The 71,890-nt window shown below is 40.5% G+C and overlaps 1 protein-coding gene and 1 pseudogene across 1 annotated transcript; one reads left to right on the top strand and one right to left on the bottom strand.

Annotated features, from left to right (window-relative positions):
* Positions 1–25,584: 25,584 nt before the first annotated feature.
* On the bottom strand, positions 25,585–67,329 carry LOC117702150 (collagen alpha-1(XXIV) chain-like). Its single transcript, XM_034493445.2, has 10 exons — positions 67,273–67,329; positions 63,300–63,353; positions 60,564–60,599; positions 50,294–50,329; positions 50,156–50,182; positions 41,126–41,191; positions 39,945–40,113; positions 36,809–36,918; positions 34,491–34,706; positions 25,585–27,044 (listed from the first exon to the last, which is right to left on the bottom strand). Exons 6-10 carry the CDS (start codon positions 41,183–41,185, stop codon positions 26,898–26,900), a joined length of 702 nt encoding a protein of 233 aa, XP_034349336.2. The 5' UTR covers positions 41,186–41,191; positions 50,156–50,182; positions 50,294–50,329; positions 60,564–60,599; positions 63,300–63,353; positions 67,273–67,329; the 3' UTR covers positions 25,585–26,897.
* On the top strand, positions 31,315–34,003 carry LOC117702149 (RNA-binding protein 39 pseudogene; annotated as a pseudogene).
* Positions 67,330–71,890: the final 4,561 nt, after the last annotated feature.

Below are 71,890 nucleotides of genomic sequence, written 5' to 3'. Positions count from 1 at the left end.
TCCTCCTCCTTCCCTTCTTCCCAGTCCGTTACCTCCTCCTTCACCTTCACTTCTCTTCCTTGACTTCTGGCTCATCCACCTCCTCTTCTTTCACCACCAGGCTACTCTCCCGCCTCCTGCTTCACCTCCAACACGCCTTTCTCATCCTTCACCTCAGGCCCGCCCTCCACCTCCTGCTTTACCCAGGGGCTGTTCGAAATACCGTAGTCTAAATCCGACCAGTCCACTACTTCCTGCTTCACCACAGCTAAGTCCATCTTTATCTCCTCCGCATCCTCTGATTGTTAATTCCTGTCAGTCCGTTCCTCTCCTCTCCATTGCCAGCTTCGGGGCTCCCATCTAAGTCCCTGGCTCCCTCCCCACCAGCCGCGGGCCTCGGCCGCGCCCCCTCAGCTACCCTCTGGGGACCTCCTCCCGGAGTCCCTTCCTTCTCAGCTGCAAACTCCATCAGCTCACGAGCCTAGGCCGATGCTGCCACTCCGTTCTTCGCTGTGACGCTACCGCAGCAAGAGAAATTACCAAACAGGTCACCGACAGCGCCACACGTGCAGCAAACCAGAAGCCGCAAGCTCTGCACGCTCGCTGGAGGCCGAGTTAACCGTAAAGCAGCTGTTCCGGCCACGACTCTTCACGACCAGTAGCGTTCTTTACGGCTCGGCGGCTTTACGGTCCCACCCCTTAGAGCCAGGTGAAACCACGCCCACCAGGACTCCCACCCAGCGGCTGGGGTTTTGCCACACCCTTTCTCAGGCTCTAAAATTGGTGTCCTGGGAACTGAAATTATAGTCTCGAAATAAGTGACCCATTTTAATCAGTATTAAGGATTAAATCCAATAATGTGTTACAATAGAGGACAGACTCCCGTGTTCCTCTGAAGTTTAGACTGTCTAAAGCGGTGGTTCTTAACCGTCTTAATGGGGGTGATTTTTATGTTCCTCATGTTGTAGTGACCTCCAACCATAAAATCATTTTTGTGGCTACTTCATAACTATAATTTTGCTGTTATGAATCGTAATGCAAATGCTTATGGGGATAGAGGTTTATCAAAGGTGTCGCGACCCACAGGTTGAGAACTATTGGTCTAAGCTTTCTTCACCTGTACACTAGAGACCATGGAATTTGAAAACGCCTTTAATCCTAGCACTTAGAAGCCGGAGGCAGGAGGATCTCTGTGATTTCAAGGCCAGCCTGGTCTCCGTAGTAAGTTCCTGGGGCCAGGGCTACATACTGTTTAAAAACAAAACAAATAGGAGACTGAAAAAGAGGAAAGGGAGGATTACATAAAGATTACATAAAACCATGCATGGGGATCAACTACAAAAGGATCCACTGTGCCGGGTGGTGGTGGTGCACGCCTTTAATCCCAGCACTTGGGAGGCAGAGGCAGGCGGATTTCTGAGTTCGAGGCCAGCCTGGTCTACAGAGTGAGTTCCAGGACAGCCAGAACTACACAGAGAAACCCTATCTCGAAAAATCTACTGCCAGCGGCTGAAACTCTGGTTGTTATAGGAGAATTGTAGCGCCTAATACCGTATGCTGAAGCACTTAATCCCTAATACCTCACAATTTTGACTACATTTGGAGATGAGGCTTTTAAAGGCATAACACCTAAAAATACGGCCATTAGAATGGTCCCTAATCCAATCTGACTGGTGTATTTAATAAGAGGGAATTTGACTATAAATGGGATGGACGCTTGTGGAGAAGGATACTGAAATGTGAGAAGTAAATCATCGGGTTGCCAACCAGGGAAATCTAAAACCTTTGACTTCTTTTATAGTTCCTTGAACTTTGAGAAAATAAAAAATATATATCTTTTGTTTAAGTCATCCTGTTTGTACTATCACGTCAAAGCATCTCCAGTAAATTGACACACAGGCCAATGACCGTAAAAAACTGGGACCTGCTGTTGTGTGACACTATTTCTGGGAAATAGTGAACAAATGTTTATTTGCCCCAGGAAGGAACTGACAACAGACCAAAGGATTCCACCCAAGTCCACTTTGGTGAGCCAGTGAGTGAATCAAGATTACTTACAGAGGTGTCATCCATATGCCTATCAATAACATTTGTGTTTTAATTAATAGCTGAATAGTACTGTATATATATATGTATATATATACAGTACTCAGCTTTTGTGATATATATACATATATATCACATTTTCTTCATTTGTTAATCTATTGATAGACACCTAGGTTAATACCATCTTGGCTGTTGTGAATAGTGTTTAATCAGCATGAATGAACAGGTTTCTTTTACCTTCCTTCCTTCCTTCCTTCCTTCTTCCTTCCAGAGTCTCTCTACATAGCACTACTGTCCTAGAACTTACTATGTAGACCAGGCTGGCCTTGTACTCACAGAGATCCATCTACCTCTAATGTGAAGGAATTAAAGGAATGTGTCACCACGCCCAGCTTCTAAATTATATTATTATTATCATTATTAGTGTTAGTTTTTTTTTTTTTTTTTTTTTCTTTTTCTTTTTTTTTTTTTTTTTGAGACAGGGTTTCTCTGTGTAGCTCTGGCCATCCTGGAATTCACTCTGCAGACCAGGCTGGCCTTGAACTCACAGATTTGCCTACCTCTGCCTGTGCTACCACATGATCAGATTATTGTGTAGTGTGATGACTTAGGTTCCTGTAGGTACTTAGGAAGATAAGGTGGTACCTTTAATTTTAGTTCTCTAAGGAACTTCTATACGGATCCCATAATGGCTGTATATTTATGTTCATACCAACAGAAGGGAAGGGTCCTTTTATTCTTAGTGTCCTCCTCAGCTTTTGTTGTTTGATTTCCGGATGACAGCCATTCCAACGGGGGTAAGATGGAATCTTAATGTACTCCGATTTGAAATCTTCTGATGGCTAAGGATGTCAAATATTTTTTCATAGTTTTTGCTATTTAAATATTGTTTATTTACTATTGTATGTGTAAATGATATGTGTGAGTGTGTGAGCACACACATGCTACAGTGTACATGTCAGAGGACAACACTGTGGAATCAGTTCTCTCATATGTGCCTGTATGTGGCTTTAGGGGTAGGGTTGGACTGAATTCAGATTGGCCAGGCTGCACGGTAAGAGCTTTACCTAGTGAGCCGTTTTACTGGCTATTGTGTTGACATTGTACTTTTGAGAATTGTTTGCTCAATTTATTTGACTTTTGTTGATTGGATTTTGTTGTTGTTGTTCACTTTACAGCTCGATCGATGCTCCCCTCCTGGTCCCTTTTCTACACTTCCTCTCCCATCCCCTTCCCCTTCCCCTCTGAGAAAGTGGATGCCCCCCCCCCCCCCCCAGGTCTCCCTCCAAACCTGGCACATTAAGTCTCTGCAGGGCTTCTTTCACTGAGGCCAAACAAGATAGCCAAGTTAGGGGAACAGATTCCACAGACAGGCAACAGGTTTAGGGATAGCCCTAAATCCAGTTGTTTGGGACCTACATGAAGACCAAGCTGTACATATGATACTTGTATGTGGGGAGGCCTAGGTCAAACCCCTGTTTGCACTTTGGTTGGTGGTTCAGTCTCTGAGAGCTCCCAAGGGTCTATGTTAGTTGACTCTGTTGAACTTCCTGTGGCTTTCTATCCCAGTCAGGTCCTCAATTCTTCCTTAAGAGTTCCCAAACTCTATCTAATGTTTGCTGTGGGTCTCTACATCTGAGTCAGCTGCAGGGTGTCCCTATCTCTCCACTGGGGTTCCTGCTTTGCTATAGGAGGTGGCCTCTTCAGGTTCCATATCTCCATTGCTGTGAGTCTCAGCTAATGTCACTTCCATAGGGAATCTCCCCTATCCATAGGTCTTGACACTGAGATGTCACCATCCCCACCCTTGTCAGCTGCAGATTTCCATTCATTCTCACAGCCATCGGTCCCTCTCCCCCGTCTCTCCCACACCTGTTCCTGAAGCTCCCCATTCCCTCCCTCTCCCCTCTCCCCACACAGTTCCCTATCTCCATCTGCTTCCTATGACTATTTTATTCCCCCTAGGTGAGGTTCAAGCATCCTTGCTTGGACCTTTCTTTGTTGGGAGCCGACTTTTAGCAGAAAGCGGCTATCAGCTTTGCAGCCATCTTGAGCCATATACCCTGACATGAGACTTGGATTACAATAGCCTACAACAGCTGAGCACACTCTGATAACATCTTGCTTTAGATACCCAGGACTTTCCTTGGGTGTGTGAGATTAAAGATGTGTGAGATTAAAGGTGTGTGACTTAAAGGTGTGACTTAGAGATCAGATTTAGAGACAAGACCTAAGGGCATGACTTAAAGGTGTGACCAAAAGGCATGGCTTAGAAGTGAGACATATAAAAGGCGAGAGGCAGACAGGAGAGTTGAGAACAATTTGGAATAACAGAGATTCAGACACTAGGAGTAGGAGTAGACATTAGACACTCGGAAGAGTACAACTAGGAGGAATACAACTAGGAACTAGGAACTAGGAACTCAAGACTTGGGACTTGGACTAGGAAGAGAGACTGAAGAATAAACGGGATTGGATCACACTCTGTCTGGTCTCCATTCTTTGAGTCTGTCCTCATTCTCTCTCTTGCTGAACCCTGACCCGCAGACCAGAGTGGCAGCTTGGGCCGGGAAACAGTGGCCGCCAAGCATGGAGTGGAGAGGGCTGCAACATTTTTGGCTGCCCAAAGTGGGGCAGCTCGGGCCTCAACATTTTTGGTGCCCAAACGTGGGCTAGTGTGGTTCTCAACATTTCTTCTTGTTTAGCTTATTTGGGTATGTGGAGTGGAGTGTCTGCATCCTGTATTTTATGGCTAATATCCATTTATAAGTGAGTGAGTACATACCATGCATGTCCTTTTCGGACTAGGTTACCTCACTCAGGATGGATGACATTGTCAACTTCCATCTATTTACTTGCAAAATTCATGATGTCTTTGTTTTTAACAGCTGAATAGTATTCCATTGTGTAAGTGTACCACATTTTCTTTGTTCTTTCTTCAGTTGAGGGACACCTAAGTTGTTTCCAGTGTCTGGCTATTATGAGTACAGCTGCTATGAACATAGCTAAGCAAGTATCTTTGTGGGATGTTGGAGCATCTTTTGGGTATATGCCCAGGAGTGGTACGGCTGAGTCTTGAAGTAGAACTATTCTCAGTTGTCTGAGAAACTGTCAATTTATTTCTAGAGTGCTTGTACAAGTTTGCACTCCCATCAGCAATGAAGGATGTTCCCATTTCTCCACAGCCTCACCAACATGTGCTGTCACTTGATTTTTGAATTTAGCCATTTTGATTGGTGTAAGGTGGAATCTCAAAAGTTGTCTTGATTTGCATTTTCCTGATGACTAAGGATTTTGAACATTTCTTTAAGTATTTTTTGGCCATTCAAGATTCCTTTGTTAAGAGTTCTTTGTTTATCTCTGTATCCCATTTTTAAATTGGGTTATTGGTGTCTGTGTTAGTTAGGGTTTTACTGCTGTGAACAGATACCATTGCCAAGGCAACTCTTATAAGGACAACATTTAATTGGAGCTGGTTTACAGGTTCAGAGGTTCAGTCCATTATCATTAAGGTGGGAGCATGACAGCATTCAAGCAGGCATAAGTGCAGGAGGAGCTGAGAGTTCTACATCTTCATCTGAAGGCTGCTAGCAAAGTACTCACTTCCAGGCAGCTAGAATGAGAGTCTTATAGCCCTCATTCAACCACAGTGACACACCTACTCCAACAGGGCCACACCTTTTAATAGTGACACTCCCTGGGCCAAGCATATGCAAACCATCGTATTTCACTCCCTAGCCTCCATAGACTTCTTTAAACACATGAGCCTATGGGAGCCATATCTAGCCATAACATAATAAAAATTACATTTAGTCCAACTTCCAAAGTCCCCATAGTCTGTAGTAGTCTCAACAATGTTAAAACTTCAAAGTTCAAAGTCTCTTCTGAAATCCATTCAATCACTTAACTGTAACCCACAAAGCAAAACAGGAAACCAGTTGGGCAAACTCCAAACTTCGCATCTTTATGGCTGATGTCAAAGCAGTTTTCAGATCTCCAACTCCTTTTCCATCTTTGTTGACTGCAACAAGCTTCTTTTCCTGAGCTGGTTCCACTCCCTTTTAGCAGCATTCCTCAGGAGATATCCTATGGTTCTGGTATCTAAAAAAATCTTGGGGTCTCCAAGGCAACTTCAATGTTACAGTTTCTTACTCCAATGTCTGGGATCCACACATGATCTTCTGGGCTCCTCCAAAGGGCTGGCATCACTTCTCCGGCTCTGTGCTCTGTAGCACTCTAAGCTCACATGAATCCATTCCACTGCTGCTGCTGTTCTTGGTAATTATCCCATGGTACTGGCATCTTCAATACACTGGGGTCTTCTGCTGTAACTAGGCTTCACCAATAGCCTGTCATAGGTTCTCTTCATGGTGCCAAGCATCAAATGGTTTGCATAAACCTTTCAGTTCTGGGCCATCAACTACAACTGAGGCTGCACCTTCACCAAGGGCCTTCCATGGCCTCTCACAGTGCAAAGCCTCAGCTGCTCTTCATGACCCCTTAATGCCTTCAGAGCCAGTACCACCTGGGTGATTCTTACACATTACAGGTACAGCTGCAGCAGGAGGTATAACCTTGGCTATCTCTGGATCACAGCTTCTTTATGTTCTCAGAAAACAATTCCCAGAAGATTTTACCTCAGTGATGCTGGTCTCTGCACCATTTCTTAGCTCCTGCTAACCAGCATCAGTTGTCCCAGTAGTCCTTTCTGTTTTTCACTGTAAAGCCAGAGCCACATGGCTGAAACTGTGGTATTCTGTTGATTGCTGGAGCTGGAACATGGCCCTCCTTATTTTATTACCAGCTTTCTGTTTTCCCACTTCCTCTCTGCCTAAGCTTGGCTTTCCTGGAACTTGCTCTGTAGATAGAACTTGAACTCAGAGATCTGCTTGGCTTTGTCTCCTGTAATGCTGGGATTAGAGGTGTGTATCACCATGCCTGGATTTAAGTTTTTCTTCACCTAGAACCTGTTTTGTCCCAGGCTGGCCTTGAACTCAAAAGATCTATTGTGCTTTGTCTCCTGGTGTGGGCTTTCCCTATGGAGATCTCAGGTCTGGCCAGGTTCGAGGGTTCTGGCAAAGGGGAGAGAGTACAAACAGGAAGGGGGAATCACTCCGTTGCCTCTGCTGCTGCCTCTACCCCCCTCCCCACTTCTGCTGCCTCAGTTGCTCCAAGGCGCTAAACCTGTCTTCTGCTCTGAGTTGGGCCACTGAGCCATCGAGACTAGCCAGCATTGAGTGTGGGGAAGCTCTTGAAGGAGTTTCAGGAGAGCAGCTCTCTTCCCAAGTGGCAGTGTTACAGCTCTTATGACAGAAGCTCTCAGATGATGGAGTAATTCTCGCACACCTTTTTTCCTTCTGGATAGGATTCTTAAATACAGCTTTGGGATGGGTCAGGGTCTGGCAGCAGGTACCTCCTGTTGGCTTGGTCTGAGAGCTTGAGGATACCTTATCTACATGTGGGAGGGCCTGGGGTGCTGTTCCTACATGACCAATGGCCACAGACCTCTTGGGGGGGGGGCTGTAGCTATGTAAAAGGAGCCAGGGGCCCAGGAGCATGGCCAAACTCCTACAATCCCTGAGAGTCTCCAGGGTTCAAAGCCTGCTCGACCAGGTATCCAGGTGCCTTTCACAGCCTACCACCCCACATCCTGGGATTAAAGGTGTGTACTACCATGCTTGTATCTAAATTTAGCTAGGTATGCTCTTGCTCCCAAGTTCATTAATTTGCTATCTCCTAGAACACAGGATTCAGTTCCATTTAACTTCCTGGTCCTTTTTAAATACTTGGACCATATATTTTATGTTTTTCCTTTCTAATCTTGCTACCCTTTTTCAAAACGCTTGTCATGAGACTTAGCCAGAGAACAAAGTCTCTGCTGGGCTTTTCTGAGACTTCCTTTGACAATGCAATTAATATAATTGCTGGATTGATAGGAACTGAACTTGGTTCCTCTGAAAGAACAGGGCGTGTTCTTGAGCATAAGCCATCACTCCAGCACTACCTCACTTCTTTTTATTGCTGAAAAATATTCTATTATCTGATGAACAGCAGTGTTCTAAGACACTCACTCTTTATGAATATCTTGGCTCTTTACCTTAGCCTCAGGTAGACTCTTCAGACAAGAGCAAAACGCAGCCACATTCGTCACCCAAATACCCCACATTCTGAAATTCTTCTCCACTGAAACCTCTTGAACCAGGTCTGCACAGTTCAAATCATACTCAGCAACAAAGCCTTCCATATTCCTACCAGGATGGCCCATTAAGCCTTATTTAAAGCATTCCACTGCCTTCCAAACTCCCCAAATCCACATTCCTCCAAACAAAAGCATGGTCAGGCCTCTCACAGCAATACCCTAGTCCCTGTTGCCAAATTCTGTATTAGTTAGGGTTTTACTGCTGTGAACAGACACCATAACCAAAGCAGCTCTTATAAGGACAACATTTAATTGGGGCTGGCTTACAGGTTCAAAGGTTCAGTCCATTATCATCAAGGTGGGAACATGGCAGCATCCAGGCAGGCATGGTGCATGAAGTGTTGAGAGTTCTACATCTTCATCTGAAGGCTGCTAGCAGAATACTGGCTTCCAGGCAGCTAGGATGAGGATCCTAAAGCCCATGGCCACAGGGACACACCTGCTCCAACAAGGCCACACTTTCTAATAGTGCCACTTCCTGGGCTGAGCATATACAAACCATCACAGTGTTTAACTTCTTGAGTTCTTTATAAACTTTGGACATTAGCCGTCTGTCAGATGTAGGGTTGGTGAAGATCCTTTCCCAATCTGTAGGCTCTGTTTTGTCTTACTGATAGTGTCCTTTGCCTTACAGAAGCTTTTCAGTTTCATGAAGTCTCATTTATTAAATTGTGTGTCCATAGGTCTGAGAGTTTATTTCAGGGTCTTTGATTCTATTTCATTGATCCTATACCAATACCAGGCAGTTTTTATTACTATTGCTCTGTAGTACAGTTTGAGGTCAGGGATGTTGATGCTTCTAGTTCTTTTATTGCTCTGGATTGTTTTAGCTATCCTGGGTTTTTTGTTTCTCCATATGAAGCTGAGAATTGCTCTGTCAAGGTCTGTAAAGAAATGTGTTGGAATTTTGATGGGAATTGCATTGAATTTGTAAATTAATTTTTTTTCGAGACAGGGTTTCTCTGTGCAGTCCTGGCTATCCTGGAACTCACTCTGTAGACCAGGCTGGCCTTGGACTCAGAAATCCGCCTGCCTCTGCCTCCCAAGTGCTGGGATTAAAGGCGTGCGCTACCACCGCCCGGCGTAAATTAATTTTTTTAAGAAGGCCATTTTCACTATGTTAATCCTACTGATCCATGAGCATGGGAGATCTTTCCATCTTCTGATATTTTCCTCAATTTCTTTCTTCAGTGACTTGTAATTCTGTCATATGGGTCTTTACTTGTTTGGTTAGAGTTACACCAAGATATTTTATATTATTTGTGGCTATTGTACAGGGTATTGTTTCCCTAATTTCTTTATTGGCACATTTATAATTAGTATAAAGGAGGACTACTGATTTTTTGAGTTAATTTTATATCTAGCCACTTTGTTGACGGTGTTTATCAGCTGTAGTAGTTCTCTGGTAAAGTTTTTAGGGTCACTTATGTATACTATCATATTATTCACAAACAGTGATACTTTGACTTCTTCTTTTCCAGTTTGTATCCTCTTGATCTTCTTTAGTTGTCTTATTGCTCTAGCTAGAGTAATAAGTACTATATTGAATAGATAAGAAGAGAGAGGGCTGCTTTGTCTTGTCTCTGATTTTAATGGAATTGCTTTAAATTTCTCTCCATTTAATTCGTTGTTGGCTAATGGCTTTCTGTATATTGCTTTTATTATGTTTAGACATGTTCCTTGTATCCTTTGTCTCTCTAAGACTCTTAACATTAGGGGGCATTGGATATTTTCAAAAGTTTTTTTTTTTTTTTTAAATCTAATGAGATGATCATGTGATTTTTTTTTTTTTTTTTTTTGCAGTTTGTTTATATGGTGGAATACATTGATGGATTTTTGTATATTTAACCATCCCTACATCCCTGGAATGAAGCCTACTTGATCATGGTGGAAGATTTGTGTGTGTGTATGTGTGTTCCTGGATTCACTTTGCAAGTATTTTATTGAGTATTTTTGCATCAATGTTGATAAGAGAAATTGGTTTGATATTCTCTTTCCTTGTTAAGTCTTTGTGTAGTATTTTTGAGTTCTTTCTTTTGCAATATTATTTTGCATTTTATTTATTTATTCAGTGTGTGTGTGTGTGTGTGTGTGTGAGAGAGAGAGAGAGAGAGAGAGAGAGAGAGAGAGAGAGAGAGAGAGAGCACAGTGCACCATGTGGAGACTGTGGAGATAAGAGAACAATGTGTGTTCAGTTCTCTCCTTCTACCATGTGGGGATAGAACTCAGGCCTAGCAGCATGTGCATATGGTTGCTTGAATAAAGATGGCCCCTTAGGTTCATATATTCAAATTTCTTACTCCTAGTTGGTGGACTGTTTAGGGAAAGATTAGGAAGCATGACCTTGAGGGAGCAGGTGTGGTCTTGCTAGAGGAAGTGTGTCACAGGGGTTAGGAAACAGGTCTAGGGTCAAAATGTATCATTTAATCTCCATGTGTTCATATAGCTTCTTTTGTTGTTGGTATCAAGGTTGAGTTTATTATGATTTGATAATATCAAAGAAATTATTTTTAGTTTTAATTTTTTGGTATTTGTTGAGACTTGCTGACTGATTCAATCCAGTTTTTCTAGGCTTCTGACTAAATTGCTCTGCCTGTTTTCATACTAACCTTGACAATATGTTCTAATCTTCTGGCTTCTTCTTGTTCTCTAGCTAGTTCTTAGTTCTGTCTTCACCTGTGTCTAGCTTGTTCCCTCTGAAACCTATCTCTGTAAAACTCTCTCTCTCTCTCTCTCTCTCTCTCTCTCTCTCTCTCTCTCTCTCTCTCACACACACACACACACACACACACTCACACATACCACAGGTCTCAAACATATTTTTTCTCCCTTCTCACTACTCTTAAGTAGCCTCTCCTTTTCTGCTGTTTTCATGTGAGTTGGATGTATCCTACCTCTGACTCCTTCTGTTAAATCTTTCTCTGACTCATCACTTTGTCTGCTCCTCAATTAGACATCACTTTCAGATATGACCACTCCCTTCTACAAACTAACCTTACCTTCATTGTTAAAGATTAAAAGTGTGTACTAAGGGCATGTTTATATTTCAACCAGATTATATTGTAATCCAGGTCATATCTGCATTCTGGCTGGATCATATTTTTGAATGTGATCCCTTACCAGAGCAGCCAAGTACTGAAATTAAAGGCATAGGCCACCATGCCTGACAATTTTCTTAATGATTATTTAAAGCAGAAAGATCCACTTTAAATCTTGACAGCCCACATAAACAGACATAGAAGGAGAAAATTTTCCTCTCTTAATTGCTTGCTTTTACTCTCAATGACCAGTTCATCTGTCTGCTGCTGAGACATTCCTTTACTGGTATTAGAACCAACTTCTTCAAGATTCCAATAGAGACTAAAGATCAGTAGTTTTGGTCTCCAACACCAGATTGAAAACATAGAGACATACAACTTCATTGACTGAATAACTACCAGGTTCATGGCCTTTTTGTCATCAGATGACTATGGTAGTTTGAATAAGAATGTCCCTAATTGGCTTATATGTTTGAATGCTTCATCAGCAAGGAATAGTACCATTTGAAAGGAATAGGAGGTGTGTCCTATTCCTGCAGTAGGTGTGGCCTTGTTGGAGGAAGTGTGTCACTGGGTGTGGGCTTTAAGGTTTTAGAAGCCCAAGCCAGGGCCAGGGTCTCTCTCTCTCTGCGTCCTTTGAATGCAGACGTAGATCTCTCAGCTTTTCCAGCACCATGTCTGCCTGTGTGTTGTCATGCTCCCTACCATGATAGCAATGGATTAAACCTCTGAAACAGTAAGTAAGCCACAATTAATTGCTTTCTTTATAAGGGTTGCCATGGTCATGGAGGGTATATCACAAAAGCGGCTTCAGGAAGAAAGGCTTTATTTTGGCTCACAGTTTAAGGGCATATAGTTTGTCTGTCATGCCAGAGAAGACATGGCAGCTAGAGGCTGCTGGCTGCATGCATTTCCCATCATGAAGCAGAGACAGAACAGTAGCTAGTGCTACTGTTCAAAAGTTCCCAGGATGCTTAAAGGTTTTATGGTCTTCATGACTTTGAATCAAAATGGTACTGCTCATATCTGAGAATCATTTGGTGAAATTACTACAACTATACATTTTATTATGACACCTCCCTAATGACTACTGAGCATATGAAATGATTATCTGAATCAATACAAATTCTCATCATAAAACACACAACTTAATGCAGAAGGTAATGCAAATTATCCAGTTAATAATATTTTATGCTGGGCGGTGGTGGTGTTCACCTTTAATCTCAGCATTTGAGTGGCAGAGGTAGGTGGACCTCTGAGTTCAAGGCCAGCCTGGTCTACAGAATGAGTTCTAAGATAGACAAGGATACACAGAGTTTGAAAAACCAATAAAAGAAAACCAAAAAACCCAACTTCTTCTCTCCTAAAAAACCATTTGTGTTGATTACTTGTTGAAATGATATTATTTTGGATATAATAGATAATTTTTTTTTTTTTTTTTTTTTTTGGTTTTTCGAGACAGGGTTTCTCTGTGTAGTGCTGGCTGTCCTGGAGCTCACTCTGTAGACCAGGCTGGCCTCGAACTCAGAAATCCGCCTGTCTCTGCCTGCCAAGTGCTGGGATTAAAGGCGTGCGCCACCACCGCCCAGCTAGATAATATATTATTGAAATTAATTTTTACTTGTTTCTCTTTGCTTATTTAAATGAAGCTATTAGAGAATTTGAAATTATATAGTTATTATATTTCAATTAGAAAGCGATACATTGAGATTTGTTGTTAAAACTCAAATTTAATTACACACAGTTAACGTGAAGTTGATATATAAGAGTTATCTAAACTTATTAGTTATTAATTTGTTAGCCTAGTAAGTAAATATTTGGCTTTTCAAAAGTTCATTTTCCAAATGACAGGTTAGCCTCATTCTGAATCAAAGTTTGATTATTTCAGTGGCCTCTTTCAAATCCTCCAGCATCTAATTGTTGTTCTTAGGATAATGAATTGGAGCCTTATAATAACCCTGCAAATATCCTCATATCATGGCCCATGTGTTTTTTTCAGTCTTATCTCTATTTACTGAAGTATTGCTTCCATGGGTATGTTAGTTACTTTTCTGTTGCTGCAATAAAACACCATAACCATGGCATCTTAGAAAAGAAAGTGTTTATTTGGGCTTATGGTTTCAGAGAGTGAAGAGTCTGTCATGGCGGAGACATGGCAGCAAGCAGCAGGCATGGTAGCAGAAGCAGGAAGCCAAGGGCTCACATCCTGAGCCACAAGCTAGAAGTAGAAAGATCACACTGGCATTGTCCTGAGGCTTTGAAACACACACACACACACACACACACACACACACACACACACACACACACACACACGCACACATGCACATATACATACACACCTCTTGCTGAATCCAGTTAGTGCACATGGATGTAGGGCTGAGCAGTAGAGCATGGGCAACCTACTAGCTCATCCATGAAGGAAGCTGAGTGCCCTGTGAGCCTTCCCCCTATATACGTGGAATGTTGGCAGATAGGGAGAGACATGAAACCAGCATGCTTAGCTAGAATAGTAGGTGGCTATGATGCCACACTAAACATTATCAATCCTTAGTTGGGCATGATGCTGTACTTTAATCCCAGCAGTCAGGAAACAGAGTGTGGTGAGTTCAAGGGCAGCCTGAGCTATATAGTAAGACCTTGTCTTAAATGAAATAAAACTGAAGAAAAAAACCAAACCATAAGACCAGTTCTTTTGATTTTTCACTGATAACTATTAAACTAAAAACTTGAAGTGCCTACTCATTAAGTTTTTTCATTGTGTATTCTTATCATTGTAGGAAATATAATACATATCATATGTATTATACACACATATATATGTGTATATATACATATATATGTGTATATATATGTATATATATACATATATATACACACACACATATATATATATGTTTTTTCTATTTTATGTTTTTCTGCACTGAATTATGTAGTAACTATTTGGGAATACTAAAAACACTTTAGCTGTGGATTTTGTTATCACTGATCACTTTTATGTAATTTTATGTATGTATATGCATGAGTGCAAAGGTCAGAGGTCAACATTGTGTGTCTTCCTCTACGATTCTCCACTTTATCATGAGTGCAAAGGTCAGAGGTCAACACTGTGTGTCTTTCTCTACAGTTCTCCATTTTATGTTTGAGACAAGGTCTCTTACTGAAACCTAAGCACGCTGATGAACTAGACTGACTGGCCAGCGAGCCCAGGACACTCCTTGCTCTGCCCACAGGGGATGGGATTACAGGTGCACACCACCATGGCTGACTTTTTATTTATGTGTTGGGATCTCAACTCAGGTCCTTGTGCCTTCATAGCAGGCATCTGACTAAGCCATCTCCAGAGTACCTAACTGTGAATTTTTAAAAGGTAATATTTTGACAGCTGTATTACTAAATGGCTTAACTTCTGTAAATTGGAAATATTCAAGTGAAGAACTTGGATAGAACATAATGAAGTTCAAGTAAAGTTTTTCACCTCTGACTAGCTGAGGTAGGGCAGCGCCCCGATGTCAAAAGTACCCATTTTATAAGACTGACTTTCCAGTGTTTATTGTAGGAAGTGAGAAATTTTCTTGCCTTTGAACTGTAACTTTTTCCTGAACCAGATACTTAATAAAATAAAATTATTTTCTAATGTGTGGTTACTAACTTTTTTTGTGGTTATATGTAGTCATAAAAATCCTACTCCTTGGTACAGCCGAGATGATAGCTCAGAATCCCCATCTGTCGATTCTCTGTAGAGGGGCTGTTTTCCTAGCTTGGCTCTGAACTAGTCCAGGCTCTGAATCCAAGACACACACATTGCATAACATGTACCCAGGCTGAGGTGAAAACAACTTCATTATACCTACCTCTTGCAGGCAATCATTACCTAAGTCATGAGGAAAAGTTGAAACATTAAGGGGCTGTACACTATACATTGAAGACTTAGTCCAGACTTTCCATACTATAAACGTTGCTTGCTTGACTGCAAGGGATGAACTCACACACAGTGTGAAGATTCCCAAGGAGCCTACTGGAACACCGTGAGCCAACTGCCCAAGTTTTTCTGTGCCACCACCAGCCTTTTCTTTATTGTAAGTTTGTCAAGCAAGCAAACAAATCCTGTTTGTTTTGTACAGAGAGAACCACAGTTATGTCTCATTTGAGGTGAAGTAGGTTTGGCGAAGACTTCGTGTAGGATCTTCTGCATGGAAGAGAACTTAGTTTTATTTACTCGGTGCTGTTAGCCTGTATAGAGAGCATATTTGGGAGCTGCAGAGGTGGCTCAGTGGGTAAAAGTTCTTGCTACAGAAGCCTAATCACCGGAGTTAATGCCTGGAGTCCACAGTGAAGGAGAAACCTGACTTCTGACTATAGACGCACCATACAACATGTGTACCCAATGTATACTCAACTACGACACATAGCTAATAACAACAAAAGTTATTAGAAAGAAAATTCAAGAAATTACTACCTTGCCATGTCTTTCAAGCCATAGTTTAATATGACTAAATTATTCTGTCATTGGGAAAATATATTTATAGTATATTTTGTTAATGTATAGATTTTACTTTTGGCCAATGGTTATGAGTTTATGTGTATAAGTATTTTGGCTTGGCTATTCATGCTGTTTCTATGTAAGTATAAATGAAACACAAGGAATTATAGGTGAAAAGTGTATATAGACATTTTATTTTAGATCCGAGTTCACGAAACTCCAGCTAGTACTGCTTGAAAGCAGTACCGTGAACTGATTCCCCAAAACCAAATGAAGAGAAAAACATACTGGAAGAAAAGTACTGCCTTACAGCAGAGAACAACAACATGAAAAATGGCTAGCTTCTTACCACAGAATTGGAGACTAAAAGACATCAGTAAACTTGGAAAAGTAATAAAGACAGCAACCGTGAAAATGGAGCTGGAGAGATGCTTGACAGCTAGGAGCACTTGCTCATCTCCAGAGGACCAGGTTTTTTTTCTTGATATCTACATATAACTCATAAATGCTTATCACTGTAGCTTCAGCAGATCCAGTATCCCTCCCCCACTCCCACCCCCATGGGTACCTTCATAGAGATGGCATATACTCTCACAGAGACACACACATACATAGATAAAAATAAAATAAGTCTTTAAAAAAACTGAAACCAAGTTTTTAATAGAGAAAATACCTTTTACAAATAAATTACAATAAAATTATAAGTTGAAACCTTTTTATTAGCTTTATGAAATACACAGATATATCATATATGTATCATATATGACAGCGATAAACAAGAAGACTGACATGTGTCCTGTTAAAGTATGTTAAGTATCAATGTGTGATTGGAATACTGGAGGTACTTTGACTTACTATTTTACGTGGAGATAGTCAGTATTCACTGACAGTTGACTGTGATCATTTAAAGCTTGATACTGTCATCTCTATTAGAACATGGACCCGAGGCCACTATTTATTTATTTTTATTACAGATAAAGAAACATCTGCTTCTGATTATTATTGAATTGCCTATATGAGACCAAACCTACTGTTCAGAACAACTATAAAACTTGTACAGAAATAAAAAAAAAGTAGATGTCTGGCAGATTCAGTGACCCTTCCGAGTAGCCAGAGTAAGGATTAGTAAAGAAGAAAATAACGGAAGGGACCTGGACTGCTTCCCTTTTTCCCTGGGGGAAACCGCTGAGCAGAAATCATCCTAGAGCTGTTGGCGGCTGGTGAGGAGGGAGCAAGCAGCCAAGGGGTTGGAAGCTGGAGTTCAGGGCTGATGTAGGACCACAGAGTCCTGAGAGCTACCCTTAGCTTTCCATCGAGGCATGAAGGGAATCAAAACCAGGGAATTAAAAACTACAAGCAAGGAACTGGAGAACGAATGACAGAAGGCTAGGTCATTGATGATGGCCGACTGTCAGAAGCAGGTTGACTTCTTTTGTAAGGGGTAATAGATCACCACTCACAGATTCTGCGGTGTTTTACATGTAGCATCTGATTATTTAACAAGGGATTGGTAGCCATGCCAGAAGACAAAAGAAAATGGCTGAAAACCAAAGGAAAGCAAAAACAATTATAAATAGACCATTAAGATACACAGGTATCATCTGGGATAACCAGTTATGGACTTTCAAACAGTTTTAATCAATAGACCCCATGATAGTAATGGAAGATTTCCCCAAGGTCTTGGAATCTAAGAAAATGATGTAATTAGACTTAAAAAAATGTTGAGTCAGAGAACTGGCTTGGTGTTTAAGAGCACTGGCTGTTCTTCAAGGGGATCCAGGTTCAATTCCCAGAACCCACATGGTGGCTCACCATTGTCTGCAAAAGATTAACTGGAATGATAAAAATGTTTGACCAATAAAAAGGAAAGCAAGAAAGGAAAGGGGAAAAAAAAACAAGTTAATATAGCAATGTGGAGACAGCGGGTGCAAATATGAATATAACAGTATATTAAATTACCAGCTAGAGCCTAAAATTATCAGATTGTAGTATAAGTAAAAATATAACTATCTGTTGCTCACAAAAGACATATCTAAATGAAAGGATGCAGAGAACTTAAGATAAATAAAAAGGACAAAAATCTATCCATGCACCCATGATTTCTCCCTGGCAAGGCTAAGAAGTCTACAACACTAGCAACAGACAAAACAAGCTTTATCTAGGTAAGTACCATGGGACAACAGTGATGGAAGGGGCGTTGCTCTGGTAAACCCTGTAACCAAAGGACACAGGCAGTGTATAGGGACTGGCTTGGCATGGCCGTCACATCTTTATGTACAGTCTTATGAAGCCAAAGCTTGAAATCAGCCATGATAGGAATATTTGTGTAACGGAAACAGCAAATGCCACCAATGCCCTTGCCAGTTGTTTTCCAGCAGAAACCAGATTAGGTGACTGAGAGTAATTATACATACAACGCCAAAACGAAAGCCGTAGAAGGAGCCAAGGTAAACGTGCAGGTAGGGCTGAGGACTATTGTACCCTCCCTCCCATCACTGACTGAACGAGCAGATGGCAGCTTTTGAATATAAGGGAGGAAACAAAAGGGCTTTCCAAATACCTGGAACAAGGAGCACACAGGTCTGGACTAATGAGGTTTCTCTCTTTAAGTCCAACCTCGTTTCCCCTGTTTTACATCACAGTAAAAATCTTACCATTTAGATGGCTCAGTAGCTAAGCGCACTTACTGTTCTCCCAGAGGATCTGGGCTCAATTCCCAGCACCCATATCCAGGTGGCTCACAACCATCTGTATCTCCAATTACAGGGAATCCAATGCCTCCTCTGATCTCCCCAGGCTCCTGCACATACACGGTGTACAGACATACACCCAGGCACATGCATGTGCACACAAAACAAATATTTAAAGAACTAAAAGAGTTGGAAAGCAACTTCTTATTGATAGACACAGGCATATCTCATTTTAAAAGGACCAAACATACATAAAATATAAAGATTTATATTTGCAAGGGGAATTTCATGGGTAGTCTGACTTCATGTTCAGCAACATCAGACTCCTAGCTGAAATCTCTTATACTGATTTTCATTTAGGGGTTCAGCACAACTCTCCTCAGTGATAACCACACTGACTGAGTCTTTACTGATGACGTAGACCACAGAGGCAGTGAATGTCGGACGTTACTTTGTACCAAGCTCTGCACTAAGAGTTTCCTATGTCAAGTTATTGAATCCATCAGTCAACTAAGTGAGAAGAATACTTTCATTATCTATCTTTATTTAACAGTGGAAAAATGGAGACATAAGCAATCAGTATACTGAATCACACAGCTGGCCTTCGCCATGCTCTTAAACTATTTTTCCACACATATAGACTGTGCTTAAGGTGATTTGTCTTGAATTGAATGTTTCAGCAACATAACTTAAAACCTTTGGTGGTGCACATCTGTGTTCTTAGCATTTGGGACATAAATGCAGGAGGATAGTCCAAGGCCAGCCTTGGCTACATAATAAGTTTGAGGTCAGCCTGGACTACAATGAGATCCTGCTTGAAAACCAAAACAAAAAACAAAACCAAATAAATCAAACTGTATGAACCATAATGCATGTTATTTCTGCAGGCATTCTCTCACCCCTGTTTCCTTCCCTTCCTCCCTCTGCTCCTCCCTTCTTCCCTCCCCTCTCTCCCCCATCTTTCTTGATCAGTCTCTGTGTGCTTTTCTGTATTTCTAAAATGCTTCCTAGAAATGTCATTATCATTTGTGGTTCTGAAATAAGTAGTTATGTTCAGAATAGGCATAGCCCACAGAGTCAAACTCAATTACTGGATATGGTTTTCTGTTGTGGATAGCCCCGGCCTTGTATTTTGATACTAATTCCCCTTTCCTGGGAAGGGCTGCAGAGGAGGAGTGAATCAGTACACAGGTGATTTCTAGTGAACCTTCTGCCCATCTTAATTTGTAAAATAAAGGCTGGAGCCAGTGATTCGGCAGAAGAAGGAGAAGTGGAGAAATAAAGGTTGGTGGGAGAGAGCAGAGGAGGACAGAGGAGGAGAGAGAGGAGAGAAAAGATGACAGGAGGATCATGGAGGAGGACTACTGGGAAGCAGGAAGTAGAAGGACAAACGCAGGGTCTGAAAAACCTTCAAGTTATAAGGGTCTCATAGCTGGCAAACAGAGTAGTGAAGTGGTGACTCTGCTCAATTTTGGCTTGCAGAATATATTCATAATTATTGAGTTGTGTTTCCATTGTCTGGTCTTACTTGGGTTGGATATTACTGCAACAGTTTTCTCATTAAAATCAAACCTCTGAAAACATTTTTATTTTCACCAGACATCAAGTCAGACATGTTTGCTATGGGCCCTTTTAAAGTCACATATGAAACACACATAACAAACTTATTTGAATCATTAAGTATACAATTCAGCGGTGTTGGCACATTTAAATGGTGCAACAGCACTAATCTCTCTTCAGGACGTTGTCATCACCCTAGAGAGAAATTCTTAATGTATTTCTCTATAGATATTTAAGATATTTCCCATCCAATTCCTACCTCTGCTAATCTCTTTTGATTTCTATATGTCTGATGACTTGGTCTGCTCTTGATCTCCCATTTAACAGGAATCTTGCCATATCTGTTTTTTTGTATCTGGCTTAACCTCACTTAGTGTTTTCAAGATTCACCCCTGTTGTAGCATATATTAGTATTTCATGCATTTTAAGGCTGCAGAAGTATCCTATTATATGAAAATACCATAGTTTGCTCATCAACTAGTTAATAATTGAGTTGTCTATAGCTTTGAGTTCTTGTGGATAACGTGTGCTAACTCTGAGTGTTTGTTGTGGCCCAAGCTGCCCCCGTTGGGGGCCAAAATGTTGTGGACCGCTCTGTCGATGTTGGAACTGCACTGCCAAAAGCCTTGGGGGCTAAATTGTTAGAGCCTGCACTGCCCCAAGCTGCTCCAGTCCAAGGATCAGGGTTCAGCAAAAGAGAGAGAGAGTGAGGACGGACGCAAAGAATGGAGACCAGACAGAGTGTGATTCAATCCTGTTTATTCTTCAGTCTCTCTTCTTAGTCCAAGTCCTAAGTCTTGAGTTCCTAGTTCCTAGTCCCTAGTGCCTCCAAGTTCCAAGTGCCTAATACCCAATAATCTTCTTCCCAGTTCTCTAGTCCAAGTGTCTTCTTCCTCAATGCCTAATTCCTACTCCAAGTTGTACTCCAAGTTGTACTGTCTAATGTCTAATACTCCAAGTTGTACTGAACTCTTCTGTCTGCCTCTTGCCTTTTATATGTATCACTTCTAAGCCACGCCTCTAAGTCACACCTTTAAGTCATGCCCTTAGGCCTTGTCTCTAAATCTGATCTCTAAGTCACGCCCTTAAGTCTCAGCTCTAAATCACAGCTTTAAGTCTCACACACCCAAGGGAAGATCCTGGGTATCTAAAGCAAGATGTTATCAGAGTGTGCTCAGCTGTTGTAGGCTAATGTAATCAAATCTCTTGTCAGGGTATATGGCTCAAGATGGCTGCAAGGATGATAGCCACCTTCTGTTGGCTCCCCACAGGTCTCCCTTTTTAAATTTTTTTTTCAAAAGGGAAGGCTGGGAAAACTTATGGAAACTGTGCCTGTCTTAGGTTGGAACAAAGGACCCCAGCCTCTCTTTCCCGTCTTTGGATACTCAACAACCATTGGTTGAGCTCCTGTCTTAGGATGGTGAGGCCTTTTTAGGGGCAAGGGTCTTGAAGTGTTCTCTTACCTGTCTTTGACTATCCGGCTTAGTGCATAAGTTAGGGGATAATCCTCGTTAGTCTTGATGACAGAGGTTTTACAATCCCCTACTTCCAGCCTGTAATAATGGACCTGTATGGGTTTCATTTGAATATCGTCTATCTGTTGTCATACAAAAGCCATCAGTTTGTTGAATAGCATGGACCCAGAGATAAGAGACTTAACAATGCCTGAATAGTCAGTATAACAGCAACACTCTTTTTAAGGGCAACACATAATTCCCTCTATCAGAGGAGTAAAAACTATAAGCCTCTTCCATTCTGTTTATAAATGTGTTATAGCAGAATCTAAATCTATAGAAATACAGAACTGATCATAGCTTTGATCTAAGCAAAACAAGTAAGGAAATCTCTGTTCCTGCTCTAGTCAATCTCGAACCCAATAAACAACTATAGTAAATGTGGTAGTGGGTTTTCTCCTGGGTCTAAATAATGTTCTTCACTAAATAATAAGTTGGGGAACTAAGAGTTCAATAGAGCCACCCTGGAGGTACTGGTGGTGATATCTCCTTCCACACTGGGGACTTTATAAGTCAAGTTTGCTGGTTGATCTGTTCCAGTTTGAAGGCAATTAAGAAGCATCTTCATGTTTCCTGCAAAGAAAAAATACGCTTCTCAGGGGGTTTCTCCTCCCTGGATTTGTTATTGTTGTCTATTTGTTTAATCAATCTCTCTGGCAGCCAGCATGCAGCATCTGAAGTTTGGGAATATATACAGACAGAACCTCTTCCCCAGATAAGCACTGGATCTGGCACATTCCAGGTTCCAGTTAATGGGTCTTTCCAGAGGACTGTTGCAAAATTCTTTTTGGTATCAAGATGCCAGAATCTACCTGCCATGGATTTTCCTTCAGAATCCAAAGTTAAAAAATTTAAAATAAAGAGCGTGTGATGAAGGATATTTCTGGGGAATCCCTTGGTAGGGTACCATTCCCCCTTTTTAATTTTTTCAAATTGACAATTAATGGTTCAATGTGCCCTTTCTACCATACCTTGGCCTTGTGGATTATATGGAATACCTGTTTTATGTAGTATTCCCAATTTTTTCACAGAATTGGCAGAAACTGGAGCTTGTATAACCTGGGCCATTGTCAGTCTTTATCTGTTTAGGCACACCCAATACAGCAATTGCAGCAAGCATATGAGTGATCACATGCTTGCTTGTTTCTCCAGATTGTAATGTCACATAAATGAAACTACTGTATGTATCTACACATATATGTATGTATTTTTGATTGCCAAATTTATTATAATGAGTAACATCCATTTGCCAGATACTGTTTGGTATCAGCCCCTTTGGATTTACACCCAAATGAGGAACTGGTAAAAGTGTAACACATGATTGACATTGTTTAACAATTTGTCTAGCTTGTTCTCTGGTAATTTTAAACATAATTTTTTAAAGTTTTAGAATTAAGATGATGTAACTCATGAACCTTTATGGCCTGATCCAAGTTAGATAATCCCTTCTTTACTTTTTCCTAATCCTTTCCCTGGGGAAAGTTCAGAGTTTACCATTTGAGCCATGATTACTTCATTAGGGCTGCACATAATCAATCCCAACTGAGATAACAGATCTCTGCCCCAGAGATTAATGGGGAGGCACGAGATGACATAGGGTTGTATATTCCCTCTATTACCTTCTTTATCTTTCCACTTCAGCACCTTAGAGCTTTGTTGTGGATTTTGACTTTGACCAATACCCCTTAGATTGATTAAGGTTGAGGTGAGAAGCCAGGTGGCAATCACTTCGTTTTAGGATAGTCACGTCAGCTCCTGTGTCAACCAAGCCTTGGAATGCCTTTCCATCCAGCCATAGTGTCATCATAGGTTTTTGTTTAACTATAGGCTGTACCCAGTATGCATCAGAGGAACCAAAGCCTTGATTCCCTCTTTTAGGATTCTTATATTTGTGATTAGTAGGGTACAATGGAAGTAACAATAGTTGAACTATCCTCCTTCCTGTAAGAATGGTGACTATATTCTGAATTGCCTGTGCCATTACCTTAATCTCACCTTCATAATCATTGTCTATTACTCCAGGAAAAATTTGTAGTCCCTGCATAGTAGTACTTCTTCTTCCCACTATCAGACCAAACACATTTGGATAGAGTGGTCCAAACACTCCAGTGGGTAAGGCCTGAGGTCCCATTTCTGGGGTTAATACTGTGTGGGTGGCAGAACTGAGGTCCAGTCTTGCACTTCCTGGTGTTGCTTGACTAAGTTCTAGGTCACATGGAATTTTAATCAACCAATGACAATTATGCAATTACCAAATATCTTTTCTTAGGTCTGGTGAATGGTTTACAGAACTTAAGGTAACACTTGACTTCCATCTCAGTTTATTGTTAAAGGATGCAGAAAAGATGTACAGGCAGGGATAAAATACGGTGCATACCTTCTGTCCCCTCCCTGAGCATGTAACCCTTCTGGAGGGTAGATATATTTACCAATGAGGAAGCTTATTATTTAAGTTTTTATTGAGGCTTAATGGCTGAGACCTGCTATTTCTTCCCAAGTGATATAGATGGGGCTGGAAGGTCAAGCTCTAACCATTTGTCCTTGTCTTTTATTTACTCATTTTACACTGCAGTATCAGTTCCTCCGCCTACCTTTTTCTTTTTAATTGGCCATATCCTGAGGCTATTTTAGGTTCTCGTTCTCTCTCTCTCTCTCTCTCTCTCTCTCTCTCTCTCTCTCTCTCTCTCTCTCTCTCTCTCTCTTTCCTTAGCTTGGTGGTATGCAGTTGTTATCCCAGCAACTGGGAGGGGAGGCTGAAGCAAGAGGACTTCCATGTGTTCAAAATCTCCATAGACTACAAGAGTTCTAGGACTTCTTCCTATGCGTTTAAAACCTCCTTGGACTACATGCATTCTAGGTTAGCCTGGGCAAGGCCCTGTCCTAGAAATTTTTATATAAAAATTCCAGACCTATATTACTTCATTGGCATAAACTCATTTTTATTACCTGTTACTTTAAGTGTCTCACTGCAGATAACAAGACCCTCTCTTTTTTTTCACGTAATGCCCCATAATCTAGAGAGTTTTAGGGTCCCATGACATGAACTGGGGGCAAATGTCAAGTTCATAAAAGTAATACTATATTGTGGTTTTGAGTCATATTTCCTGAATGACGAGCAACTATGAACATCTTTCACTTACCTGCCCATTGGCATATGTTCTTTGAAAAAATGTTATTTTGAGTCACTTTCTTATCTTTAAAGATTAGGCTGTTTTTATGTTGTTGAGTTATAACATTAGACACCTTTTATATATTAATCTTCTATTAAATATGAATATCAGCATTTTCCACCATCCTGTGAGCTGCTTCTTTGTTCTCTCTCTTTTTTTTTTTTCTTATAAAGGACAATATTTAATTGGGGCTGGCTTACAGGTTCAGAGGTTCAGTCCATTATCATCAAGGTGGGAGTATGGCAGCATCCAAGCAGGCATGGTGCAGGAGGAGCTGAGAGTTCTACATCTTCATCTGAAGGCTGCTAGTGGAAGACTAGGGTATTAAAGCCCACACCCACAGTGACACACCTGCTCCAGCAAGGTCACACCTCCAAATAGTGCCACTTTCAGGGTCGAGCATATGCAAGGCTTCTTTGCTTTTTTGATAGTGTCTTTTATATTCAAGTTTTCTTTAATGTACTCCAATTTATCTAGGATCTTCTCTTAACTGTGCTTTTGGTATTACTCCCAGAAGTTATCATCACATCGGATGCTGAGAAGGCTTTCTATTCTTCCCATGGGAGTGTATTTTAGCTCCCAGGTGAGCTGTTTCATACTACCAAAGACAGATACTGTCTGTCTTCCTTTCTGGCAGGAGGTCACTCAGTTTTCCCAGCCCCTTCGGTAAGAACATTGTCCTTCAAATGGCACTGACATTCCTGTTGGAAATCACCTACTATCTCTTAGGCTGTCACCGTTTCTGTGCTGTGTCTTCAATATGTATGGAAGACAGGTTCCTAGGCTCCTTTTGGTAATCATGTCACATATTTTCTAACTATGAAAATATGCATAGTATGGAATGGCAGAGGCGTTGCCATATGTAATACACAAGTATGATAATAAATGGAGACAGACAAGAATCATTCAAAATGATTTAAAGCGCCTCTTTATTATTGATAGGTAAATGTGGTTTGCTGAGGTTAACAGTATGCTTGTAACAGATGAACAACAGGCTTGTCCATACAGCAGGAAACACCATCTTCTTTACCACTGAACTAACATTGTTCTCTGACAACAAGGAAAGACTGAATGGGCAGAACTTGGTTTTAGTGGATAAAGACTCCCTCATGAAAGATGTTGCTTCAAAGACTGTAAAATTCTTTTAAGCATTATATTTCAGAACAGTGAAAGAAAAATCATTGAGTTCTACAAAGCAAGTATTTTCTACAGAGCATAAATATAACATTTTATAATTTAAAACAGCAGCAATTTCCAAAGGATTGGCTGGATTTAAACTTTACACAATATTTATAAATATACAAAATATCATTCCAGATGATCTTGGAGTTTTAAAACAGTATATCACAAACACCAGTTTCTAATCCAAACCTACCGCTGGATATAGGTGGCCTGAAATACTTTTTACAACAATTTAAAGAAGAAAAACAACAGAAGAAAAGTCCCAGGTCTCTTGAGCACACACATGAGTTACAGCATGCTGGCTTTGACTCCATGTGCACAAAGAGAATTTTAAAATAAAATAAGGAACTTGCATAAATAACTTTACTTGTTATTAAGCATGAGACCAAACAAATGGAAAGAAGTATTAACAATTAAGACATATTTGGATGTAACCAGTACATACACTCTTAATAACAAAGATGAGGAAAGGAGTAAGATAGTCTTATGACAGCCACAGCACCCTGTCTTGGGAAACAGCACCAAGCAACACCAAAAGAAAACATGAAAGAGGTAGTGTGCACTGCTAAGATTTTATATGCCCACGGGGGACCTGAACACAGCTTAGTGTTTGGGACGAGAAGGTGCCGCAGACGGTGGCTTGCAGTTTTAGACGGACACATCCCACCGTTTGGAACACTATCCAGTACAGCTCCATGGTGCCCTGACGCTCCGGCTGTCTCATGGAACGAAAGCACAGGAAACCCTCAAAAATTCCAAGTCTATACAATTTCAGTTCTAGGGAATTCCTTATGAAAACTCAGATCAATAAAAAAAAAAATTAAGAGAATTAAATACATAATCAATCATAGTCCTTTAAAAAAAATGCCATTTCTCCTTAGGAGGAAATTGTTTCTTCCTGAGATTTCTTAAGATTTAGCTCCTGTCTATTTTTTTTTTTTTAATCCCCCACACTTCTTAACGTACCTTTCTGTCTACATTTCCCTCTCTGCAGTCACCTGGCCAACAGCATGGCTTCCGCGCTGACCCGGGGGCCTTAGAGAAAGCACACGGCACTGCTTTCGATGGAGTGCTTTTGCCCAGTTCTGAGATGAGGGAGGTTTTGGACTTCAGTCACAGGAAGCTGATTAGGATTTTGGGTGTGAAAAAGGAATTTTGCCTTGTGCCAGCTGCCATCCCGAATCTGTAAAAGAAGGACCAAAATGCTTTCATATGTAAAGGCCTCTCCAAGGAGTCCAAGGCCAAGCTCAACAAACAACAGCCTTCCTAGACAACAAGGATTCCTTTCAGATGTAGAGAGACACTGAAGCCAGCTCTCTGGGTGTGTGAGGGAAAGCTCAGCAGCTGGGGAAGGAACCACAAGTTAGAGACCTACTTGAACTACAGGGAATATGGGGGTGGGGGGTGGAGAGAGAGAGAGAAAGAGAGAGAGAGAGAGAGAGAGAGAGAGAGAGAGAGAGAGAGAGAGAGAGAGAGAGAGAGAGAGAGAGAGAGGATAGAAAGCATTTAGAACAATGCTAAATACATAGTAATTACTACCAATCAAAAAACTGGAAGTCTAGGATGTCCCCTTTTCTTATTTCCTCTCTTTCCCATATCTTCTTCCCTTCCCTTCTCTCTCCACCCCCACATCATACTGGAGATTAAATCTAAGTTTTTCCACTTGTTAGCAAGCATTCTATCACTGGGCTACACCCTGAGACTCTTTATATACTGATCAGATTAATAAGATACCTGCCATGCTAACACAGCAACTTTTTTTTTTAAATACTTAAAGACAAGGTAGTAAACTGCTCAGGCTGGCTTTGAACACATGGTCCTCCTGCCTCAGTTTCCTTGGTGCCTAAACCTACAGACCTGTACCACCAGACCCACTGTGGTAGTGTTAATTGTCAACAGAATCAGGAATAATCTGGGAGGCTGGCTTCCAATCGTGTTAGTAGGGCATTACTATATTACATTGAGTCAGGGAAACCTTTCCACAGTGGGTGGCAGTATTTCCTGGACAGGGGATGCTGGGCTACATATGATAGAAAGCCAGCTAAGCACTAGCATGTGTGTGTTCCTTGATACTACGAATACATGTGAACAGCTCTGACCCACAATACACCTTTTCTTCCCTGAAGTTGCTTGTGCCAGAGTGTTCTACTACAGCATCGGGAAAAGAAGCAAAGACACCAGGCTTCCTTTCCCTGCAATAGCATTGTCTTCCAATTTTCCCTGCCAGAGGATAATGGTGCCAGCCTCTCTCTCTCTCTTTCTGATGTCTGTGGGTCACTGTAGCAGACAGGAGTTAAAAGTCTGCAGGATTCCCAATAAGGCTCTGACCCATCTGTTCCTTTTTCATGTAATTATTTATTTATTTGGTGTGTGTGTGTGTTTGTCTGTGTCTGAAGTTAGAGGAAAACTAATGAGAGTTAGTTCTGCCCTTCCACCACATAGGTCCCAATGATTAAAGTTGGGTCGTCAAGCTTGGCAGTAGAACTTTAACCACTGGCCATCTTGCTACGTTCTGCTCCCTGGTTTTCTTCAGGGTGGTCATTTTTTCTTGAGTAAAAGAGGACTGATTATCACAGTCTCTCTATATTTGTAGCAGATAACTGAGATTGTCTTAGTTAGAAGTAGTTAAAGGATAATCATATCGAGTCATTTTGAGTTCCCTTCCCCTCTCCAAGTCCGGGGTTTTCTATTTAATGGCTTTCTTCTTTGTTCTGCTTCTGCTTTTCTCATTACCGAAGCTTCTGCTATTTATGATAAACGATATGGTCAAAGCTGTCATGAAATGTTCTGTGTTAAATATTCAACACGAGAGAGCAGAGAAACACAATTGCTGAAGCCTTTTAGTCGGAAGCCAATTTACTTGCTCATAGTCTTGTCATGGTCTGAATTTTAAAATCAGAAGAATCTTTAGTGATTACTGAAGCCAATATCTTCATGTTAAAGCCAAGACCATTGAAGTTCACCAATAAGTTACTTGTCTGATGTCCTAAGGTTGCCCATGATAACCAGACCTAGAACTTGGCAAGACTGTGAGATGCATTCACTAACCTGTCAGGCAGATGCTGGATGGACGTGCTGCTGCCCATTAAGCATAATTGAATGAGCTGTCATTTCTAATTCTATTAGAGTGGTTGGGAAACACAAAGGTGACTAACTTAGTTCTGACATCTGAAGTAAATAGCTTAGCAATCTGACTAGGAAGAAGAGACATAAGTAATGCAAAAAAGGCCGTGTATGATACGGATAAGACACAGCACACAGAGAGAGCCTACTGACCATAAGGGCAAAATACATTGTGCAGATAGAGACTGTGTATAGTAAGAGCAAGACATAGCACACAGACTGTGTACAGTAAGGGCAAGACACATTATGCAGACAGACATGCATACTAAACTCTTTATTGCTAGAGAAATCAGGAAATGGTTATGAGATTAAGAATTTAGCTGGGTCTTAAAGAATGCCAGAAACTTTCAGATGATGAGAGAAGTTGAGAAGGGTACTGCAGAGAAAATATGACAACAATGGAAAGTCAAGGTGAAACAACAGATGCCCGGGACCGAGTAACAACAGAAAGGCAACAACAACAAACGCCCCGGACCAAGTACAGATAGTGAAGGATCCAGTTGTGAAGTCGGTCTAGCACAGGGCTGGGAACACCACCTGGAAAAACGGCAGTGAAAATTTAGGCAATGAGATTTTCCTCACATCTTATTTGTTTGTCTGGGAGATGTAGCCAAGGCTGGCCTTGAATGCCCAATCCTTCTGTCTCCACATTGTGTAACTGCTGAGTTTATAGTGTACACTACCAAGCCTGCCTTGGGCTAATTTTTCTTTACAAATGTAAAGATTAATAAAATAATCTATGCACTAAATGATCAATTTCAATGTAAAAAAATCAATAAATAGTAGGAGTTGTTGTTGGTATAGTAATAAATAGATCAGTTTGAACATAGAATACAGTAGCAACTAATGAAAACCCAACCTAGAAAGTAGGTTGGGGCCTGACTGTTGTTGAGCTCATTGGTGCTTATAGGTTGTATCTCAGAGGTGCTAACGAGCCACTGTATGTTTCTGGGAAGGAATAGAAGTTGCATGCATTTGTTAAGAATACTGCTTGTGATGGTTTGTATATGCTCCGCCCAGGGAGTGGCACTATTAGAAGGTGTGGCCCTATTCGAGTAGGCATGGCATTGTGGGTGTAGGCTTTAAGACCCTCATCCTAGCTTCCTGGAAGTCAGCCTTTACCTGTTTCTTCAGAACAAGACATAGAACTCTCAGCTCCTCCTCCACCATGCCTGCCTGGAGACTGCCAGCTCCCCTCTTGATGATAATGGACTGAACCACTGAACCTGTAAGCCAGCCCCAATTAAATGTTGCCCTTCTAAGAGTTGCCTTGGTCATGGTGTCTGCTCACAGCAGTAAAACCCTAACTGAGACACTGCTCTTTTCAAAGAAAGAGAATCTGAGCAATCTGCCTCTGACCATTTGTCTATGAAAGGAAGTGTTATAAAAAGATGGCCTCCAAGAAATGGCAAGAGATGTTAAATCAAGGGTGTTCTTATACACCAAGGCAGGGAACGAAGTTGCTAAAAATAATTAATGAAATAATTAATTACACTTACAATTAAATTTGCCATAGTATCTATTGCTTCATTTCAACAGAAAAACAAAACAAAACAAAACGTGAGCTAAAGTCAATTATCAAGAGGGGCAGTCAGTTCACAATTACATTCATCTTTGTATAAGAATTAGCAAAATCAAATAAACTGGTGATTCCATGATGCCTTCCATGCATCAGTAAGATCTAGAGCTCAAAAATATGAAATATATATATTTATGTACAGGCTGTGTCAGTCAGTTGACCAGGTGATCTCCAATCCAACTGTTCATCTATCCAGATGCAGTCATTTTATCTGAGGAGTAGCATCTATGGATTAACATTTGCTTTACATATAAAAACCCACAAGTAGGGGTTGGAGACATGGTTCATCAGTGAAGAGCATATACTGCTCTTGAAGAGTTTGGCTTCCAGCACCCGCCTCAGACAGATCCCAGTTGCCTAGAACTACAGCTCCAGGGGACCTAACACTCTCTTTTAGCTTCCATGGATCCACTCATACACACATGGCACACACAGACATACAAAGATACACACTCATACACATAGTTAAATGAGGGGCTGGTGAGGCCACTCAGTAGTTGAGAACACTTGTGTCTTTTGCAGAGGATGCTGGTTTGGTTCTTAGCACCCACATCACGGTGGCTCACAACCCTCTGTAACACCAGTTCCAGGCGATCCAGTGCTCACTCTGACTTCAGAAGACACCAAGCACACATATGGTGCACATACATACAGACAGGCAAAACATTTATACACATAAAAACGTCCTTAAAAATAAAATAAATCTTTAAATAGACACATTAAAAATCCATGAGTAGTTGGTGAATGTGAGTACGGAGGAGCAGCGGCCGCCATTTCAGGGAGCTAGCCAACGCTGTCGCAGGGGTGGATCCTGAGCTGCCGAAGCCGCTGCCCTGCTCTCCGTCGCGGGCTCCTTTAATCCCATTGTTTCTTTTAGATTCGCTTGGGCCTAGACGCCCTCGGGGCCCGATATTCGGGTTGGGCGGTACCGCGGCCTGGGCCTAGTGGCTTAACAGTAGCAACAGCAGCGGCGGCGGCAGCCGACTTCCCGAGTCGAGCACAGGCGCGCGAAAACCCGCACAGGCGAGTAGAGAAAATGGCAGACGATATTGATATTGAAGCAATGCTTGAGGCCCCTTACAAGAAGGATGAGAACAAGTTGAACAGTGCTAACGGCCATGAAGAACGTAGCAAAAAGAGAAAAAAAAAGCAAGAGCAGAAGTCGTAGTCATGAGAGAAAAAGAAGCAAAAGTAAAGAACGGAAACGAAGTCGAGATAGAGAAAGGAAAAAGAGCAAAAGCCGAGAGCGGAAACGAAGTAGAAGCAAAGAACGGAGACGAAGCCGCTCACGAAGTCGAGATAGAAGATTCCGAGGCCGCTACAGAAGTCCCTACTCCGGACCAAAATTTAACAGTGCCATCCGAGGAAAGATTGGGTTGCCTCATAGCATCAAATTAAGCAGAAGACGTTCCCGAAGCAAAAGTCCATTCAGGAAAGACAAGAGCCCTGTGAGGGAACCTATTGATAATCTCACTCCTGAGGAAAGAGATGCAAGGACAGTTTTCTGCATGCAACTGGCAGCAAGAATTCGACCAAGAGATTTGGAAGAATTTTTCTCTACAGTAGGAAAGGTTCGAGATGTAAGAATGATTTCTGATAGAAATTCAAGACGTTCCAAAGGAATTGCCTATGTGGAATTTGTTGATGTCAGTTCAGTGCCTCTAGCAATTGGATTAACTGGCCAACGAGTTTTAGGAGTGCCAATCATAGTACAGGCATCACAGGCAGAAAAAAACAGAGCTGCTGCAATGGCAAACAATTTACAAAAGGGAAGTGCTGGACCTATGAGGCTCTACGTGGGCTCGTTGCACTTTAACATAACTGAAGATATGCTTCGGGGGATCTTTGAACCTTTTGGAAGGATTGAAAGTATTCAGCTCATGATGGATAGTGAAACTGGTCGATCTAAGGGATATGGATTCATTACATTTTCTGATTCAGAATGTGCCAAAAAGGCTTTGGAACAGCTTAATGGATTTGAGTTAGCTGGGAGACCAATGAAAGTTGGACATGTTACTGAACGAACTGATGCTTCTAGTGCTAGTTCATTTTTGGACAGTGATGAACTAGAAAAGACTGGAATTGACTTGGGAACAACTGGACGTCTCCAGTTAATGGCAAGACTTGCAGAGGGTACCGGTTTGCAGATTCCACCAGCAGCACAGCAAGCTTTACAAATGAGTGGCTCTTTGGCATTTGGTGCTGTGGCAGATTTGCAAACACGACTTTCCCAACAGACTGAAGCCTCAGCTTTAGCTGCAGCTACATCTGTTCAACCTCTTGCCACACAGTGTTTCCAACTTTCCAACATGTTTAATCCTCAAACAGAAGAAGAAGTTGGATGGGATACAGAGATTAAAGATGATGTCATTGAAGAATGTAATAAACATGGAGGAGTCATTCATACTTATGTTGACAAAAATTCAGCTCAGGGCAATGTGTATGTGAAGTGCCCATCTATTGCTGCAGCTATTGCTGCTGTCAATGCATTGCATGGCAGGTGGTTTGCTGGTAAAATGATAACAGCAGTGTATGTACCTCTTCCAACTTACCACAACCTCTTTCCTGATTCTATGACAGCAACACAAGTACTGGTTCCAAGTAGACGATGAAGGAAGATACAGTCCCTTATGTATATAGCTTTTTTTTCTCTTGAGAATTCATCTTGAGTTATCTTTTATTTAGATAAAAATAAAGAGGCAAGGGTCTACTGTCATTTGTATACAACTCCTGTTATCTTGAAAAATAAAAATGTTAACAGGAATGCAGTGTGCTCATTCTCCCTAACTAGCAAATCCTACTTTATGCAAAGCTGTTCTCTTGTTCTGCTGTTTTAAATGTCCATGTAGAAATTACATTAAGGATTATAGAATAGCTCTAGGGGAACAAATGTGCTTTCTGTATAAAGGCAGACCGGTAATGTTTTAATGTTTCAGAAACCTTACTTTTTACACAGCAGTTACATTTCACAGTCATGTATTTGGCTCATGGTTCAGCAAAGGAATACACTTTTAGTGTGAACAAAAGTCTTAAGTAGCTAAATGGCTGCTTAGCATTTGACCTTGATCATTTGGCAAGAAGGGGATTTCAAAATATTTGATGGTAAATTTTTCAATTAATGTATCTGTAAAAGTTTCTTTGTAAATATTATGTGTTTTAGTGTATCTTGAGATTCCAAACAAAATGATCCCTGCATTTCCTCAAGGTGGTTGATGTAACAGATTGAGTAAAGCAGTCTTGAGCAAAAGAGGAAATACAGAAATAGGTTTTGTCTGGTTGCATATAATCTTTGCTCTTTTTAAGCTCTGTGAGCTCTGAAATATATTTTTGGGTTACTCCAGTGTGTTTGACAAGACAGCTTGATATTTCTATCAAACAAATGACTTTCATATTGCAACAATCTTTGTAAGAACCACTCAAATAAAATTCTCTGAAAATGGCCACAAGAAAAAAAAAAAAAAATCCATGAGTAAGCTGAGCATAGTAGGTAGCACTTGGGAGATAGAGGCGGGGCAGGTGGATCTCTGTGAGTTCAAGGCCAACCTGGGTTATATAACAAGCTCAATGATATCCAAGACTTCATATAGAGATCCTGTTCTAGAAACATGAAACATGATTATCCATGATTATTTATTAACATAATGAAATTTGACTATCTGAGATATCTAGATATATATGTATTATGTATATACATCTATAAATATGCATGTATATACATATACACATAAACAACATGTATATATATGTATAAACAATCTCTCTATATGTATATATGCACATATATATACACATACATATATATATGATAATTGCTGATGGAAAACATAGGAATGTCGGGGACTTTATAACAGCACTCTTCTATAGTTAGTAAGGAAAGTCTTCCTCTCCTTATTTTAAGTCACATTTCTAAAAGAGCCGTTCTCTTACCGTGCAGTCATCTGAGAGGACTTGAGGTTCAAGTAGAGTATTTTCTTCAAAAATCTGACCATTCCATCCTTTGAAGCTAATAGGCCACTCTGGACCATCTGCCTGTGTGCTGGTCCACCTCGGGGTGTTCAGACAGTGAATGGTGATCACGTGGGTGGCTTCTGCGCTCAGCAACTGAAGAAAGTTCATCTGTACTTTGCCGACTCCAAACTCCAACTAGAGTCATAGAAACAAAAGTCACGTCATAACACATGGTGACTTAGAAACATCCATATGGGGAAACTTATGGAAGGGCAGCCTCACAAATTTGGAATCTGCATGCCAATTGATGGTGAAGAAAAGTTCTTATGAGTCTGTATGAACTGATCACAGGATATCATTAGGCTATTGTATATAATAAAATATATTTTTATAATGTTACTTGAAATGCAGTAATAATAGTTATTTGCTTGGTATGATGTTTTCATGAGAATCTACATTTGAAATTAGTTCGATGTGGTCACCTGTTGATTACGTGGGGGTGTAGCACCCACCTGACAGGGATGTTAAGAGGCTTAGCTTGGTAGGTTTTGTAACTGTTGAATCCTGATCAAGCAATTAACAATTATTTTTTTTCCAAAACCTTGACTGTAACTCTCTTGGCATGTGTCTATTAATATTGTTTTGGCTCTGGTATTAGTAGTTTTACTATTCAACATTAATAAATTTTCATGCTGAAAAAAAAAAAAACACAAAACCAAAGAAGGAAAAAAACCCACATTGTGGAGTAAGCCCTTCAGTCATTTCATCTCCAGGGTGCTCTTCAGCACACATTCCTGACTGCTGCTCTTTCTGCTGCCTATCGCCGGGACAATTGATTTAGTCATGGAAGCAGCTACAACATTGTTCTTCACTGTTCCCACCTCGTTTATTCAATATTTCCCTTCTTTTATCTCCTGACTCCAAAAGTCTGTATGGAAGTCCTCAGGCAGCTTCTGGGGCATTGAGGGCAAGCATGTGGACATGTACTTTATACAGAGAACTAGTGTGCTTCTCTTCAGTTAGGAGAACATTAGGGACATCTCAGTTCCTCTAGGAACAGAGCAGAGTGCTCCTTCCTCTATTCTTAGAGCGGTGGTGACTCTCCACTGAGATTTCCTACTATAGAGCCATGCTCAGCAAAGGGGAGCAGCCCCACAGAAACCAGCTGCGGACCGTGCCTTCCAGTCTTCTAAAGATGGGTGGAACACATGATAGGCATATGTATTAGCACTTTGCTAACACATGAGAAAATACTCCAAGCTGGTTTAATCAGAAAAAGAGTTACGATTTTGATTTCAAGGTGTTATAAAACAGAACCAGCCTTTGGGTTTTTAAGATACTTGTAACTGTTACTGTTCTATAAAACAAACCCCACATTCATTCTTAGTAGTGCATTTTCAGAATTATCTTGAAACTTAAAAAGAGTATTCAGTGAACGTTTACAGGCTGTTGCGTTATGCTAATCACTGGAATGCAGCAAGCTTTTGTAGCAGAATTATTTTACTGAAAATACAGTTTCAACCAAGCTGTAGGTTGTGGCTGTAGACTGTTGATCAGAATGGTGCAGCTGGTTGGAGATTGTCTAAGGTCTGTGTGTCTTTAAAAACACAACAATGTGCTGCACACACTTTAGGAAACTGAAGAAACAAGATCCAGGGAGCACACCATGCTGAACCGATCATAGAATGTATAATCAAAGTGTCAAGGTACATGGCACTTATTTTATTTTTTTTAGAACAATGAGAACTGGAGATGTGGCTCAGTGATTGGGAACAATTGACACTCTTTCAGAGGACTTGGGTTCAATTCCCAGAACACAGATGGCGGATCACAACCCTTTATAACTTCAGTTCCAGGCATATGATACCCTCTTCTAACCCCTCCAGGGACCAGACATCTACTTGTTGCACACATATACACGCGGGCAAACATTTCTCTATATAACAAAAATAAATCTTTTTTTTTTTGTTTGTTTTTTGTTTTTCGAGACAGGGTTTCTCTGTATAGCCCTGGCTGTCCTGGAACTCACTCTGTAGACCAGGCTGGCCTTGAACTCAGAAATCCACCTGCCTCTGCCTCCCAAGTGCTGGGATTAAAGGCATGCACCACCACTGCCCAGCAAAATAAATCTTTAAAATATTTTTAACATTAAAAATATTTCTCATATATGATAGAGAATGGTGAATGGCAACGTTTTATTTCACTCTTAAAAGCCAGCAATTATATGATGGCATTAAAAAAAAAATCCTGTTAACAAATACAATACAGAAGCACATGTTCTAAAATTCAATACACACCTTTGTCACAGAAACAGGAGATAAACATGTCTGGCCTCCAGCACTAAAGTTGCAGAAAACCTCAAAGGCATCTGAAGAACATCCAAGATTTGGGTCAATCCAGTATTTTCCTATTAATTTATAACAAACACAAAGTTATTTCAATCTCATACTAAACCATATGAACTTATGCATTGTCACATTTGTGAACAAAATCTCCTGGAAAGAAGCTGTGTAAAGCAGGGAGTGATGGGTTGACTAGAATTTCAGTACTGGGGAGAGATTGGAATGTTTCAGGTCCAGATGCTAATCTCCTGCTCTTGGGCTCGCTCTAGTCTCCCCAGAACAGCCATTCCTTGCCCACCACTGTGTCTGGACTAATGCCTGTGACTAACAGATAGAAACTCTTTAGAATCTATTGACTTAGCAGACCATTAGCTTCCACCAACCCAAAAGCTAAGAATGTCATCAGACTGCATCCTGAGCCTGTGGAAAAGCTCTCCCATCTCACAGTGCCCACCTCTCTGATGCACACACCAAGGTATTGCAAATTTGCGTCCATTTATGACTATTTTTGTCCTGGAAAACTAGAAGAGTTTATAAAACTTTATAAAACAGCTTCCACATTGGAACACTGAAACTGGGATAACCTAAATCTGTGTTCTTCAGCCATGAAGACTCAAAACGGCCTCAGAACAAGCTACCTCTTATTCCCTTTTAAGTTGAGAGCTGTGGTTTTTACGTAGACACATGTTGACACCTGTTGACACATGCTTACACATGTTGACACATCTTATCTGTTCTTATCTGTTAAAAAGCTGATTGTAAATATATACATTTAGTGAATGAATGAAAGCTATACCCACAAAAACTGTTACCCAGAACTATATTTTCAAGCACCTACCAATTTGAAAGGCATTTCGTAATGTTAATCAAAATGATGGATAGGCTGAGGAGGTGTCAATGAAGGCCAGCCTGTGAGATTGATGGCTCGCTGGGCAAAGGGACTCACTGCTGAGCTGGCTGACCATGGCACCCAGTGGTGGAAGGAAGTTGCTCATCATTTCTTCTAGATTTTCCCCTACTACTGTGTGAGCTATTTTTGTCTAAATAAAAGATGATCCACCAAGCTTTCGTTGTCTGTGTGGAGCCAGGCTTTTGAGCTCAGGCACCGTGTCGTGCAAAGATGATCGAATAAGAGTCTCATGGTAACATGATCATTGGTTTATCTTAAGTCTATTTTATGTGCCTTATATCTTTTGTGAACCCAAAGTTTCTAATTCAAAATGGCCTCTGCCTCGAGGGCATCGCTTTTTCTCCTAGCTCGTCCATTCCAGTTCTGGCCTGGCCTCCTAGTGCTGGACATGGGAAGGCATTGCTCCTGCTGCTGCATCCAGACCATGCTTACACCTGTTCTCCCCTGAAACAGTTCATGCTGAAATGATCACCATCCTGTTGTATCATCTGTTATCATCTCTCAGGAAAGCTACTCAATATTTTAGCTTCTGGCTTGCTACTACTTTCAGAATGTGTGTACAACTTCAGTCTTGGTGTTTTGTTTTAACCCACACGAACACGTACACCTTGGTTCCCTCTGTTCCTGACATTCCAATGTCCGTTATTCCAACCATCAATGTCCGAGGCTATCTACCCTAACCTGCTCTCCAGTTCAAACTCCTCCCCTACTTCAGCTCGGCTTCTTCCTGCTTATACCTTTTAGTTCTTTAATCAACAGTTTTTCTTTTTATATTCCATCAGGACCAACTCCCTATGACCTGATCAGTTGTTTTTTTATTATTGGTTATTTTAATTATTTACATTTCAAATGTTGTCCCCTTTACCATTTTCCCTTCCCCAAACCCTCCATCCCATCCCCCCTGCCTCTATGAGGGTGTTTCCTCACCCACCCACCCACCCACTCACTCACTTACTCCTGCCTCACTGCCCTAGCATCCCCCTATGTTGGGGCACCCAGTCGAGACAGGGCCAAGGGCCCTCTCCTCCCATTGATGCCACATAAGACCATCCTCTGATAAATATGCAGCTAGAGCCATGGGTCCCTCCATGTGTACTCTTTGGTTGGTGGTTTAGTCCCTGGGAGCTCTGGGTGTGGTTGGTTGATATTGTTGTTCTTCCTATGGGGTTGTCATCCCCTTTAGCTCCTTTAGTCCTTTCCCTAACTCCTCCATTGGGGTTTCCGCACTCAGTCTGATGGGTGACATGTGTAACCCCCGACGAAGGAATGAGAGAACCAGAGGCCCACACCAGGTAGCAGCAGCGGGGCAGCTGATCTGTTCTTAAAGTCCTTACATCACTTTTTTTTTTTTTTTTTTTTTTTTTTTTTTTGCCTAAAGTTCAGAGTCTTTTGCTTCACTGAATGCTGTTCCTTATGTCAATTCTGAACTCTCGTGTCCTATCACCCCACTATATCTGTCCTAGAAAACCCAATCCTAAACAAGAGTCACCTTTCTCACTAATCTGTAAAAAGCAAAACTGGGCTGGCTGGCTTCACCTTCACTGAAAATGTTCTGGAAATTAACTTTTCAGCAAAACAAAAAGTTATAATATTTATAGTATGAGTGACTTCAGACTAAACAAAAATGAAAAGGAAATGAAGTTGTTTTTGACAGTTTAGTGTTTCTCTTACTTAAGTGGTGACCGATCCTCTGGGTTTAGGACATTTCCTTAATGATTGTCTCTAAACCCACTTTTATACTCCTGACCAATGTACTTGAAGGGACAAGAACCTTCTAAGGATGATAAACCACTCTAGTTTGCTATTTGCCGATTCTATTTAAGGCTATTAAATAACATTTATAGGGGGTGCTGTGGAATATGATGTAAAAAATGTGAACTTTGATGGTTTTGGATTAGCAAGGCCTCTGGTAGATTCTTGTCCATCACCCCTAACGTTACATTCTCTTACTTGGATTTAAATATGATGTACACTTTTGCAAATACCAAGTGTGAACAAAGCACAGGCCTTCGTATTTACAAAGTAAATCATCCTCAAAGACCATCGCAGTTTTGATGAAGTTATGATGGGTTGTGTTGACGTCTGATCAAAATGGCAGATATCTGAAGTTGAATGCATTACAGATCCTGAATGTTTTGAAATGATGAAGTTAGACTTGGGAATCTGACAGGAAGGACTTACCATCTGAAACCTTGTACTGACAGCTGAGTAAATCCTTGCAGATCCGTGCTGGGTTTTCTCGTGTGCCAAGAGGATTTTTGATGCTGCTCAGGAGACTGCTAAGGTAGGTCAGGGTTTTGAATATCTCTGAACTGTGGTTGATTAAAGTCACTTCAGTGTTCTGGTAACTCTGCCAAGTTATCATAAGAATCATATAAGCAAGAAAACCTCAATAACAACTTGGACAAAGCAGAGTGAGACTGTGATCCTAGTTGCTTTTACAGAGTTTGGAATAGGAAGGAAGAACATATTTTTCTATCTAACTATGTACATACATCAGCTTATTAACCCCGAATCCCAATAGGAGGTCAAGATTTAGTTTGTAAGCTGACAAGAGACTTAAAGAAGTATTATGCCTACTGAAACATGCTTTTTAAACTCCATATCAAATAATTGGAGTTTTAAATTTTACTTTAAACTTTACTTAAAAATGTTGCAAGTCAGAAAAAAAAATCACATGGAAATTAACCAGAACCAAAGACTATTTAACATAATGATTTCCTGCACGGTTAGAACAGTGAATCCTGCATGGTTAGAACAGCCACTCGGAAGTTCTGGAGCATCACATCGGTGTTTACGCCATTTTATGTTCTTATCCACCAGCCAACTGGAAAGCCCACAACAGAAGGAGAACTAGAAAAGCAATTAGCTTTATATCCTTGCTCATGTCCACTGTGTGCCTGGAGTCTTCCTCATACTCTAACATGTAGCTTGTTGAGTTCTTTTCTACGTGTTACACTGCACACACATGCACACTTGCTTGCAGATAAGCATAGGTGATTGACTGGATTCAGCAAAGATGGAGAAGCAGCTTTTTTTCTTCTCTCTGAGACTAAATGATTAAGTAATCATGACAAAGCCAACTGTAAGAAATTTGGTTAACTTTATCTACTATCTCCGCAAACAGTAGTAAATCCCTTTGCAAATAAATCCTTTGAAACTAAGATTTTGTTTCAATATTTTTTCTCATGAAATACCCTGTGCATGTATTTCTGTTTTGTTACACTTGAAAACAGTTTCAGATTTTCTGTTTTAAATACAATCTTGGAGATAATGCCAAATTTTGGCTTTCAAAAAATAAAAATCCCCCTGTTTAATTTGAATAGCGAATCTGCCAATATAAATAGAGCCAGACATATTACCTCCATCTGTTGGGCAGAATTTGATTCTATCAGAGCTTGAATAGCAGCATTGATATCCATTTGTCTCTGTGTAAAAAAAATACAATTGAGATGGCCATAATAAGATCAAGCCTGTTCTGACGAGCTCTGTTCAGTTTGTTCTGGTTATTGTGAAACATACTAGATTGATCTGAATGGAATCTGCAATTCCTGAAGACAGATCCTGCAAGTAAGACCCAGCTATCTTATATGAAAGATAAGATGCTGCCTCCATCCAGATTTCACAGGTCTCATTCAAACAGGACTCAGTCTAAAGCTTCTAAAGCTAACGTAAGCTGTTTGTTTCCGCGGCAGGAAAGTGTGCACACATGACACGAATGGAAGAATGAAACACAATCCCCTCATGCAGTAAATTGTCAACTGAAGAATAAATAAGTGTAGTAATTTTTAACAGTTCTATTCTTGGAAGGAAAGTAGAATAAAATACTACTGTCCTGAGGTAGTCACCGCAATAGTCGAATCTGATACTTCTGCGGTCTTAAAAACAATTTCTGAAGTTGGAAAATGTACCATTAGTCCCAAAAGAAATAACACAGAACAAACTCAATCTGCTCCTGCATTTAATAAAAAAGATATTTTAGGAGAAAAACTCAGCATAACCATTTGTAGTAGCCTTTCTGTAATTTTAAATATATATATGTACTGGAAATAAAGATGCATGAGCTGAAGGTCCTGGTAAATCACACCTGTGTAAATGAACTCAGCCATTTCTAATTTACCTCAGAATGATTCTGATGCTGAGGGGATTTTTGTTTGTTTGGTTTTGTTTTTTGCATTCCCACAGGATATATGCTGTTGCTCAACAGTTCACTCTCAAGTCATGGTCAGCAATCAGAAAAGCCATTTAAGATGATGGAACAACCAATAGAAACTACTTTTTCCACTTGTCTTCACATGTGGTTTTCATATTGGAAAATAACTCACTCATTCTGCACACATGGGTTTCCAAACACTATGACAACTATTGAGGAGAAAATGGTAAGCAGCGAAGGAAGTTGTTCCCCTGGAGGCTAACCTTAGAGGCGAAACAAGCATAGATCAGTGATCTAAAACCACTTGACTGTAAATGGTACACGTGTGATGGAAGAAAAGTTCATGGGACGATGAGAGAAATTTTGAGTCAAAACTGGGATGTGCGAGACATTTGTGAGGAAACGTTGTCTTGGAATGGCACTGTCTGAGTGGACATAAGGAAGCTGGGCAGTGTCAAGACAAAGGAGAGTCTCCCAAGCAGAAGAACAACCCTGGCTAAAGGTCATGACCTCTTCAAGAAGCATGGAATCTTCTTCAGATTAGCCAGTCCTAAAATTTGAGACAAAGTCTTGCTATGTAATTCGGGATGTCTTTGAACTACTATCCTCTGACTCAGCAACCCCTTTGTTAGGATTACAGGTGCATACCACCATGCTGGCTCCTGGCGTGTGATTAAAACTATTGACTGAAACACCTAGCCCCTGGCTTCCTAACTCTTTGGAATCAAAATGTTCTTGGACTTTTAATATGACTAAGTGGGACTGGGGCCGTAATTCATGAGTAACTCTCTAAACACATGATAGGCCAGGGGTTCAGTCCTCAGCACCATCAGACACAAAAACCAACCAACCAAAAGTATAATTGAATACCTCAGGAGACTTTTGCTTATATGACTTAGAATTTTTGGTATTTTCCAAAATAGAAATATGAACATAAAATTTTAAATGACTTAGTAATTGCTTAAAATAACAACACATCTATTGTATAATAAAATCACTAAAATAGTCCTATATGTTATTTTATAAAACAAACAAAGAACCCTTAAGAGTGGACTGCCTAATACTTTTGCATATTTTTAGTTAGATTACGATGGAAGAAAAGAACCTCCCATAGTTTTGCAGTCAGTGGGTTTGTGTTTCTCAGTATCATTTTATCATTTTGACTTGGCTCATCAGAATGGCCATTCCATTTCATATAACTAAGCACTGTTTACAGTTAGAAGCACAAATAAGAGCCAGAGGGCTTATAAAGCCAAATTTATTATGATTTTCAATTTTGACAAAGTCAACAGACTGCAAACTATTATAGCCAGAGGAGGAATTTTACTTCCTGGACCTTGTCTTTATTTGACCTTTCTGGTGGTTCCCAGGAAGACATCTAAGACTGGTTTTTTTTATTATTATTATTATTTTTTTTTATTTTACCTTATCCAGTGGTCACCCAGTAAGTACAAGGGGCTCTCCAAAAGCACATGCAATGAGTTTTTAACTTTGTCTGAAACTGCAGGGAATGAAGCGACCACTAAGGGAAACAAAGTTTCCACAGTAAAGCTACAGAACGTGGTGTCCTTACAGACGGTCAGAAACTCTGACCACATTCCAGAATGTAAAACTCCATGTGGTATTAGCACTGCATATGTGTTTGGAGTCCCGAGAAGTGCCGAGCCCTCACCCCTGGCTGATCTTGAGGTTTTGTGACAGCAGGTGTGATTGTTAACTTCCTGGCTGAACATTGAAATGGTACCACAATCACACTCAAATCCCAACAGCCAAACCGGTAGGCTTCTCATCCCTGGTGTCTGAGAAAACCTAGGAGGAAATCTCTAACAGAAATTAGCTGAGCACTGACCCGAGCAGAGACTTCAATATTCACACACAGCTAAGAGTGTAGAGATTTCATGATTCATAAATGTCAACCAACAACAACGAAAAGCAACAAGAATAAATTCTGGCTGAGGGCGGGAATCTGATTTTCAGGGGTGTGACACTGTAAAATCTGAAAAGTCTCATTTTTAACAAGGACACAGTCGCAGTTGGTCCTGTGCATGTGAGGAGTCTGTATCTTCAGGATCAACCAAAAGTATAATGCTGCTGGAGAGATGGCTCAGTGGTTAGGAGCCCTGACTGCTCTTCTAGAGGTCCTGAGTTCAATTCCCAGGAACCACATGGTGGCTCACAACCATCTGTAATGGGATCAGATTCTCTCTTGTGGTGTGTCTGAAGAGAGTGACAGTGTACTCACATGCATAAAATAAATAAATGAACAAATAAATAAAAATTCCACCTGTACTGAACATACATAAACTTTTTTGGTCATTGTTATCTAAACAATATAGTTTAACAAATACTATTTTACATTGTATTTTATAAGTAATTTGCAGATATAGTGTAACAAATAGTATATTACATTGTATTTTATAAGTAATTTGCAGATAGTGTAAAGGTTACAGGAGCACTTGCAGATAATTTAAAGATTGTAGGTTATATGCAAGTTATACCAATCTATATAAGGAACTCTGGCATTTGTTGTATTTGGGTATTGAAGTGAGTCTTTGATCAGTCTCCCCTGTGAATTCCAAAAGATGACTATTATAAGACATGCAAGAAACAGGACAATGTGGTGACTATGCAGGGAAATAAGTAGTCAATAGAAACTCTCTAAAGGGCCAGCAAAATGGCTCAGAGAGTAAAAGTGCCTGCCCCTAAGCATGATGACCTGAGTGAGTTCAATCCCAGGACCCACATGGCAGAGGGCAAGAACTGGCTGCATAGGTTGCCCTCTGACCTCAGCAATCATACACTGACATACATGCTCCCCCTAAAATAAAATAAATAAAAAGTATCTGGGAGACAGCTCAGATTGTGTAAAACAAAGACATGGACTTAGCTATGGTTGAAGAGTTAATGAAACTGTTTCTAAGGGAGTAAAGAATGATAAATATGTCATATCAAATACAAAGTTCCAAAATAGTTTAAACGTAACAGAAGTCACATTGGAAAGGAACACGTAGACACTATGGAGTTGAAGAGAGTCACCAAAACAAACACATACTAGAGAGACTTCAGCAGTGGGAAGAACATATCACTGACTGGAAAGACAAATGGTTTATTGAGATGACCTAGTCTTAGTAGAAAGAAAAACATGGATGAAGATGAACAGAAACTTAGGGGTCTAATGGACCCTGCCAAGCAGACCAAGAGAGAAGGGGCGGGGGGGCTAATATTTTAAATAATAGTGACAGTCATGCTAAATTTATTGAGAAATGTTAATATACACAATCAAAAGAACTCCATGAACTTTCTTCACTCTTAAGGTTTAAAATATTGAGAAACTGGGCAACAAGATCATAAATTTGAGGCCAGCCTGGGCTACATAGTAACTTATAGGAAACCTGAGCAATCTCAGGAGATCCTATTTGAAATAAACTAAAACAAAACAAACAAACAAACAAACAAACAGAATATTCAATGATATAGATGAAAAGAAAACGTTAAAATCAGAAAGAGGAGAGGTTTATCACGGCCAAGAGACACTCGGAGTAATAGACAAACCCATACAAGTGAGAAGGCAGTGTGGCAGCATTCAGTGTTGAAAGACAAGTGAAATGTTTGAACATAAAGGAAAATCAACACATTTTCAGATAAACAAAAATTGAGATAATTTAATACTAATTTGCCTTGCATAGAAAGACTCTAATGAGGGGCTGGAGGGATGAATGAGTGGTTAAGAGTGCTTGCGGCTCTTACAGAGGACCAGAGTTCAGTTTCCAGCACCCACATGGGGTGGCTAGCAGTCATCTGTAACTCCGGCTCCAAGCAGTCTGGTGTCCTCTTCAGGCCATGTCACATACATGTAGAGAAGGAGATGGTAGCATGTATCTATAATTCTCATGTTCCTACAGTGAGATGGAAAGGAGAGACAGGAGCATCCCTGGAAACATGTATGCCAACTGTCCTGTGCACACACCACCAAACAATAAGAGACTGTCTCAAAAAAAGTGGAAGGTAAGAGCATCAATACCCAAGGCTATCCTCTGGCCTACACATGCACACCATGAGCCTATTTACACACACACACACACACACACACACACACGCACACACACACCACATATATAAATTAAAAGTAACTTGAATTCATAGTAATAAATCAAGAGAACTGGTAAAAGTCACTTATAGGTAAATGCAAGAGTATAGAGCTACGAAGGGCCTCACATCTCTATATTCGCTGTACTGAGGAGGCCGAGGCCAGCTTGGAGTACATACGGCGAGACTCTTTTCAACAACCCAAACAAGATTCATATATCAGGGACAAGATTAATATTTAGAATCTAGAAAAAACTTTGAAAACCAACTAATGTAAAGTCATGCAGTTCAGTTTTTTAAAAATAGGCAAAAGACTTGAATGAGAAATTTTCAAAGAATGTATACAAATAACTAATACTTTGGGGGGAATGAAATTTAGATCCACAACGAAATACTCTTCATAGCCATTAGGATGGTTGATGTAAAAAAAAAAAAAAAAGGAAAAGCAGAGTGGGGTGGGACATAGCTTAGTGGTAAAGTACTTGTCTATTACATGTGGGGTCCTGGTTTTAATCCTAAGTATTGCCCCAACTTCTCCAAAAATAGAGAGGGTACTCTTCTGGGTGCAGAGGGCATGCTTGCAATCTCAGTACCTGGAAGGATGAAGAGGAGGGCGACTGAGAGCTTGAGGTCAGCCAAGGCTACACCATGATTCTAGGCCATTCTGGGCTACCTAGCAAGATACTGTCTCACAGTACCAAACCACTGGGACTGGCCTCCACAACCCTAAATTTTGATTGGCTGTGGTTTTCTGTAGTAGTCTCCATCTGTTGCAATATAGTTTAGTTATACACACACACATACACACATATATAATATATATTATTTATACATATAAATAATAATATATATATATATATATATATATATATATATATATATAACTTATATAAATTATATATACAACAGCAACAACAACAACAAACCCCCAAAGAACAAAATTGGGACCCTCACTTCTGATTCCTAAATGTACTGAAACTTTATTGTCTCTACCTACCCACACACCCCCAACACACACACACACACACACACATACACTCATGTGCACGTACACATATACGTACACACTTGCACTCACACTCAAATGCACACTCACAATACACACTCACACATATGCACACACTTGCACACACACAAGCACACACACACATTCACACACGCACACATGCACGCACATACACACACCCACAAACATGCATGCACAGACACACACTCAGGCACACCCACACAAATTCTCATCCTGTTCCTCCCTTTGGCACGTGAAGGGCTGTCTCTAGCATCCAGGGGTAAATTTCCTCATTGACTTGTAAGCATCATACCTCAGACACTGAGCTCTAGTCATGAGTAGACCTTACACTCACCCATCATCCACAAACACTGCATTTCCTGAAGCATTAGCTTTCCATTCTCCTTCAGGACTGTGAGTCAGCTTAATTCCATGGCCTTTGATGGAGGGCTGGGGAATGGAAGCTGGGTTCAAGCTTGTCAAGCTTCTTTCATCTTGCCCCCAAAGAAATTTTCATACCATGACAAGGTTCACAATGGACAAAATGGCTTTGCAAAACCATGTCAGTCTTACTACTAATGTTGTACTGAGGTGTTTTTGTGGTTGATTTTTACTAAGGTAAGATCCACGTAGCATAAAAGTCACCAGTTTTATCATTTTAGAACATATAACTGTGGATACAGATAGACATGCCCATCCTTTCAATGCCATGTTACACTTGTATGTATCCATGTCCAGCCTTTTTACATGGGGGCTGGGGATTTGAACTCAGATCTTCTTTCATAGCAAACACTGTGACCCACTGAGTTGTCTCCCCAGGTCTATTTCCTATACATTTATGTAACTGCATTTTTATTACAAAGGCATATTGTAAGAGGGTCACACAATTGGTTTCATCTTCCATGGAATAATGAACCAACTTTGCACTTTGAAGGTTGCTGGATAATGACTGAGAGGACGAGACGACCTCTAATCCTTTCTTTTGTTTCTCTGAGAGAGGCACACAATGTCATCCAGCTGGCACTGGATTTTTGATGTTCTGCTTCTTGAGTATGATGCTACATTACTTCATGTGTCACTGTGCTTGCCCAGGCTTCTCCTAACCCTGTCATCTTATCTCCAAGTAAACCCTTTTCCTTAGGGAAGGCATGCTGAAGCAGTCTAAAAGGCATGATGTATGATTTTTGTTGTTGTTGTTGTTGTTGTGTGTGTGTGAGCACGCAGACATGGCATATGTATTCAACAAGTGCATATTAAGGACTTGAATGGAAAACAAACATAAAAAGCGCATCAATGAAGAAGAGAGAGCTATCAATTCTATCTCAGGGTTCAGTGGGGGGGGGATGGATTAGGAAGGTTTTAGGGAGACCATGACAGTTATTACTTCTGCGCAAATGCTAGAATCTGTTTGTACAGGTCTCTGCAGACAGTATGAAGACATGTGCTTTCACATTTGACAAGTATAAGGAAGACAGAGCAGAGGGAGAGGGAAAAGAAGGAATCAAATGTAACACTTATGGGGAACCCATTTGTCAAGCATATCTTCTAGTTTAAGTCTCTTAATTCCTCAAAGTGTATATTCATGTCCATATTTGTTTTCTCAAAGAAGGAACCATTCATGTGTCTCCTTCATCGGAGTTGTGTAGCAACTCATTGATCTTCCAGCTGAGACCAGGGGATATGTCACCTAAAACTACAAACATTTTCTCTACAGCTTTCTAGTTTGCCATTCATTTTGTGACTCTTCCGAACTCGGTTTTAGGAAGACAGCAATGACTTCTCAAAGCCACCATAAGGTGGGGAAGCAATAGACAGGGACAGAAGTCCTTGCATTGCAAGGGCGTGGAGGACAAGGAGTATCATTGAGGCATAGTGTGTATGAAGCACGCGTGGCACTTGCTGGAAAATTATTCCCAGCTGCAGAGCAAGACTGAGGGAAATGCAGAGTTCCGAGTCTGCTGAGCATGGAACACTGTGAACAGCTATCCAGAACTATCATGATGTAAATGACCCGAGAACAACATGTGGAAATGATTACGGCTTGGAAGACATCAGGCTGGCCATTACTTGGAGCAAAGAGTGGATGTCAACTGGGAAGGAAATGTGATCACTTTCCACTGTATATGACCAGGAGACCGATCAGATGAGGTATGGCTAAGATTGGGGGAAGTATGGAGACCCTACATAGGAAGCAGGGGATCAAAGAACTTTTAGAATACATAGTAGATAGAAGGTCTAAACTTAGAATATTGAAATATCAGAGATAATAGCCAAAGAAATAGAAATGTGATTTTAAAATAAGCCTAGCACATTTTAGGATGCAGTTGTGAGATCAAAAGCAAACATAGGAGCCGTCTGATGGCTTCTCCAGACACTAGCAACTGACAAGGATTCATGTAAAACCTAAGAAAAGAATTATGGTTAAAAAAAGATTTAAAATGAAGAGCCAAGTCCCAGAAAGAAGAAGAAATGGAGTGCCTATTATGTACTATCCTGTGCTGCATGTTTTTCTCTTGTTCAATGTGCAAAATGAACCCAAAAAAGCAGGAAATGCAATTACTCTTTTCTAGATAAGAAATATGAGGCTTGGATTCCAAGTTATCACGGCTGGTTAGCTTACTGAGAGGAACTAAGGTATACCAGAAAGATGAAATGACTAACAGTTCAAGGCTCACGTAAGGAGTGGGGGGAGATAGCTCAGTGGATAAGAGCCCTTTCCATCAAGCATAAAGACTTAAGTCAGCACAGCACCCGTGTGAAACAGACATGGGTGAACAAGTTTGCGACCCCAGCTGTGGGATCAGGGACAGAGGTATTGCTGGGTCTTACGAGCCCCAAGTTTAGTGAGAGGACCTGTCTCAAAGGAATAAGAGGGTGGATAGAACAAGGAGAGCTGACATCCTCCTTTGTCATCCACAACACACCTGCAACACATGCACGCATATAACATACACACATGCAATACAACACACACACACACATGTGTGTGTATGTATGTATGTCACACCATACACATACACACACATGGACACATACAATACACACACATATAATACACACACACACACACACACACACACACACACACACACACACAGAGTTGATATTCTGAGACAGAACAGAATAAAACCAACCAAGAAGACTTACTCGTGGACCAGGTGCTCCAGGTGGACCCTGGAACATAATCACAAAACAAAACAAAAGAAAACCCAGTTAGTAAATACCTCCAAACTAGGCACTGTATGTTCATCAATGGCAAACAGATATAAATAAAAATGAACTCACAGGGGGTCCTGGTTGACCTCTTGGTCCTTGGGGACCCTAAAGGGAATGAAGACAAAGCACACCATGTAGATTGCTTCAGATTTGGTATCAACCAAGATCCAACCTCCGCTGATGTTGTGCAGATCACATATTCACAAATGATTCTATGTTTAAAAGGTCTTGTCATTAACTATGGCCCACAATTCTGAACAACCTGGAAATCTAATGTGTGTACGTGTGTGTGTGTGTGTGCGTGTGTGTGTGTCTGTGTATGCACATGTGGCGGGAGACTGTTTGTTCATATTAACAAATTTAATAAATTATGGCATAAAAATCTTAATTCAGCCTAAGCTATCTCTATTAGCACCCACCTAACCACCAAAGCTGGGACCTTCATTGTTTTTATATGTTGTCCTCCTTCTTATATCTATAAGTTGTATCCCTCCAAACATCTCCAAGATACTTCTTCATCTTCAGTGTAAATCATATATTATGGCCTAATTCCCACGTGCCCCAACCTCTGAGTAATGTCCTAGTTTCTATCTTTGTGGTGCATTGGGGCTTTGGGGAGTTAACTGGGCCACACGGGTGGACTCTCTATAAAGGGATTGATTAGTGCCCTTAGAAGAAAAGGCCAAGATGACATGCTCTCCTCCATGCCACTATAAAGGAAGAAGTGGACATTCCGTAAAACAGGAAATAGATCAGCCTATCCATTACACTAATGACAGTCTTCTTAGAAACTGGAATCTGATCATTCACTAAACATCTGATGTCTCTCATTTACTGGGAAAGCATACACTTCTTAATCGTGTGGCTCACCACTCTATACCGAGCTCCATCCACGAGCTAAGTTGTGTGCTGTATTTCCATGTCACACCCCAGAAAGTGAAACAACTGAGCAGCCAGTGAATGAGCAACAGTGGTAAGACCAAAAGTTAAGCCAGCTGAATACAGAAATGATGTTCTTAGATGCCTCATCCCATTGCCACCTCTTCAAGGTGTGGTTTTTATCAACACCCCCCCACACCTTCTATAGACAGCTACCTGCACATCTCTAAAGCCTCCTCCCATCCTTCTCTTTCCACCTTCTCCTGTCTCTTTTCCATTTATTTTTTTCTTCCTATAGGTTTTCCTCTCTGTAGCCCATTTGGCTTCAAACTCCCAGTTCTCTTGCTCCAGCCTCCCTAGTACAGGGATTGTAGGTATGTACCACTGTGCCCGGCAACCCAAGTTCTTCATAAATGAGTTCTCTTGCACACACTCCTGACTACCTATAGATAGTTCATTTCTCTCTCCACACTACTTAAAACTCTACATACACCACAACTACCTGTCACGTCACTTCCCTTCTCCTCAACTAACTACTAGTTTTTTGTTTTTTGTTTTTTTTCTTCTTCATTCCATAGAGCACAGCACTTTGGAAAATACCTAAGGTTTGATAGAACGTTTGTTGCTTTTTAGTTTTCTGGAACAAGAATATAGTGCCTGATACATACTAGATGCTCAATATCTTATGACACAATTGAACAACATTGGAAGTGTTATTCGTTTAGAAAGTAGGAAGGCTAAATGGGTATATTTAGATGCCAAAAGTTATGCTGACATTTTTCAAAATGTACTAACAGCAATCATTGTTTATGCCTTACACATCTGCTCAAAGTTAGTTTATTTGACGGTGAATTGAATTTTCATATCATACTGACTCAGGCTCAGATTATAGTTTGAAGACAGCAAAAAGAAGAATTAATATCCAGCCAGAATAATGTTGGTAGTGTAACTGTCTTCGTACTCAGGATGCTTTATGCAAGACTGTTAACCTGCTTTCATTGTGAAGCAGGCTAGAGAACTCTCACTGTGATTGATGGACATTTCATAGTTTGCATGGTCTGTGCTGACGAATTTATTTTACCGTTTTATGCATACAGATTTAATCAGACGGAACCAAAAGCTGTCCTCAGAAGCTGCCTGCTGATTTGCAGGAATGCCATCGTTAGTGACAGTCTAAGTTCAAATCCTGCCGAGGTTAGAGTGAATCTGATCTGTTCTGAATCAGCACTGTGAAAATAACAGACAGCTGTGCAATTGAACCACTTAACATGTTTCTGACATTTACAAAATCCCTTTGATGGTTCAGTACAAAACATCTATCCTATATTTGATTCCAAAAGAGGAGTGTACCAGAGAAAAATGAGCAAAGTCTTCTTACTGCTGACACGACCAAATTCATTTCAGTTTGTTCCTCAGAGCAAGTTAGTTCACCACAAATATGAGCCAATGAAAGGCTTAACAGGCAACAAGAGGGCAGGGCAACCTAACGCAACAATGGCACGAGCAGGTCAAGCAAGCAAATAAACTGTGATTCCAAGCACATAACGTGTTCTTAGTCCCCTTACTCCTTCAACTAGCAACACTAAGAAGATTATCTGATTTTAGCTACTGCATACAGGGCTTTGTAGATAAACTGTCACTTTCCTGAGGCCAACCACGTTCGTGGAGACGGCTGTGGTAATGGTTTGAGTGGCTGTACAGAAAGCCTCCATTCCCTTTAAATTATGCTAGTTTCTTTCTATTCTATCCCATAATTTGCATGAATCCCTGAACAGTATCATAGCTTATCATTTGATTTAAGAAAGCTAGTGTGTGACAATACCAAACAACCAGAGCCCCTCAGGGTCTAAACCACCAGCCTGGGAACACATAGGGAGGGACCCAAGACTCCAGCGGTATATGTAGGGGAGGATGGCCTTGTCCTGCATAGGTGGGAGAGGAGTTTCTTGGTCCCATAAAAAAATAAACACAGAGTGGGGGAGGATGTGAGGGTGGGGAGGGGATAGTGGGGGGGGCGGTAGGTGCCGTCACTGCCTCATAGAAGCATGAGGAGGGGGATGGGATAGGAGGTTTCTTGGTGGTGGGAGGAAGTGGGGTAAGGGGATAAAATCTGAAATGTAAATATTACAACCAATTTTAAAAAGGGAAAAACAAAAGAAAAGTTGTTAGAACCAACATCTTTAAAAAAAATGTCAGCCCACTAGGGAAAAAAATTTTTTTTTCTTGTTACTAAAACTTGTTCTGAGAATTGTATATTGCAGAATACACAGCCTTGGTGTATCTACTCATCAAGCATACTGAGCAGACCTGCCCAAACCTCTGATGTCCTGGAATTCCATCTGGATTCAGTGAAGACACAGCGTCAGAGGCTTATCAACTTACTCTTCCCCCGACCCCTCTTCTAATATCTCAATGCCCGTAATCAGCTTGAAGAAGTTAAAGAAGAGTCAGCGCCCCTATTCCCTGGGCTTGGGGACTAATGTGGTTAATAATGGTCTGTCTTTCTAAGGAATAGTGGTTTTGTTGGAACAGGGAGGATTAGCTAGGACTTACTGCATAGCCATAACCTATTGGTAGAAATCTGTACAATTATTATCAAGATGAAGTTATAATTTCTTAAATGGTACAAAATTTACTTTGATTTCAAATTTAAGGTTTTCATCGGTACGAGCTTCTTATTGATATAAAAGTGAGATGAATATTGACACTCTCATAGGCATTGTGCCTGTATAACACATTTAGGAATACAAGGCTTAGACCCAGTCCTTCTTTAACTTTTTTAACTGATTTGGGATGATTAACCTATGAGTTAAGGGACTATAGCAAATTCATGGCTTTGAGTTTATTGTTAGGAGGTTTCCCATATTTTATTTAGAAATAGCTGAGAGGAGTGAACAGACAACAGTCCAGGTTACCTTACATGGATAGTTGGTTTTCAAAACATCAGAAGTCCATAGAATTGACGTTACAAATATTTATATATTAATGTCCATTCTGATTAGAGACCTGTCTGCTCCTGACAGCTTCCTGTTGTGGATTCTAAGAAGAAATTGAGCATCCTTGGAGTTACTCCAGTTGTGTGGTGACAGCCACTAGGCAAGAATTGCCTCTTTCCATTTACAGACAAATTACTGTCCAGAAAAGGACACACTTGCAGAATAGTTGACTGATTATATCTGCCTAGACAGAGTAATCAGCCCTTAATAATTCTACATCACTAAGGTCTGTCAGATGATCCTGGGCCAGAAGGCTGAAGATTTGATGCTCCAACGTCCGGTAGTATAGGGGCTTTTCAGGTGTTCAGCGGTTTCTATAAATTGGCTAAGTTTTAGAAGCTATGTTTAGTGCTTCCCATAACTTCAGTTAACTCAGTCATTCTGGATTTCTGACAGGATTGAAGACCCATAGTCTCATAGCCAATCCTGGCTATTTACCTTGAGAGAAAAGATTTGAGTGGATGTTTTTCAGCTGACATTCATTCTAAAGCCAAGGAAAAAGCCAGGTTCAGAACTAAGTGTTTTAGTTAGGAGAGATGACAGAGGTTCTGGTTAGTCAACAAAATGATGGACAGGGTATTAGAACTATCTTGTACCTCACTGGTACAATTAGGAATAAGTATGCTCTAATTGCATTTTGAGAGAAAAGTTTTACTTTAACAGGAAGAGTGATATGTAGGAGGAGCTAAGTGGGAAGGAGTACTGAGAGGAAGAGATGGAGTAAGGAGAGAAGATGAAGGAGAGGAGAAGCTAGGTGATGGGGGGGGGGGGCATGGAGGCAGATGTTCACATGTCTACACCAGTCAAAGATAGTTTATATATCTAGATTGGGTATTGGGTTACGCTTCTGATTGAGCATTACCAAACTTATAAATCCTTTGATTGACATTAAAAAATTGTATAAAAGCAAAAAGGAAAGGGGGGCATGGGACAGGGGTTTTCTAGGGAGAGGAAATGTGGAAAGGGGATGGCATCTTAAATGTAAATAAAATATAAAATAAAATTAAAAAAAAAGAAAGCTAGTGTGTGACCTTGAATTTGAGTATGTGGTCTTTTCCTTATAAAAATTCCTTATTTCCTAACCTTTCTGTAAATGCAGTTGTCGTTTATCTCAGGATATATATATATATATATATATATATATATATATATATATATAATTTATTTTTAAAATTGCTTGTTTTATTTATTTACATTTCAAATGTCTCCCTTCCTAGTTTCCGCTCCACAAAACCCCTGTCCCATCCATCTCCCCTGCCTCTATAAGGGTGCTCCCATCCACCCATTCCTGCTATAGCATCCCCCTTCACTGGGGCATCGAGCCTTCCCAGGACCAAGGGCATTTTCTCCCATTGATGCCAAATAAGGCCATCCTCTGCTACATATGTATCCAGAGCCACGGGTCCCTCCATGTGTATTCTTTGGTTGGTGGTTTAGCCCCTGCAAGCTCTGGGGGGGGGTCTGGTTGATTGATATTGTTGTTATTCCTATGGGGCTGCAAGCCCCTTGAACTCCTTCAGTCCTTTCCCTAACTCCTCCATTGGGTACCCCGTGCTCAGTCCAATGGTTGGCTGTGAGCATCTACATCTGTGTTGGTCAGGCTCTGGCAGAGCCTTCTTAAGCTGGTTCAGTTTTAAAGTGGTTTTTCCATTTAAATTTAAGGACTTCTATTGCAGGATTCCTATTCTCCGTCTTCCAACTGTCATGAGTGTGTTTCTCTTGTCTGGTTGTGACAACTGGAAAGTGTATCTAATCTTTGCCAAATATTTTTTGGGGCTGTGGAGCAGATGGCTTCTCCTGAGAACGACTGGTTTGGAGGACCTAATTATGTTTTCATAATATTAAGTAAGATTTATTAAACATCAGTGGTGCTAGGCTGGCATCAGTAGATTCAAAGGTTTGAAGCCTGATGTCAAGTTAGGAGTCTGCTCCTCAAGCTGCCCCGTGGCTTATCACTTTCTCTGTACCTCCCTTACCTAGAAACTCCCATCCTTCAGTTGTCTGAGAAGCTCTTTGACTTCTGAGAAGACAGTGTTTGTGAAAGGAGAGACTTAGGCTTTGATCTTTGGAACTGACATGTTCTTGGGTCACAGAGATCTCATTTGAAAAATAAGAGGCTCTATGAGCGTGGTTTTCATGGCCCATCTGAGAGTTTAGTTTTCAGGCTGGAGATGTAGCTCACTGGCAGAGTACTTGCCTAACATAATTAAAGCTCTAAGTTTGAATACACACGCGCACACACAACACAGACACATAGATAGTAGATAGATAGATAGGTAGATAGATAGATAGAATAAAAATTGTGGTTTTTAAGCCTTTTTAAAAGAAAAAGAATATCTCTTTCATCTTTTATAACTGGAGAAATGTGCTATACCCATGAGTATGAGTTAAAAGTTTCCGTTTTGAAGTTTGTATAAGTGTAGGGGAATTTCTAGTTGAATCAAGAAAGTTGTATTATTTTTCATTTGAATTAATTATATAATAAAGGAATAAAATATGCATCTATATATTTTAAATTCTTTCTTTTTAAATATGTGTACATGTGTATGTGCGCGCGCGCGCGCGCACACACACACACACACACACACACACACACACAGGAGTACAGCTGCTCATCAAGGCCAGAAGAGAGTGCTATGTCTCCTTTAACTGGAGTTACAGGTAGTTATGACATGCCCAGTGTGGATACTGGGAACTGAACTTGGGTCCTCTGGAAGAGCAGCAAGTGCTCTTAACCGAATCCACCTCTCCAGCACCTTAAATTCTTAACTTTAAAATGTAGGATTTTTTCATACATTAGCTTTCTTATAATGTGTAAACCAAATGAGAGGCAATAAGATATTTCTCATACTCAAAAGGCTGTAAAGCAATGCTAACTTAGAGTAGTTGAGAAATTGTCAGTGGAATTCTTCAACATTATACTAATTTTTATCTTATCATAAATACAACAAAAATGAAGCACCCTTCCTAAAATTTGTGGGGAATTGTTCTTTTTATGTTTTCCTACTTCTGTCATGTTATGTTTCAAGTTCTGACATTCTGTCAAAACCAGAAGAGAGATAATAGAATGTTATTTTTGGTCTAAGTTAATATTTTTCTTTTAAAATAATTTCATTCTATTATTTCTGACAGTGCTCTTTAAATTTCATCTCAAGCTAATCATTATTGTCCTAAGAGTGTTTTGGAATCCCAGGGAAGTCAGAAAATATTTTTAACTATTCAAAATTAATTTATCAGAAACTCAAGAGATTTGGGTTTCCTACATACTACTACATACTACCTGTGAGCAGATTTCTTAGGACACCTCAATCTGGAGCTATTTACAGAATATATATACATGAGTCCCAGGGTTTAAAAACAAAACCCATAGGCAGCCATACAAGGATCAAATGTAGAATGGAGAAAAAAAATCTCTCTTACATGGATGTACGGAAACAGAGCCCTACAGGTGGGAAGGACTCATTTGCAACCAATTCTGAAATTTACAGAGTTATGGTGCAGGGGATGTGAAACTTCTTCAATAATAAACCCAATTCTATGGCAAGGGAAAAACATCTCCAAGATGATATTTGAGCAGAGACTGGGATCCTGTGATAGAGCAGTCATTTGCTGAGCAGGTGAAAGGGATTTCTGGGTAACGAGAAGACACATTCCAGAGAACTGAAGAACGTGAGAGCCTCTAGTAGGGCACACACTGTGTCTTGAGACTGGAGGGAAAATAGAAGCGAGGTCTCGTAGGGCTTTAATAATGAGGGGGCGGAGCTTAGATTTTCTTCTGAGTGTAAGAGTCAGGGAAGGTTGAGGTCAAGGTTTTGTTCCTTGACAACATTTCTTGAACGTGGAGAATGGATTGCAGTGGGGACAGTGGACAGAGTCAATGAAAAGATGCTCATAACTGGGGTTGATAGCGTGGGAATACGGACCGAGTGTCGGTGATGGAGGTGAGACGAATGGACTGTGCTGGTAGGTTATAGAGGGGTGGGAATTGAGGCCAATTCTGTATTCTGTGCCTTTGCTAGTGCTTTTCCAGGGGGTTTACTTATTTTCCACTTGCATAGCATCACAGAGAAGATCTGGCAGGAACTTAAATGCAAGGATGATAATCCAGTAACTCTCAGCGATGGCTTTCAGTGCGGGGAACAGCAGCTGCGACCACAGAGGAGTCATTACTGGATCAAGCCCAAGCCAGCCTAGTCTTCTTTCTTCAAGCCAGTGTTAATTGTGTTTTCATTATGGACCGGTGCTATTGACCAAGGACTTCAGCTATCAAAGATGGTAGTTAGCTGTAGTTTTAAATAGTGATATCAAAGATGGCATCAAATATGTACACTGTCCTTTTCCAGACCATTCTCAGTAAGCTTATTTCAGAAACTGAAATCATACTTAAATCATTTGAATTTACCTTCCATAGTCACTCATATTTATGGCTCATTTAGAATTCACTGCTTAGCGAGTGCCTACTATAAGACAGGTATTGGGGTCCCATCACTAAAACAAACACTAAAAGCAAAACAGATATTCTATGGAGTTTATACCCTAGTGAGGGAGACATGCTGAACAAACATATGTAATACAGAAGTAACAAGGAACTAGGTTAAGGGAGTCTACAGAGTTTGGGGAGGAGCGGCATTGCCCTTACACAGTGGTGTGATGGTTGATATTTATTGGCAGTTAGGTGTTTGAACACAACTCTGGGCATGTCTGTAAGGATATTACCAGTGATGACTGACCTTGAGTGGGTTGGGGCCAGTGGAATAAAAGAAGTACAAGAAGATCAGGAGAGTGCTAAGATTTTCAGCTTTGTTGCCCATCTGCTGTGACAACTGTTCTTCATCACGTGCTCTGCTCCTGTGTGTGTTGGGGGTGGAGGGGGGGCAGGGGCAAGCAATCTTGGACTTAGCACTTTGAAGTCATGACTAAATCAAATCTTTCCTTTCTGACTTGTTTACGTCACATATTTTAGTCACAAACTATGAAAGAAACTAATACTATAGGCTTATTCAGGAAAAGACTTAGTGATAAGAGGCCTCTGAAGAAAAGAACTAAGCTACAGGAGATGGGCACTGTATTCAGTCTTGGGTATTAAGCATTGTTTCCAGAGGTGGGGGCAGGATGTGCCCAATACTCCAGCAAGTCCAGCCTATGCAAATGGCCTTTAAATAAACATGTCTAGACAAACAGAAACAAAGGGGTTTAAAAACACAGCATAGAAAGAAGTACCAGGAACAAGAACTTTAAGTGAGGAGGCTGCAAAAAGAACTGGAGAAGGAAGGCATCACATTGCAGTGCCTAAACATCGTAACTGTCTCACTGGCTTTATAGAACCTTCCAGACCTGGCTCTTGGACCCTTCAGCCATGTTAGAGCTCCCTTCTCTGTGTGGGTTCAGCTCGGTCTATGTTTCATTTTGAAAGGAACAGCCTGCCTGGTCCCTAACTTGTTGATTCTAGATGCCATATTTTTATCAGAAATCTAAAATTGCAGCCATAACTCATGGAGTTTTCAATGCGTCAGAGCAAGTAATTTGTTTTCACATGAAGTGCTTATAACATTCCTGCATTATGACATCGTCATGGGCTCTTGAGGTTTCTTGACCTCATGGAAACTTATGATCCAGCCACTGTGCTTAGGATAAGTGAGGCACACAGAGCTGGAGAGCCATAGGAAGTGAGCTAACACCAACCTGATTTTCATTCCCATTTCTAAATGAAAAACCTAAAAGATAAGAATCTCTATGTGCATGCAAGCCTGCTATATTGTCTGATGGGAAAAAGTCTAATATGTGTTCCACTCTTCAGCTAATTAGTGTGATTAATTCACTCCATGCCTACTGTCTCTTCTCGGGGAAAGCTGTAGTCTGCTCAACATAAATTGTTCTTGTGGCCTGTGGGAAATGGTGGATGTGCCCATTTGCTTCACTGTGGTGGCCTTTTTACTATCTATATATCCAGACGGCTCACGCTACCACTATGTATACTGAACAAATATACAACAAAAATTTTATTAAAAATGTATGTCTGCCATCCCTGCCCTCAGGAAGAGGAGAGGAGACAGGGAAAGCTAGCCTGGGCGACACAGCAAGCAATTGTCTTAGAACAGCACAAACACACTAATGCTCTGAGCTTCCCATTACTGCTGGCTGGGTATAGTGTGTGTGTGAACGTGACCTGGCACGACTGTTGCTTGCGGCCTGGAGAAGGCACATCTCTTCGTGTACATGGTGATCTTGGGAGACTGTGATTGGCAGATCCCTAAGCACATTTAGGGCTCATCAGATCCCACTCTCTTGTACCATACAAGCTATTTCTTTTTTTTGACAACTATAATTTGATTTTTTGTTGTTGTTGTTGTTCACAAGTTTCAGGCACGACAGGCAAATCTAACATGACCTTTGAGTCCATGGGGATTATCACGGAGAGATAAGGGATGATGTAACCATAAATGTTGTCTCTTAGTTAAACTTACAGTTTCACCTCTAAAGCCTTTTTCACCTCTGGGCCCCTAAAAGAGAGAGAAAAAAGATAGTAGTTCAGTGTTAGGGACCGTTGTCTGTCTGATGCAGTAATGGTTGTACTTAGAAACATGTCATTGTATACTTTTGTTTCATTATCTAGGAAGACTTGTTAATTCATATAAAGCCTAGATTTTCTGGGTAATCAGAAATTCCCACAAAACCAAACCAATCAAGCAATCTACACTGATGGCTTGTGCTGTGTGCCCACCACTCCAAGCCCACCCCACAGTGACTGAAACACCACCATGATCTTACTTAACCAGTGAGGTGGGGACAGCTCTCTGACTTTCATTCACAGATGCATTTGGAAAGGGAAGTCTTCCAATTTCTAAGTTCCAATATGTTTCTCTTTGCCTTTGAAATCTGTGTTTCTAGATTTCAAACAAAAGATTTCTCTTTTGTTTTCTCTCTGTTCCTCTTTAATTTTATTTATTGTGTGTGCCGAGGTGAGGCACGTGTGGGAGCTGGAGAACAGCACTCAATAGTAAACTATCTTCTTCCACTGTGGGGCCGGGGACTGAGCTCAGGCTGGCAGGTTTACACGGCAAGTGCTTTTAGCTGCTTTATTTTCATTTCTTAATGTGTGTTGGGAATAATTTTTCCATACCCAGATTTAAAAGTTCAAACTTAAGATTACGTTTCTAAAAAAAAGGGTTCAGACTTCTAGACATATATAGTCCCAACCTATAAGCCACGGCTGAGCTTTCTAGATCAGTTTTTTAAAAAATGATTTTTCTGCTGTTTTTTCATCAACTTTATCTGGGGTTTTAAAAATGGTGAAATGAGAGTCTAATATCTTTCAACCCAGTTAATCCCAATTAATTCCATCTTCCTTCCCTGACACCAGTATAGGAGTGCACACGTGGCCAAACGCCAGTCAATTACGCATTAGAAATCTTCAACCTTAAGGGTGACTCTGAGCACTTGTAAGTGACAAAATTAAAAACCGCATCAAATGTGAAGTCTTTTGTCCTTACTACTGTACTTACTATAAGTCAGTTTAGGTCAGGATTCCTGCCATCTGCAGTTGTTTTTGTAATGATTAAGTTACAATACATCTGCATATCTAATTCTGCCCTCTTGTCTGTTATATTGATCAGCCTCTTTCTTTTTACCACCACGTATTCCGTTACAATAACTTCGCACCCTCGTTATTAGTCTCCGTCACTGCCTCCACCCCTACTGATTTTCCCTCACAATATTTGTGTGTGTGTGTGTGTGTGTGTGTGTGTGTGTGTGTGTATTTTCAGATGATTATTTCTTATAATGGATTTTTCTCAGAATGGAAAAAACAGAATATGGAAAAAATTTGAAAAGAAATTTGATGTGCACGTTGAATAGCACAATGACCTTTAACAACTATGGTATAAACAGAACACAGTGAGATATTTTCATTGAGACATTTCTTTATCACATTTTCCTTGACCGATAATACTTCACATTTTTGTCAGGGGAGAACAATCATTCCTTAATTGGAACAGCGTGTGCTGCAGAACCACCCACTGAACTATGAGATGTCTCCCACCTACAGTTTTATGTCACTCTGAATAGCAAAGGTTGGAAGCCAAGAGAATGAGTTGCACATTTTATTTCTTTTGAATAAACTCCAGTAACTTTTGTGGCAGATTCTCTAAATTTATCAAAAAGAACTCGCCTTAACACTCGAAACATTCCATTTTCAATTTTAAATACATCTACACACAACACTTTCAAATGATTCATAATCTGGTTTCCCGGAAGGGAATGAGTCTTGGTTTTCCCAGGCTTGACCCTATTGTGTGGCACTTGTCTGGGCTGAAATTGGCCCCCGGGATTGTGTTTCAGTCATTGTCTTATTTCTTGGTTTTGCTTCACCACTGGCACTATGCTGATTCTATGCCCACTCCAGACATGGCTGGGATGGGTGGAGACATCACTGGGTCCCTTACCTTGACGAACCAGATGAACCTCTATAAATGTCATCCACTGAGCAGAAATGATGCCCACCCGAACCATGTGTTGTACCAATTTGAGAAATGTCACAGAAAATGAAGCAAAATAAAAGTCACAGGGATGACAAAAATCTTCTGAGAGACGGTAGTCTCCCACGTTTTCATATTCTTCTCACACTGTAGCCTGCACTGAGACTCCTTTCTGTCATGTCTGATCTTCCACTATCCAGCTTTTCTTGCTCATTTTACTAACATCTTACTCTTTAAAGAGGGTGCTTTTAAACCAGTGGTTCTCAACCTGTGGGTTGCTACCTCTTTGGGTGTTGAACGCCACAACACGAGGAACTGTATTAAAAGGGTCACAACATTAGAAAGGTTGAGAAAAACTGAGGTAAAGACGCAGATCTTTGCGATCGGAAATCATTTCACTTTCTGTGTTCTTTCCTTCAGAACGGGGCCCATTTTTACAGCTGTAGTGACCGCTTCTGTGTTTGCTACTCTCACCCTCCTTGGCTCAGTTTTGTTTTTCTTTTCTCGAGCTTTGAGTGCCTCCACCATTCAAATCTATTTTTCTACAATCCTGAAGAGTGGTCTCCCAGAAGGAAATCTGCCTTTTCAATTTTTGCTTCCCAAATGCCCAGGCTGATTCACTATGGAGTATTCTAGAATTAAGAATTTAGAAAAGGAATCAACAACATTTTTATCATCATCAACAACAACATAATAATAATAAAAGCTATGTTGCAATAAACTTACAGTTCCACCTGTTGGGCCTATTATTCCTTCTCTGCCAAGAGGGCCAGTGTTTCCCTGTTGGGGGTAAAGAAAGCAGTCAGTTTCAGTCTAAAAATGTCTGTTGGAGTGATGTTTTTGTACACTTGTGGACATGAGTCTCTGTCCTTCCTTGCCTACCTAAGGCACCCTTTGATTGGTTAAAATTAAAAGCTTATGGCCTATAGCGAAAGCCAGGATAGTAAGGTGGGGCTTCTGGACAGAGTGAGGAACTCTGGGAAAGAATCAGGCACAGGAGACTAAGCATCTAGATTCTGAGGAAAGCTGGCATACAGAACTGATGAGGGGTAACCAGTCACATGGAAGACATAGACTAGTATAAGCAGGTTGATATAAGTGAAGAGCTAGCGGGGAGCAAGACTGAGCTAAGGCCAAAAGTATTGTAAATAAATATAAGCCTCTGTGTCATTGTTTGAGAACTAGGATGGGCATAGAAAGGCCCACTGTCAATAGCCAGCCTCATTCCCCATATAAGTTACAGAAAAAACATATACCAGAAAACATGTGCAATGATAAAATAGCTATCTCTAAATAGTTTTGGTTTCGTATATCATTGTCCCTTCTCGGCCAAGAGGGACAGCATTTCCCTGTTGGGGGTAAAAAAAGCAGTCAGTCTCAGTCTAAAAAAAAAGTCCGTTGGAGTGATGTTTTTATATTATTAGCGTATTAATATATAGCAGAGTATAATCTTAGCATAAATTATAGTAATTTTGACACCACATGATAAAATTGTTGTATTGCTGTAGTTTTCAATCAAAGAGGTGTAAGTCATTTCTAACTAATACAAATCAAAATTAAAACGTTCATGTGATGAGAAGTCCAAGATTATATTTTGTATGTGGATCATTACATAACAAATGACGTTGCTTTTCTTAGGGGCTCTGGAACAAGGCACGCATTTGTGAATGAGTTTTTGTATAAATGATGAAGGGATGGGTGTCTGGGTTTCATGACACATGGCAGCAAGGGAGTACAGGGCAGAACCAGAGGGCATCTCATGTGACCAACAAGCAGCCAGGTCCTCTGTGAGACACTGCAGAACTGCGCACAAAAGATACTTAGTCTCTGATCTGTTGATTATGAGGATGTCCCCGAATGAGCTGGGTAGCTAGTAAATTCCCTTCTTTAAAAAAAAATTGGTTATTTTATTTATTTACATTTCAAATGTTACCCCCTTTCCAAGTTTCCCCCCTGAAGCCCCCCTATCCCATCACCCCTCCCCCTGCTTCTATGAGGGTGCTCCCCCACCATAGACTATCATTTCAAATGAATATAAAATACTCATTTTATTTATTTATTTATTTATTTATTTATTATCAAATTCTACTTTCCACTTCATTTGACAGAAAATTTCTGATTCTGTATGGAATATGCAGTTATAAATACCTAACAGGTTTTCTCTTTTCCTACAACGTGTGGCGATAAAGAAATGTTGTCTACTTAAAATCCAATGTGATGTAGCCCATTGTCTGACAGCTCTGATAGTAAGTGTGCCTGCAAACTAGAAATTACTGAGACACTAAACGAGTTGAGATCACTTTTTAAACAAAGCAAACTTTAAGAGATAATTTGTAAACACGGTACTCAAGATTTCAAAGATCTATAATTGAAATGAGAAAGTTGATATTTTAATTTAATCCAGTGTAGCCTCCAGATTCCGTAGATGTTGAGGAAACTTTAGTCTAATTATGACATACGTTTCCCAAATAATGTTACTAGAAGGGTATAGACTAACACTCGGAGAAATACACTGAAGACGGTAATGATTACTACGTACATTTGTCTAAGTGTTCGCAAACATCACATCATGATTTTAGTAGTAGGTACCAGTTAGCTACGTAGTAGGCAGAGATTATCTATGTAAGCATGTTTTTGGAATGGGGCACAATAAAATCCTGATTTTCTAACCTAATTACTCTTACTTAATCATCAAGCTCCTCTTGATTTTGGGAGCAAGAAGCAGACTGGAGAGCACTTACTACCAACAGTGCGTTCTGCTTCTGCAGCTGTACTGAGTAGCCCTGTAGCAAGTGGTTTGGTCAATCAGATAGGGAGACAAATTCTTCCTGTGTTGGCATACTGTCATACCATTGTCTCAGAGATATTTTCTAGAGATTTAGTTTTCTGAGCTGCAATGTGGGGTGACAACACCTCTTGGAAGATTTTAATTAAGATTAAATGACATAAGAGACACAGACTGGACACTGGCACACCTTCTCGAGATCCTTCCCCAATGCTAGCTCATCAAGACCTTTCCTTGTCTCCCAAGTCTTTTCTTACTCCAAGCCTTGTGAGCTTATTACATGAATTGTACCCTGTACTGTTAATCAGGTAACAAAAAGGACTGACCCACGAGGTGATATAGGCTCTATTCCTGGCTCCCTTCATGGAACCCCGTTTATTGGCAGCAGCCAGACACTGACGAGGCCATAAAAGCAACATTTATTTTCTGATTGCCCATTTGCGTAGCGCAGTTGTGGATGGTCAGAAAAGACACTTTATGGAACACACCCACTTTCCTTGGTTCCTTAGAAATGGTGAAAACACCCAACAAACCTACACCTGACCACATGTGCCGAACTCCAAGGGAACATCCATACAATGCTGCTCCTTGTTTCATTAAAAACAAGTTATTGTTGGAATTAGGAGGGCTACAGAATTTTATGTCTGACTTCATTCACTGCTTTGACCAAGACAGTGGTTCAGGGTCCGTAAGGCTCTGCAGGAATCTTTTCTGCTGCATTTGAGCTGTTCTTTCTTCTCTCTCTCTCTCCCGCCCACTCAAGCCCTAGCAGCTCTTGCAAAGTATGGCGTGGCTATGACCACAGCCAAGTCACTATTTGAAGCTTTAAAAACCTTTGTTTTATTTTGTTTCTATTTTAAAGCCTATCCCTCACTATGATGGCGCTATTAATTAAAAACCAACCAACCAACCAACCAACCAACCAACCACCCAACCAAAAAAACCTAACAAAGCAAAACTAACACTGACCAGGACTGGGCCTGGCTCGTTTACTTTGCATTCTGCAGGTCCAGGCAGAGTGAGTGCAGAATGAAGTTTGCTAGCCTTTGATTTTTGGAAGTGTTTCAGCTGCCCGTACTACTCTCTTGCCATATCTGATCCTGAGTGGAGAAAACTCAGCTTTGGGGAAAGAGCGGTCAAAGTGTGGTCTTAAGAGCTCTGGTGCCACGGATCTCTCCCCATGTGCTCCCAGGCTGGTGGTTTAGACCCTGGGAGCTCTGGTTGGTTGGTATTATTGCTCTTCTCATGGGGCCGCAAACCCTTTCAGCTTCTTCAGCTCCTTCTCTCTAACTCCTCCAATGGGAACCCCTAGATCAGTTCAATGGTTAGCTGTGATTTGAGGGTGGGGAGGTGGAAGTGGGAGGGTGGGTTGGGGCACATCCTCATGGAAGCAGGAGGAGGGGGGAATGAGATGGGGGCTCCTGGGCTGGGGTGGGGGAAATGGGGTAAGGGGATGACATCTGAAATGTAAATAAAATATCCAATAAAAAAAATAAAAATACTAAATGATATATAAAAAAAAAAAAAACCAAAGAAAAGAGAAGAGCTCTGTGCAGAGGCAAGCCTTCCCCAGGTGGCTGGTGTTTGGCCTCTGTATTAATATGCATGAACAAATTGCTTTGTTTTTTGAAGTTGGGGTGGGTTACCAGATCTACTGTTTATTCTCCATAGCTACTCTGATTATTCTTTTTTCTTTTTAAAATAAGAACTGAGAAGTGTGGGTGGCCTATGATAGCATTTTGCTCAAACTAATTTATGAGCCATAAAAGGATGGAGCTTGCACATGCTGTTACGAGTTTTCATCTTAAAAGTCACTTTATTACGTTATTTTTATAGTGTGAAGTATATGAATTTAAAGTCCTACACTACGCAAACAAGCAGAAGTCTTGGGTGACAGAATGATTCTATACTTACTATCTGCCCAACAGGACCTTTAGGGCCTACAATTCCAACAATGCCAGCATCCCCCTCTGGACCCTAGAGACACAATGAAAAAACAGAAAGCCTGCTTTTAACCTTCTATAAATATTTACAAATGAAGAGTCTTATGGCAATCTAGAAAGAACTATCAAGAATAGTTCTTAAAACAGGAACAAAAGACAATCATAAAAGAAAATGGATGGGACATAAGATTATAGAAATGTTGTTTTACCAACGTGCGTGTGTATGTGTGTATAAGTGTGTGTGTGTGTGTGTGCGCACATGCATGTGGGTGTGCATGTGTGCGATATCTGAGTGTGTATGAGAGTGGATACATGTGTGGAGAGTTAGGGGACAGGCACCATGCCCCACTGTGTTTGTGACAGGATCTTTCTTGCTGCATGTGCAGCCTAGCTGGTCCATGGGTGAGTCTCCGACCACTGTCCCCCATCTTCCCTGTGGCAGTGTCTTTCTTGCTGCATGTGCAGCCTAATTGCACAGAGTGTACTGGGATGAAGGCAGCCTGAGATTCTGTGACTGGCTTTGATGTGGATTCCGGAGACCAGAACCCAAGTGCTTTACTCCGTGAGCCAGCTCTCCACTTAATTTTAATTGTTTTTTTTTTTTTTTTTTTTTTAGACAAGGTCTCATATGTCCCAGGCTTGCCTTGAACACTAATCTTCCAGCTCACTAAGCTCAGCAATTAGACAGGCTTTGCAATCAACATCTTCACTCAAACACATGGGTACACGAATAATAATTTTAAAAATTAAAGAAAGGCTCAAGTCATAGACTAAATATTGATTATTTGAACACCTCTTCTTTTTTTGAGATATGTGTACGACTATCAGAACATATATACACGTACTCTGGGCCTGGGAATCCTTGGAAACCTGTCAAACCTTGATCACCATGTTCTCCCTGAAAGGCAAACAGACAGGACAATTGTTACTGTACAGTGGTGGCCTGGCTGTGGAGTAAGTGTGTGGTGATTTCAGAGCTGACACATACAGGCTGTCCTTTCAGGACCAGGCTCTCCACGTAGTCCTTGGTTCACCTTGTGTTCCTCGCTGACCTCATTTGACCTGGAATTCCAGGCTGACCAGGGAGCCCTTGTTCACCCTACAGACCAGACAAAGAAATGTGGTTAGGACCTCAGAATGAATATATATATATATATATATATATATATATATATATATATATATATATATATATATATATTTGACATCCCCAATGCCTTGTGCTATTCTGAAAGACTGAAAAATTCTGAAAAAAAAATACGCATTGAGTTTTTCAGAATAGCACAAGGCATTAGGGATGTCAAAATATATCATCTTCATCCTTTCTACCATTTCCTATGCATAAAATTTTATTATAATAAGCAAAAAGTATTGCCATAAGTAAAGAAAATTCCAAGGGTTTGGGTGGTCTGCCCGCAGGAAGAAAAGGGAAGGGGGAGCCTATGAAACGCATAGGAGAAGGCTCAGAGAAAACGGGGAAGGTATGGCGTGTAGAAAGAGTTATGAGACATGAACATGCTTTGAACGTAAGTGATCATTTTGATGTTTCCCTGTGTTCCAGAGACGACTCAGCTACACGACCCTGGACATCGAGCGGATCCTGAGAGATGGACCCGGTTTTACCGAGATTATCATTCCAGTCCTACCAACCTGAGCAATGGGTGGTTCTAGTATCAGGATTATGCAACCAGTGTTTACATTCTGCTTTAGAGGAAGAAGTGTACTTGAGAAAGTATGAATCTGGCACTAAACTCCATTTTTCTAATTGTAGAAGGCAGGTGACAGAGAAGGAGAGCCCAAAACAAATGAGGAAGGAACACTGTAGAAATGCCTCTAGCTCTTGGCGAGTGAGCTATGCCTGGCAGCTGTGAGTGAGACAGAGGACAGTTTGGAAGTCCCACCAGTCATGTGCCTGGTGGCCACAGGAAACAGACACGTGTAGGCCATATATGGTTCTTTTCCCTAATGTGGTTTTACTATTAGCCAAATGAAGACAAACTCAGCTGTGACCTAGTCCGTATATGCAGGATCTTGACACACAAGGAAGGTACCTTTGGTCCCGGAACACCAGGGCTTCCTGGAGGGCCTGATGAGCCCTTTTCTCCTTGAGGACCTGGGATCCAGCCAATCCTGTTCTTCCTGGGCTGCCCACGACGCCCTAAATAACAGATAGAAATGTGAAACTAGCACGTTTGGAGAGAAAGTTAATGTAGAGGCTTGATAAATACAGGGGGAAAAAAAAAAGCGTGTATTTCTAGAGGCTGCAGGTGATGCAATGCCCAGGTTTGAGAGTTTATGCTTTCAACTCAGGAGTGAAACAATAAAGCGTTTGGAGCCTCGCCATTCACATGAAATGTCTAATTATAGTTAATAAGATCTTAGGTTTTAAAATAGAGACTATAAACGCAATACCAAGTTATCAGCAGGCTGTAAAGTATGTTTTGCTCCATTCTTACTTAAGGATGCATACTTTGCTGTGCACAGCAACTCTTACAGAAGAATGTCTCATCGCAAAGAGTATTCTGTTCCTCAATTATGCAATTCTGGGAAATCCAGTAAAAACAGTTTGAAAATAAAGATAGACAAGCAAATATATTAAATACATGAAACCAAATCCTGAATCAAGATTGACCATCTATGTCTATCATACCATCTATGTCTATCCAAACCAAATACAAGCATTCAGCTGTTGTTGTATAGATTATAACATGATCATAGTTTTTTACATTTGATGATGGGAAAATAGAAATAATAACAATAATTTAAAATGTGAAGAGTATATGAGATTAAAATTTTAATAAATACTAATAAAGTTTTATTGGGACACAGCCACACTCATTCCTTAATGTATTGGTCCTGGCTTTACTTGTGCAGTAGCAGAACTGAGGAACCATGGCAGAGATGTTAGAACTTCCTCTGTTTGCTAAAAGCAGATTGGAGTGAGGCTGAGTTTTAAATGGCACATACGTGGTCTTCCTGTAAATTTTTATTTCTTGTCTTTTATTATTGGAACATACATACTATGTCAAAATAAAAAAAAGGTGAACCTTGAATGTCATGATTTATAGGATGCAGCAGAATGTGGTTTTTTTTTTTTTTTTTTGGCAAACTAAATGACAAACTAGATGTAGTGAAACCCCATCTATCACTAAAACTACATATACTCCAGCAATATCAGACCAAGGATGTATTTCAACTTTACATGAAGGCAAGAGATAGGAAATTAGAAAGAATTTAAAAAGGAGTGTCTTATCATAGCAGAATTCACACACACACACACACACACACACACACACACACACACACACACCCTCTTTTAAAGAAGGCTGAAATAAAATAAGGCTTTCAATTGTCAGCCCAGTAAAGAATTAACTTTGTTTGTGGTGACTAAATTATGTTGTGTAGGAAAAAACAAAACAAAACAAAATAAAAAAAAAAACAAACCTTGTTCAAGATTGTTTAGCCTTTTGGTAAGAATATTGTTTAAAATGTTGACATTTTAATAGAATCAACAGTTGGAGGATATAGGGAATGATTTTAAAGTGGCTTTCTTGCTCTTGGTAAACCAACAGAAGTTTGTAATATTGATAAGTTGTTCATTTGAGGAGTTAACGCTGAGTTTGAAATGATGGAGGAGGTAACCTGCAGGAGTAGGCTGTGGATGGCTGCGAGGAAGACTGTGGTCAGGGAAGTTAGGAAGATAATACAAACTGAAGTGGAACCTTCTGAGAGCTGACAAAACTGACAGTTGTGACAGACCAACAGACAAAGAGCTGCTGGACAAACATCAACACTTGTGAAAATTCTGGTGTTCAAAGCTATAAATCTTCATTGCATTATTTGTCTTCAGGGAATCTGAGGAAAATATTTGAATATAATATATAGATTATCCAACCTGTCTGTCAACAGTGAATTCCATTGGCTTTTTGTGGATTTATTTTCTTTGGTTCTATAAAGTTTTTAAATCAAAAAATGAGGGATGGGCTATCTTGATTTGTCCAATTATACAATATCCAGTGGCTTGGTATTAAATGTAGCTTAGTTGAAGTATTTTGAGGCAAGATGAAAACTCCCTAAATGAGAGAAACATCCCTCTATATAAGAGGACAGTAAATAAGTTATTTTTTTATGTCTGAAATCTTCCCAAAGTAAAGAAAGTCATATAAAAAAAGAAATTACATGGGATGTAGCACAGTGAGTAAATGACTTGTCTGGAATGTGTGGGGCCCTAAGGGCCAATTTCCAGCACTACCTAAACCAAGTGTATGGTCTGCACCTATGACCCTAGTGCCCAGGAGGTGGAGGAAGACTGAGAGGTTATGGTCATTCTTGATAACAAGGTGAGTTTGAGGCTAGCCTTAGGATACTTAAGACCCCATCTCCAAAAACAAAAAAACAAAACCAAACCAAAACTAAAAACAATTAGATTTTGCTGTTTACATTACAGTGCTTATTAGTTAATGAAACTCAAAATAGCATAGAAGAACAGTGATTGAATATAAAACATACACTGTAATTACTTCAAAACCAAGTGGCATGCAACACTAGAAGCATTATACTGTTGTGTACTGTCAAAAATTAACACAAAA

Source organism: Arvicanthis niloticus, unplaced genomic scaffold (genome assembly GCF_011762505.2).
Source record: "Arvicanthis niloticus isolate mArvNil1 unplaced genomic scaffold, mArvNil1.pat.X pat_scaffold_511_arrow_ctg1, whole genome shotgun sequence".
NCBI lineage: Eukaryota > Metazoa > Chordata > Mammalia > Rodentia > Muridae > Arvicanthis > Arvicanthis niloticus.
Note: the sequence above shows the minus strand (reverse complement) of the source record. Positions and strands in the feature narration are given on the sequence as shown.

Excerpts from the sequence above, each read along its gene's own strand:
- LOC117702150 (XM_034493445.2), bottom strand. The coding sequence starts at position 41,185 with ATGGATATCAATGCTGCTATTCAAGCTCTGATAGAATCAAATTCTGCC. Across the intron at positions 40,114-41,125 it reads ATTCTGCCCAACAGATGGAG|AGTTACCAGAACACTGAAGT; the intron begins GTAATATGTCTG and ends ATAACTTGGCAG. Across the intron at positions 34,707-36,808 it reads CTCCTGTTTCTGTGACAAAG|TTGGAGTTTGGAGTCGGCAA; the intron begins GTGTGTATTGAA and ends CTATGACTCTAG.